We start from the raw sequence: 72,089 nt of genomic DNA, 5'->3' as shown, positions 1-72,089 counted from the left end.
CCTTACTATATATTTCACCCCATATATATATTAAGTTCGTAATACCAGAAATTTATAGGGATAAAAAAGCAGGAGTAGAATTTATTGTAATAGAAGAGAAAGCAGGAGTAGAATTTATTGTAATAGAAGAGAGATAATACGTAGGGAGAAGATCAATGCAGGAGTTCAAGATATGTAGAAGAGAAAGGGGAAAAAAAGCACTATAAATTTAGCCAGGAAAGAAAATTCAAATACTTATGATGGGTTTTTTTTTATGCCAAAAAGACGGGTTTTACAACTTAAAATACTGCTGATGGGTTTTGAGGGATTCAGTTGTGCGTTTACCAAAAAAAATATAATAAATCAATGAATTTTAAGCCAAAAACACGGGGATTACACAAAATGTCGAACTGAGAAACTCTTTCCCGAGGGGAAATTGTGTTTATGCCAAAAACACGGGTTTTACAACTTTTTTGAAATGAACTCCGGTCGAGCCATCGTCAGATGCATAGGTTCTTTCCTCTCCCCGCTGAACACTTGCATGAGTCCATGGGCGAAGGCTCAACTATCAAAGCGAAGATCTACCCTTTCAAGTAATGGTCTCTTTGAGCTATCTTGCGATACCAACTACTCTAATTTATATTAATTTCACGTAGCAAACAATTATATATTATATGAATTTCGTCCCAAGCAAATGTATTTCGTGAATGGAAAAGGCAAGAAAATTCTGCTGATGGGGCCCTGCCCGGTATTTCTGACTCCATGGAGAGTGGAACCTTGCTACTCCAAAGACGGACCTTATTAGGCGGTTCCGATTCCAGTTTTGGTTTGTATTCATGGTAAAGTTCTTTTTTTTTTCTTTTTTTGGTACGACCTTAATAACGAAAATAGGCGGGTCATCCTTATTATAGTGCTTACTCTTTACACTAAAGGGTTGCTTTTTCAAAGTGTGAAGCATTTTCTCCCCATCAGCAGTATTTTATGGCCCTAGCCATTCACGCAATTACTGTAATCTGCTGTATCGCCTAAAAATGACATCAATCATATAGAAGACCGATAGAAAGAGTCATTTTCGACTACTTCCCGCCTAAAAATCACATCATATACTGGAATCCTGCACTCTCTCTACCCAGCCCATCACCGAGCTACACAGGAACGCACAAGACAACACCGGACATAACTCCAACACAGACAGCCACGAGCTACAAGACACAAAAACAGACACAAGGTAGGTAGACAGACCTTCTTTATTGACTGACCGGATAGCTTTAAACGGGGCATTTGTCGAACCCGATTACAATTATTGATCAATGAGGACGCGCATCGTTCTCACTCCTACCTTCTCTTCTCTTCTTTTAGGTCTTCCCGCTGTCAGCTCCTTTCTGCTTCCCTTGCTTTGTTTGCTTTCGCTGTAGTCGTACCTTGCTAAAAAACAAGGGCCGACGGAAAGGAGGCAGCGCAATACCATCATTACTTTTGGTCGATTGTAGAGACAGATAGAGCTCGACTGCGTTGGTAAGAGTAAATGGCCTAAAGCCTACAAATACTTATGATGGGGGTTGGGTGTTGCTGTGGGTATCAAAGATAGGCTCGACCAACGGGGTAGATCTTTCGCCCGGAACCCATCAGCAGTATTTTGTTAGTCGTAAATAGCCCCGTAGATCAGTATACGTTTTGAATAGCCCCACCCTAAGTAATCTCGCTGTAAAATACCTGATGGGGCAATGACGACTCCAAATAAATGATGTTCAGGCACGCAATACTCTAATCTGGGGTAGTATTAGCTCTCGCTTGCGCCTCTGCTCTGCTATTCTTGCGCCTCTACTCCGCTATTCTTGGCAATCTTCGTCTCTGCGCAATCTTCTTGTTGGCAGGCTCCTCTCCCCTCGCCTCTAGGTTACTCTTCTCTCTTTCCCTCTTCTCTTGTGTAAGCAGTAAGCATTCGTCCTCATTCATCATGATCAGTCTTCATTCCTCTAGCCTTAGGGTAAGGAGCATGTCCCCCGCTCCCCGGTTCTTCTTCTGCCTAGGACCCATGAACAGGGAACTCTGGCTTTTCACCATTCAAAGCTATCTGGCTTGTGCTTTTTCCCCTGGACTAGGAATCATTCCTATGTCAGGGCTTTCCCTCGTAAGGAGTACTAGGAACCCCTCCCATTAAGGAGCACTTTTTCCCCGTCGGAGTAAGGCTAGGCGGGAGCACTCCTAAATGACTTCATGCCTGGGAGGTATGCCTGAGAAGATCCCCTCATGGCTAGGAGTAAGCATTCATAAGGAGGGTGCGACCGCTTTATTGGGGGCCGCGAAGCAGCGATGCGCTTTATTTAGGCCCGTGGAACGAAGCGCGGCAGAAGCGGCAGAGATCCTTAAGCGCAGGCAGAAGCTATAGAGCCTAGCTTATTGAATTCGTAATGGAATGACTTTCGAATTCAGTAGATGAGGGGAGATAAGGGAGCTCCTAATAACCAAGCTCCCTGTTCAGTACCATGGAACTCTTGACCTTCCCGCTCTTACTCCCTCCACTGAGGATCCACACTATTCCCCAGTCAGTTAAAGAGTGAGCTTTCACCCCTGCTACCCTTTCATAGTCACTTCTACATCTCGCTCCCGCTAAACATTGTTCTTTACGTAACTCTCGCTCGTCCCTTTTTCCTTTGTCGCACTTCTGGTGCCCTCGTTCCTTGATTGGGACCTTCTTCATCCATAGAGGTACGATATCGTACCTCTCTTCTTCTCGTTCTCGATCGGTAGTACTCTTCCCAAAGTCCCCCATCCAATCCTTAATTCTCGAAGTAGGAGAAAACCCTGGCTACGCCTCTTTGTCGTTCTCGACTTCGCTTCGCTCATCGTCTACTTCTAGCTCTGGCTCCATTGTAGGATTCAAAACTACTCAAGACCTTCCTCCTCGAGTTTCATTGCTTTAGCCCAGAGCTTCTTCTCCTCCGAACAGATTCAATTATCCCGTTCGCAAGCATTGCACTTTCTACTTATTGTTTGTGCTCCTCGCCGCTCCGCACCTCTGTTCAATCATGATCTTTGAACTCTTTTCTTCTGTTATCTCCTGTTCTAATGTCTCCTAAGTCGATTTTTTGAAGGTGCGAAGCGAGAAGTAAGAGCTAGTGCGGGAATGAATCGAGGCCCGCGCATGCTTCTTAGTTAACTAACTCAGCAGACCGTTTTTCAGAAGAACTGAAAAGTAGCGCTAGGCTACAAGCTCTCTTTCCGGACTCCACCCTTTAGTAGCCGGATATCCGAAGTATCCCCCATTCGGTGCCTCAGCCAGTCGGGACTGAATCTCACTTATGCCAGTTGGGCGGTAACACTCTTTCTCTGCTAAACGGGTCTTCGTTCTCTAATCGCTCCTTACCGCAGCAACAAGATCTTTCTACGTTTTGAATCACTATGTCTAGTCGTAAATGGCCCCAAAGGAACATTTATACGACTATATGCCATTCACGACTAGGCATCGCTTTACCGTAATTTAGGGCCGAGGAGCCTCGCTCTGTCTGCTCTATTCTCTCTCTGATGAGCCCGTCAACGTCGCTACCGCTCTCTGGGGTCTTCGGGTCTCGTAGTGCCTTCCTTTCGTCTAAGGCGATCGTCGATGCGCGACCTTCTGATCTTGCATTCGTTGGTGGCGATGTAGCCTCATTCTGTCTAAAGAGCATCTCTCTTCGAGTTGCTGTTGATCACCCATCGCATCTGGCTTGAATCGGGATTTGGCCCTAACTCATCGGCTGATTGGCAAGCGTGACGCAACCTGTTCGCGACATTCTTCTTATCAACAATGGAGATTCCAGCAAGCCTTTCACGATAGCAGAGGATTAAGGGGCGAAGAGCTGAACGAAGGGAAGGATTATCATATAACGTGAGACGATAGTCGACTGGCGAAGAGCTGAGCTTCATATCAAACTGAAGTTAGGAGCAAGAAAGACTACCCTTTTTTCTTTCATATGCGGCTACTGCTGGCAGAGGGGCCTAGTTCCAATCATTCCCCACGAGCGCCAAGGCCAACGGGAGCGTCCTCTCTCTCTGGTTCGCGCTCTCCATTTAGAAAGCTCATCCGCTGAAAGAGCAGAGGCAAGAGAGGGCCCTTGAACTGTCGAGTTCTGCGGATAGGCATACTACTCTCGAGCTGGGAAAGGAGCGCTATGAGTTTTGCTCATAGTCCGAGATTGAGCCGTCTACGTACTTTTTACCCGTCCACCTTCCATTTGAGAATGACCATATGAAGGAAGCATGAAACAGAGAAGATCAAGTACTCCGTGAGCCGTAAAGAGAGCGGGACTGTTTTCATACTTGCTAGAAGGGCTCCTGGTTATAGAAAGACCATGAAGAAAGTATCCGACGCTCGCTCTGAAGGATTGGATATGCTCGACTGAAAAAGAGGTTCTCGAAGCAGCTAGTCCACGGATGATGTGATCTACTGAACTAAGGATCTGCTAGAGGAAAGAATCAGTGCCTCTCAGCCCCACTACTCTTCCGCGCATAAAGAGATTCCGACGGTACGACTTTCTCATTCATAAAGGTGAAGCAGCCGACTGACTTTGTCCCTCCGGCTATCGCTTTCTAGTGGTCTCTTCAGAGGGAGGCGCTCCCTTCCGTGCCATCCGTCCGTGAACGCTACGCACCTACTTCTCTTGTAGCACCTCTGCTAATAAAGATCTTAGTAGTGCGTCACCCATGAAAAGAAGGCGTCACATCGTTCGCTCCTATCCTCTAAAATGAACTCAACTCACTCGGAAGTCCACTCCACTATCTGCACAGAGATCTTGGAAATAGAGTGCCGCCTCCTTCTTTAAGGGCTTGACAACAATTACCCGGTTCTAGAAGTAGAAGAGGAAGCGGGAAAGGAACGAATCAAGGATTTGATTGGAATTATTCAATAGTCAAGTAAGCGTGGGGAAGAAATAGAGAGTGAAAGTGAATTGTCGCTGAATTAGCTGATGCTGCCGCATAAGAAGTTGATGAATGGGAAGCAAAGTCAGCTATTCGTCTTTCCGTGACATGAAACATTGGCAAAGATGTTAGCGAAATGTCCCTCTTTTCTATTTATTAGAGATTAGTGGCCAGTGCCCCGTCTGATTGAAAAGTAGTCTTTCTTTCTTGTGATTGGACCGGTGGAGCAGGAGACCCATTGCTTGACCAGAGAAGTTCGCAGCCAGAGAGAAGAGTCAGCTTTCAACAAAGCGTATGTCCACTGGTCTTTCTTTCCTTCTGGAAGATCAGAACGTGAACCCACCGTAAGAATGGTCAAAGAAAACGCTTGACTTGACCTACTCTGGTTCTATTTGAATAAGCCCGGCTTGAATTAAAAAAACAAAAGTAGTAATCCGCGTCTTTTTTATTCAACTCTTGACACCCTCAATCCATTCTCTTCCTGGAATGAAAGAAAGAGTTAGAGCTTGACCCGTCCCTGCTCTACTCTATCTATAGGAAGAGGTTCAGAAGAGACTATAAGATCAGAGTCAGTGGCACTTTGATGGAATGACTTTCTATTTGAGGGCTGACCTTTCGCCAATCGACTATCGTCTCACCTATCCATATCCATATCCAGTGGGTACCCTCTCCTTATCAGTCGAGCTCGATCCTTACGTCTCCAATCCCCCTTCCCTGTCGTTTCTTCTCAGCTCTTCGCCCCTCTCCTTATCAGTCGAGCATATCTGTCTCCTACTATCGACCTATCGGTCGCTGGCTCAAATACTGCTATTCTTGTAGTCGCCCCTCTCGCATACGCTCGAGCTCTATCAGGGATACCCTCTCCCTTATGGTCGAGCATATCTAAGTCTACGATCTCCCAACTAAATGACGGTATGGCGCTGGCTCAACTACTCTTTTAGTCGCCCCTCTCCTTATCAGTCGAGCTCTATCTTAGGATACCCTTCCCTTCGTTCAGCTCTTCGCCCCTCGCCCTTCGGGCGAGCTCAATCGGTTGATTCCCTATCGGTCGCTGGCTCGTCTACACGTCGCCCCTTCCCTTCCCTTTCAAAAGCCCTACCTGCTACTCTTCCTCCAGGGATCTGACTGGGAGTACAGGCTCCAAGCTCTCTCAGAGCAGAGGCTTCGGAAGGCTAAATAAGTAGCCTCGAGTTCCGCTTTGGCTTATAACTATAGGATTCCTGAGAAGAAGAATCAGTAAAAGTGTCAGGCTCAGACGAAGCAAGCCAACTTAGATTAGAGTATCAAAATCTCACTGAATAGCTCAGAAGGTAAGAAAAGAAACTCAGAAAGAAGGGTATGATATCTGTACCCGGACCTGCACCCGATGCTCTTGCTCACAGATCGAGTGGCGAACTCAAAGAATCGCTATGCCCGACTGGTTAGTGGAGAGCCATTAGCAGCAGGAAGTCCCCCTACACATATTCTTGGACAGGGTCCGGGAAAGGGAAGTCAGGGAGCGGTTCACTAGGAAAAGGCAGGTGTGCTCACATCTAATTTAGGAGCGCTACCTACTACATATGGGGCGAGGGAGATTGATTCTTCCCACTCACAGCTGCCCGGGCTTCAGAGCTAGTTCACGACCGTAGAGAACTAGACAGGTAGAAGTTGAATCAAATCAGAGTCCCTACGGACTCTTTGCGGATCCCGAGCTAGGTGAGCCCTCCTCTCATTAAAACTGCAACTCACCATGCCCCAGGCAAGACATGAGAGTCTGCGCACTACATTCTCTCTCCACCGGTCATCGAAGCAGCGAGCTCACTCTCGGACTGCTACAGAAAGAAAAGAAAGTAGATCCAGGAGATCGAACCTACCCACGGAAGTGACTCAAGAGTGATTCTTGGACGCTTGCTCCATACTATATGTGGCAAGTGAACCCGACCTAAAGAAAGAGACTGGGCACGATTCAGACCTAAGAATCTCTGCCTAACTAACCAGATGCTTGAACCTCTGCCTAACCAGAGACACTTTCGGGATGCCTGCCCTGATTCCATTCCATTTGTTTGGATCGGAACTCCTTCTTCCCTTTCCGTAGAAAGAAGAGAGCCCCATGTCAAAAGTAGCGTACCAGTGGAGAAGCCCATTCAGAGCAAGAGAAAAGAATGTACTTAACTTAAATTAAAGAAATAAGAACTACTGGATTCCTGAATAAAAGAAAAGGACAGTCAGGTGAATCAAAGCATTATAATATATCTATATATATGACAAGAAGAATGTAGGAAGCATCAAATTGACCAATTGGACGAAGAGGATTCTTTCCCTTCTTTTAGTAAGGCGTCCCACTTGAAGTTGACCTTTTTTTTGGGGCAGTGCACACACAGAGGATCAGATTCTTGGCATTCGCTTGGGATTATCCGGGGCAGAGAGTCTTAATTACCTTTCATCAGCTGGGAGCAGGATTTAGTAGGTAGTTAGAGATTGATTATACTTTAGATGCAGCTTCTTCAACTCCGGGACCGAGGGCTTTTCTCGGGAGAGCGGGGATATTTGAATGAGGACAGGGGTCCCATCACTTGAAGCTTTAGGAAAGGATTTGGTAGAATCTTCGACTTCGCCTAAGCATTCGACATTCTATGTACTCACAACTTAGGAACGGGAGCCCACATCCCAGACTGAGGAACCGCTCGACTTCGCACGTGACGTAGAGACGATGCTTTCAAGTAGTCGTCTGCAGAAGCTGGTCACTGACACGACCAGATAAGAATGGGGGGTGCGTACGAATAGAAAGAGCTTTATCCCATCTTCTCTTCCGAGAGAGAAAGGGAAAGTTAAAGAATCATACCTACTCTTACTAGAAGCGTAACACATATCAAGTACCATTAAATGCCTGCGAACTATTGTGCTCAACTCATAACTGAACACACCAACCTGCGCCTCTGAGTGGAGTCCGTCTGCTATCTCTCACTCCACACCCTCTTTCTTGACCGAGCAGCATAGCATCTTGTCCAAGAAGTAGTCAGAGCTGCAAGAGCTACTCTCTGACATCCGATAGGCGCTATCCTACATCTGCAGCTCACTCTCACTATATCATATCAGTAGAGCAGCGTCTCGTCTGCTTTGCTTTTTCTTAAATTAACAACTAGGCAATAGGTCCGGGTCCACTGGCTCACTTTCCACTAGACTAGAATCCTGACCCGGGTTCTTCTTCCCACTTCTCGTTCGGGATAGCTATGCAGTAGGGTCCGGCCCTTTAACTTGAAATTGCCCTTTGCGTCACTCTCGTTCGCTCCTCACCTTCGGACTTGATCGCCTCACATGCTATCGGTCTGGTCTTCCACTCTACTTGACCATTTGGATCCAACAATCAAAAAAAAAGAAGAAGGCCGGGCGCAGAGCTATTTCTTGCCCTTATGGTCTGACTAGGGCAAAACTATGCAAGTAGAAGTCACCCCCTCACTCTACAGGGAAAAGGGGCACTCACCCACTAAGGATGAAGAACCAATAGAGCGAATGGTCTGCTCGAGGGATGCAGATCTAGAGTCCTCTGAGTCTCTTGGCACTGTTGGCAAAGACAAAGGAGTTGATTGATGCCGAATGTTGCGAACTAGCTGCTCTAGTCTATAAGAATGGTTTAGCGAGAATACAATAGGGAAGGACTACCGAAGTGGAAGTTCCGCTCATCAATCCAAGTATCCAAGCCCAAGCTTTCTATTCAAAGTCGGAGCTAAGTCATACTCTTTACAAGGCTCAGGTTCGTCCTTGACTTTATTTAGGTAATGGAGTCAGAATAAGACCAGGAAGGCTCAGTCCAAGAGGGGAGATGGGATAGCTAGTTCATGGAGTTCATGTGAGAGATTTGAATTCAGGGCGCATAGCTACTTTGATCCAGAATGAATGGGACAATCTACATTCAAAGTCTGGTGCTGCTCGGCGTCGTTAACTCGCTCCTTAGTCTGGACTCTTTTCCGGCCCTATATATTGTAGGAAACTCCGAATAGCATATCGCATTGAATTGCTTTTAGCGTCGCTCCTCCCTCCGACATGTCTTTCCCGAGGAGCTCTGCGGAACGGGTCTAAGTAAAGAACGAGTGATAACGACGCAGAGCCGAGAAATGAATGTTCTTTCTGGCATCTCGCTCCTGAATGTGATCCGAGAAGCGGAGCTGTTCTTTTGGATGCAATGAAAGGCTGCGACATCATCAACGATCTCTCTCGATGGAAATAATAAACATTGCCACTAATCAAAGTGGGCTTTTGAGCACTGCCACGAGCAAATGTAATGACGTATAATATGGGCTTCTTGTAATGATGCGCTCTACAGCACAAGATAAGAATCAGAGTTAGAACTAGAGTTCAAAAAAGAAGACCTAAGCCACCCCACCTACCGTGGATAGAGATTCTAGGTCCGGGAAGGATTTCGTAGAGCCGATAGACCATAGAGGACGTGTTCATACTTATGCGAAGTCGAGGAGCGAATGCAATGACGCGGAGCGGTCTGACGCGGCTTGCATGCACTCTTAAGAGCTAGCACGTAGCATAGTTAAAAGAATCAAAGATAGAATCAAAGATAGAACGAAGGAGTGGATTCAACAGAAAGAGGGAGCCTGCGACTCTCAGTCTTCTTGCCTTGGTGTAAGAGGATAGGCCTCACCTCTGAGGATTGGCTCTACAGTCAAGAAAGGAAAGTGTAGACTAGGATATCCACTACACTACAGACGGAAGGAGGGCTTCGAACTCAGCGTCAGGGGCTACTGGTCTTTTCCCCTATCCTTGATTGGACTGACCCCAAAACCTCTCATTGAATTACATCCAAGTAATACGATTGGAGCGGGACTCAACCAGGCAAAAAAAACTATTTAAGCAGCATAGGAGGGCGAAGGTGTGAAACGGGCTCTATTCAGACCGCAAGAGGCATGATTGAGGGGCCTCGCCTCACTTCTCACTGCTCCTACTTGAATGAATCTTTCCGTCCTTAGAGCCTTTCAATCGCGTATCTATTGTATTTCACCCCTTCTCTCGCCCACCCCTACTACTCTACTAGCGAATAACTCCGGAATCCTTTAAGTGAGTGTTCGTACGCCGACTATGAACTCTTTTGCTCGCCCACCCGACAACAATTGATTGTCAATTGATAAGAGATTGAAAACAAATTGATCGCTAGCCCTTACTCGGACACTTCTCCTTTCGCCAGGACTTCTCTACTCTTTGAAAGACTGATTCTCTCTACAACGGAAAAAAATGGAAAGACTCATTCCATTCCTGCTCTTCGAGCGGTCTATCCATACTATACTAAGCAAGCACTTATCCATACTAAGCAAGCACTTATGGAAGAAGGAAAGATAGGATGGCTCACCCGGCCTACGAATCTGTCTCATTTGATTTATATGTGTAGGGGATTCTTTATTCGAAAACGGATTCTTTCTTCGAGAACTATTCTATTGTACTGTCTTAGTGCCAGCTATTGAACTAGGGTCTCTACGTCGCTGTCGCTCGTTCCTCTATCTTAGAGGAGTTGTGGGGCTTCTATATTTCGTTGACCCATTTTCTTTGATAGGTGGTCTTTCTGATATTATATTGGATTGGTATGAATTGATGTGGCTCTTCCGGTTGTATGGCACTTGCTCTATGATTATTATTCAGTGATCTTACTCTATATGAGTAATGAGTACTCTGAATCTGTGATCTGACTTATGAAGCTCCGCGTCTCTACGGAACTGGAGCGAATGCGAAGAATTCTTTGAGGCCCGCGACGCGACAGCTTAGTAGAGTTTCCTCTATTCCGAGCTTGTGTGATCTTTGTCTTTTCGGTCTCACTTTGATTTGCTGCTTGGATGGGTCATAGTGACTGTCGTTCGCTCCTTGAACAATAGACCGTAGCCAGGCTTCACTGTCTAACGCTCCTTTTTTTGCTTAGTGAGCGCGAAGACTACTTTCATCTAAGCAGCATTCCTCTCCGTTACGTAACTCCTATCCGGATTGCTAATTCCTATTCTTTTCTTTGGTTACGATTGTCGGCGTGCCTATCTTTCTATATCTGCTTCGTAAGGCTTAGTTCAGTTCCGGCTTCTGGAGTCCTCATTGGTCAAGAGTCTAGGTTGTCCCCATGGCCTATCGAAGTTCTGTCAGGCGATCCCTTGCGAGATTGAATTAGCGAAGTCAGAGAAATCGACATTAGACCTTGATCCACATTCACTCGTTAGCTTCAGTCGACTACGCAACATTCACTCCGATACATGCCTAGGAAGCTATGCTGGATTGATGTAAGCAAGCGGGACAGTGGGGAAGGAGCGGGAAGAGGGTATCGAACTTCATTATAGTAGTTGAGGGCTCGACCAGAGGGTAGGGGCGAAGAGCTGAACGAAGGGAAGGGCCGACTAAAAGGAGGCAGCGACCGTAAGGGAATCAACCGATTGAGCTCGCCCGAAGGGCGAGGGGGATTGTAGACTTAGATATGCTCGACCATAAGGGTAAGAGTAAATGGCCTAAAGCCATTTACGACTGTTGCTTTGGGCGACTACAAGAGTATTTGAGCCAGCGACCGATAGGTCGATAGTAGGAGACAGATAGAGCTCGACTGATAAGGAGAGGGGCGACACAAGGGGAATAGAGGCAGCGACCGATAGGTCGATTGTAGAGACAGATAGAGCTCGACTGATAAGGAGAGGGTATCGACAGATAGAGCTCGACTGATAAGGAGAGGGTATCGACAGATAGAGCTCGAGCGAATATTATGCGAGAGGGTATCTTTAGATATGCTCGACTGATAAGGAGAGGGCCGACAAAAGGGGAATAGAGGCAGCGCAATACCATCATGACTTTTGGGAATCAACCGATTGAGCTCGCCCGAAGGGCGAGGGGCGAAGAGCTGAACGAAGGGAAGGGGGATTGTAGATTTAGATATGCTCGACTAATATTGTAAAGGAGAGGGCCGACTACAAGAGTAGGATAGCAGGGAATAGAGGCAGCGCAATACCATCATTACTTTTGGGAATCAACCGATTGAGCTCGCCCGAAGGGCGAGGGGGATTGTAGACCCGATAGAGCTCGACTGATAAGGTAAGAGTAAATGGCCTAAAGCCATTTACGACTGTTGCTGTGGGGCGAAGAGCTGAAAAGAAAGACGAAAGGGAAGGGTCAGATCAGTAGTAGTTTTGAATAGCCATGAACTATAAAAAGACTGCTGATGTCTTCTGCTGAGAGTAGTACACCATTGTAGACTACTATTAGAATTTTGCCAAGAATTTAGATATGAGACCTCTTGCTGCGGAAAGATGTAAGTTTAGATATGAGACCTGATTGACTCGACTCTAAGCAGATTACAGTAATTGCGCTCATGGTATTGAATTCAAAACGTATACTGATCTCATGACTCGACTTTTGAAAAGTTTCATATAATCATATAAGAGTCACAGCAGATTACAGTATTGCTAAAATGGCATTCAAAACGGAGAAAGATCTACCCAACATGACTCGACTTTTTGAAACAGCAGATTAGAGTAATATAGTGAATGGCATTCAAAACGTATACTGATCTCATGACTCGACTTTTTGAATCAAAATATAATCATATAAGAAAGTCAAAGAGTCAATGGTACACCATGTTAGACCTGTAAGATTGACTCGACTTTGAAAGAAAAATATGACGGTAAGACGATCTTTCTACGTTTTGAATTAGTTAAGCAAAGAGAAAGAAGGGTTCCATTTCACGAACCCATCAGCAGTATTTTAAAAACACGAGCATGAATTCGACATTTTTCTTGTTCAAAGCGCGGCTCGGGCAGGTCTAGCACTATGCATTTTAACCTATACTGCCCTGCACATAGGGTCCAGCTCCTACTAGATCAAGACTTTCATTAAATTCACGAACCACGGGAGGTTGATATATTCTGATACTCTTAATACAATTCAGATACATATTCTGATATTCACATGATATCTCTATTTACCACTTATTATTCAATTCAATTATTTACCAATACGAACTCACGAGCTACAAAACTAACTAAGACTCCTCGACCACTAAAATCAAATATAGAACGAGATCGAGAAAACGGACAACAACAAAGAAAAAAGAAGGAAAAATGAGGGGTAGGAGGCATACTCATTACAGATATTGAATCGTCGAAGCTTCGATTCCAACTAAAACAAACTATACAAATACAGAGATTCAGTATAGATTCTAGATATAGCTTTCATTTAATACAAAAATCAGATGGGAGAGATATTCAGAGAAATAAGGATTGAGACCATCTAGTACCTAAGGGAGAACAGATAGGGGATTACTACAAAATATGCATTGAAATTAAGAAACGAATTAGATCACTAACTAAGAAGTATATTCATGTAATCAAGAAAAAGAGAATGAAGTACCTGTGAAGAATTCAATCATTAAATCTAGTATACAAATATAGATCTTATCCATACGTTATGGCTCGTCTCACATCTTAAGCACCCTACGAGAGGATTTACCTAGCTCAGGAGTGCGTAGGGAAGGAAACACTAATACCGGACAAGACAGAATGCTTATACATGCAATATGGAATTCAATCTTAGCTGACATCTTGAGTGACTGATCTAACGGGTATCAAGTAAGGAAGGACATAACTAACAGAAATCAAAAAAGAGAAAAAAGAACAAAAAAAACTATGAAAGGAACATGAAAAGAAAGAAAACAAAGAAGAGATAAAAGAGGTCCTATTGATAAGAAAAAAAAGAGAGATACAATCATATAACTTAAACAAACAATAAGAGAGAAAATAGATAGAAATTAGATAGAATAAGATATATATTAATAATATACAAATAAGATAGATACAGATAGAAATTCAGAAGTTAGTGTAGTATTAGTACAATTAAGATTATCCAACTAATCAAGTAATACATGTATCTAACTACAAACAGGTAATAGAACCCCGGGGCCCCTATTGCCAAAGGAGGGTCGCTAGGGGTACCCGAAAGAAAGTCATGTAGGTATTGGAACCCCGGGCCCCCTATTGCCAAAGGAGGGTCGCTAGGCGGCTGGCACTCCTGTCGCATTCATTTTAGACAGAAAGAAGCTATTTGAATTGGAGGGAGAAATATGAGATCAAACTATATCATACGAGCGTAAGAAGCGCAAGAATGGGCTTTCTAACTGAGTGAGATTGTTTCAAATCCCCCTTGGGGTATTACACTCACCCCTCTGGTAGGGGGATAGATCATGGGTACAAACGGATAGCGAGAAAAGCGTCTTTTATAGACCTCTCGATATTCATAAGAAAAGAAAGAACTCGAAAATCAGGAAAAGATTATACCAGATTAACGCAAAAGCACCTATTTTCAGCCATCTCAGAAAACATCATTCCTAGATCGATCGAAAACAAGCCAAGGAGTCTTGACCCGGAACCTCAATCAAATTAAGAGCTTCAGACACGCAAATCACGAGCCTCAAAATATGCCGTCCACCCACGAACGGCTCTCTGTCCTCTTCCTTCGCACTTCACTAGCTCATCTGTCGCACTTGGTCGAACTTCTTGACTATAGGATCCCCAGGGAGGGCCCCAAAGCCAAAGGTGAGGGTCGCACTGGACCATAAAACCAGCTATCTATCCACTCGTTTAACTTGCTCTTAGCTCTGCATCTCTCTCACTCCCGGTAAAGCGATCCCTCGTTAGACTCCACCATAATAGTAGAGCCCTATAGGCTAAGGAATGATAGAAAGTCGTTTATTTCTAATAAGAATGCATTTAATAGTTGCTGGACGATATACCTTTGAAGGGTGTGTTATTAGTTTGGTAATGGCGAAAGCAATTATCCAACTCGTAAGGAAATCCGGTTTGCTTTTTACAGCTTTATATCTTAAACAGTGTAGTGCATATTTGTGTCGATTCTATGGAAAAGATACTAATATTACTATATCTGGTCCAAAGGTAAAGCTAAATAGAAAGGGATTACCTGTAATCATACCTTTTCATCACCGGCATATAATAATGTCGAGAAATGAAAGGGCGGATTATTTGGTTAAGTTATATCTTTCGTGGTTTTCCATTAATAGACTTGTGAAGTTATCTAAACCAGTTAATTCAAAAACTTTACAGTCTATTATGGATCCACCAAACAAAGGATATACCTAGAATCGATAGGGTCTTACATAGGTTTCAGTTCCTATTTCCGATCCTTTTTCGGTTGTATATCCCTGATCTATATTCCCGTTTTCTCAACTTTGGGATGACGTGGAAGCCAACTTGGAAATCTGTTCCTAATGATGATAAAGCACTATTATCTAAATTGGGAAAGAAGGGGAAAGACACTATATTTACTTCTCTAAAGTACGAAATAGCGTCCGTTGGGCGTGAAGTATCAAGAGAGGTAGATACTGGTGAAATTAAGCCAATTCATTATACTTCTATGTTCATTCCTCAAACATTAAAACCGTTTGAGCCAACGAACAATATGCAAGTATTAATGACAGGATGGAAGGCTATTCAAAATGATGCCTTTTGGGCACTAGACCCTTCTGTCGGCGATACTCTTCATTGTGCTCCAGGAAGGTTAGCAGCTGTATTATCTGGTGGAGGTAAACGACGTTTGTTTATTATTGGAAACTTTATTAAACAACGTATTTACCGTCCCATTCATGATTGGTCGATGGATATTCTAAGGTCTTTGCCTTGTGATGGTACATTCAATCAGTCAAAACCGATTGAACGCCTAGTAAGGAATAAGCCAAAAGAAGCTTATTCATTCGACTTAAGCAATGCGACGGATAGATATCCTATGAGGGCTTTGTTCTATTTGATCTGGTCAATCTTTGGAGCATTCCCTGCCGCAACAATCGTACGGTTCTTGGCCGGAGGCCCATTCTTAATTAAGCCTCCTTATTCTTGGCACAAGAAATACATTGTGTTTAGAACAGGTCAGCCGTTAGGTTATTACGGTTCTTGGTCATTGTTCAGCTTGTCCCACCATTGTATGGTGTGGATGGCTGCGGCCAATGTTGACGAAAAGTACAAATACCAACCTTTCACCGACTATGCGTTGTTAGGTGATGATATTGTCGTCACTAATCCGTTAGTTGCAAAGGAATACAAGCGCATTATGCTTAACTTGGGTCTTTCTATTTCAGAGGGTCAATCTTTATCCTCGAAAGATGGATCATTCGAGTTTGCGAAACAGTTCTGGGTGAAGAGGGGACAAATTAATTTATCCCCTCTTTCTGCTCCGGCTGTTTTATCAGCGAGATCATTTATAGGTTTGGTCCAATTAGGTTTGAAGTATAATGTTACTCAAAATGTTATACTAAGACTTAACCGGACTGGTTTCAAAGTGAGATCAAGATTAATGTCGTGTCGGTCGTTAAATAGAAAGACTAAACGACTGTTGACCATTGCGGACAGAGGTTTCAACTATAATCGGTTACCTTTACAATTTTGGTTTGGTAGGGGTAACCCTATTAACCCTTATTATAAAGGGATCATCGTTTTCGAAGCTTTAAAAAAGTCTAAATTTAAGGAACTAACTCTAGTTCCCGAAGAACTTTGGAAAGATGAAGAGAGGCAGTACGGTACCGTGGAATTCACGCTTTACCGTTCTTGGCTTGAAGAATGGATGGTGTGGGTTGATTGGTATTGTCAGGGTTTGTATTTGGATAAAGATGTGGATTATTATTTTGATCCTCCTCTTATCTCAACAACCTGGAAACGTACTTGTAAAGATTTGAATCTTATTAAGTATGGTTTCTTATGGGTTTGTTGGGATTTGGGGGATTCTTTCTATAGTAATCCATACCGTCCATACAATATCCTCGAATATAGACCGAGATCCAGGACTATTGCCCTGAGATGTACTGTCTATTGTGGGTGTAGAGTATGTTTATTGGTTGAACCTGTTATATACTTATAACATTTCATTCAAAGGTTGTGAAGGGTGTAAATCCTTCAATCGTCCTGCATAAGTAGTTAAGCCTATAGGCTAAGGAATGAAAATACTCTTGCAAGGGCTCGATCTAAAGCCAGATAGTCTCATAATATGTGCCAAGTTCTAACTAGGGACTCACCCCACGCCCCGTCACTCATGCAATCCATAGCTTACTCGCTATCTCTACTCTTCCACTAGGAGGACCTTCAATCCCTCGCCCCAGGCCCCTTCTTCACTCCCTTCTTGACTCCGGATCACTCTGTTCTAATACCAGTTCTCTTCTTGGCAGGCATGAAATTCTCTTTATACCTCCCTGCTCTCATATTCTGTGTCCAGCATTCCGCTTGCTCTACTTGTCTAGAGATGGGAAATATGGAGTTAATTGAATAATTGAGGGAAAGAGAGAGGTACAGAAACTTACAGAAATAGTAGAAGAATTGAGTAAGTCAATTAACAATACCGGCTGGCACTCCTGTAGGGAGAGGAACCCCATGACTGGGGCCTGAAACTCTCCTTAAATAGAGAGATGGGTTACGAGGGATGGTGAGATGGTAAAGGAGAGATATGGATAACCTCATATACTAATACTTGGTCTCTCCTGTAGGTAAACGGTACCCCTGAGGAGGTCCCCCTTAATACTAATAGAGGGTCGCTTGGGTTACCAATAGATGCTCTCCCTATCAGTTATAGCCCGGTCCACCCACGAGGGTCTCTCTGTCCTCTTCCTTCGCACTTCACTCGGTCTTCCCTCGTACTTATGGTCGAGCATATCCTTTCGTCTACAATCCCCCTTCCCTGTCGTTTCTTCTCAGCTCTTCGCCCCTCTCCTTATCAGTCGAGCATATCTGTCGATACCCTTCCCTTCGTTCAGCTCTTCGCCCCTCGCCCTTCGGGCGAGCTCAATCGGTTGATTCCCAAAAGTCATGATGGTATTGCGCTGCCTCCTTGTAGTCGGCCCTTGAACACGTCGCTGCCGCTCGAACGAACCATCGCACATAGCCCGTATCGGGCTCGAAAAGAGAGTTCACTCCACTTTCGATAACATGAAAAAGGGGATTCGCCGCGCTGGTCTTCACAAGTCCTTAGATTCAGAGAGATGGGATAATCGTAGGGGCAGAGGTCGAACTGGGCAAGATAGCAAACCGAATCTTTTCGATAAAAAAAGATAGGATTGCGCAATGCCAGGAATGAACCACTACATCTTCACCGAGCCCATGAGACCCCTGCTCCGCTTTCATGGGAAGATCCTGACTCAAGCTAGCTGCGGATAGCATGGATATGCAGGTAGACGTCTTCTTCGATTAGAGCTGGTGGTCAGTCATAGATTCTGTCCTATGCTTGGCCGGTGAAAAGTGTCTTCTTGACTGAGGGACTCCGCTTGATCGCAGTCTCTTAAGCATTTGGATCGTCAGACGGATGCGACTGAGCTCTTTTCACACTTTTCCAGGAAGAGAGCTCGACTATTCTTGTCAGAGATCATTTGGAAGATCCACGAAAGTATACCGGATCCGTGGACTAGCCGGCTAAGGAAGGTCAAGTCAAGGTACGCAACCAAAGTCGAATTGATTGACTAGTCAAGGGGCTTTCTAGTTCTCTTATCCGCCCACGCACGTTCCTTAAGGCGGGCTTTCCAAGTATCAATGGGAAGAGCCTTTTTAGGCAATAAAGACATGGGATCAATGTCAATTCTATCTGACACAGGTTATCTTCATTCTAGAATCAGTATCCAAGTTCGTCCAACCTTCATATAGATAGAGGCCCGCGCATATCAATCTCATATACAGAAGAAGACGATTGTATTTTATTGAGTCTCTCTCTTATACAGATAGAAGAGGTTTGAACGGACTTCAAACAACTATTAGATAGAATGAATCCTTCCTTGTTCACAGAAAGCGAAAACTATATCCATTCCATTCTGCTATAGAAATCCTGAGTTGAGGAGATATTCCTTCCTGAGAGCAGACAGACTCTAGACTCTACTCTTTCCCCATTCCCTAACAAGTGATTCTGGATCCTCCATCTTCTTCCGCCGCGTGAATGGTTAGAGTGAATGGCTTCAAAACGTATACTGATCTGCCCAACGCAGTCGAATATATGCCTATCTGTCTCGACAATCGTACTTAAGGTCGCTGGCTGCTGGCTCTGGTCGCCCCTCCTCTTCTTCTGGATTGCTAACGTGGTTCGATGACGCCTCATCCTCGATCCCCGGTGGGCAAGTGCGTAGGCTATCAAATCCATTTAGGAAAGCTATCGGACTGGTGCTTCTTACGTGCTGATAAGACGTTCAAGTGCTTATAAAGGGTCTGAGACTCTGAGAGAGGGGCGAAGAGCTGAAAAGAAAGACGTAAGGGAAGGATTATCATATAACGTGAGACGATAGTCGACTGGCGAAGCCAGACGGGAAAAGAAAGGCGGATAGGCTCGACCGGAACGATTATACTATAGAATCTTATCTTATACTATAGAGGAAAACGACGTCGAAGACCGCTATGCTATAGAGAATGAATAGGGCGGGCCGTCGAAGCGAAGACCGCTATAGAGAATGAATAGGGCTAGGGCTAGGGCTAGGGCTGCGAGGGAGCTAAGCTATTGTCGATCGTGCCTAGGGCAGCTAATCATTGTCGACCTGCCGTTCGGTAGAGTAGCTCTCACTTCCTATTCTTCTGCAAGCGAAGAGTCAATAAAAGGACTTGACTGGCCCTTTTCCAGTTGAGCCGGGCCCGGGATCCGCTTAAGACTCTGGAGCAAGGCCCACGGGATCCGCACTCTGGAGCAAGGCCTGGGATGAGCTACTGAACACTTTCCTCCTGAAATGAAAGGACAAGATACTGAAACTGCCCGGAGGAGGACCACTTTCGAGGGGTTTAGGCCCGCACTAACGAAAGAGGAAAAGGACCGAGGACAGAGTGTCTATCCGAACCGAACTCACGAATAGGAATCTCTTCTATCTTGCCCCGTACACTATCCGAACCGAACTACCGATAAACTATTCATCTTGCCCCGGACATGACATATATTCTACTATAGCCGGCTGAGGCTGAGACATTATCCGTACCCGGCTGAGTGAATCCCACTTCTCTGTCTTTGAAAACTACTCTACTCTGACTATTAGTAGTCTCGGAGACCTAGCCACCGGAGCGGGCAGCCTCAGCCCTATGCCTGCCGCTTTCCTAAGCACTTCGAGCCAGGATCGCGTTGCCCTTGTTCGTCTTATCTATAGTTCTATAGTTGCCCTTGTTCGTGTTCTCATAGTTATAGTTGCATGACTTCTTGCTTCTCTCCGACAAGATTCGGAATGGATTCTCCGACACTAGAAGCGGCTAGTACTACTGGGCTACCTCCCACGTCGCCGTCCTTAGTCGCTGCTGAGCCTTATACTCACTATCTTCTAGTTTGATCGCTTCTTTTGTTTAGAAAGAGGGCGAGTCGACGGACTACTTTACGAGACGAGAGTGCGATGTCTGGGTCGAACCACTTTCCTACCCTCCGGCCCTTACGAGTCCGAACTTCCTATAATATTCATATCCCCGGGTAAAGCGTCTTTAGTCGCTTCGTCTCTAGTTCCTCACCCCACTGTCTAGTTGAGCTCTTATACCCGGTCGGTAGAGCCCTTAGTCGCTTCGCTCACGTCGCATCCTCTTAGTCCTTTGTCACTACATTATGGTTCCTCTTTGGTCTCGTAGTCGTTCTTACTCTCCCGTATGGGTTTCGTATAGCACTTTCCCGTATGGTTTCGTGGTTCTTCCTCTCCCTTATTGTATTTTTTCTCCACGTCTACCCGTCGTGACCTCGGGCCTTCATTCAGATATTCCACTTCGCGTATTCTTGTCTATCTTTGTTACCATGAGAAGGAGAGCCAGATGATAGAGCCTTAGAAGACATGTTGCGTAGTCAACTTCAGATGCAGAAGCAGTGGGCAAGATCTGTCCTCTCCCATCCATTCCAGCCCAGCCTAGGATAACTATCACACGCTCTGCTCACACTCAAAGTGTATTCTCAAAAACACTATATTGAAGAAGTGAGAACAATAGAGCAAGAGTCTGAGGGAGATAAGATAAGATAATACATACCCATTCCATACAGTCAATAGCAGCACTTCCTAACATCTTTCGACGATTCAGAGTAACGAATCCGAGTTTGCTCTTCACTTCTCTCCAGTCCATCCCCTTCCAACCCTTTTGGATAACACTATAAAATAGTAAGGAAAGACAAAGAACCCCCGAGACTCGCGCTGCAGTCGTGAAAAGATTTAAGAAGGCATATCTCCCAGTCCAATCTAGCATAACATAGGACTCCAGTAATGAAATATAATCCACATCCTAAAGATTCTTTATCAATGCCCCCTAAAGAAAGATTACTTATAATTTAGCGTAAGCGCATCCTATGTATTCTTTCTCTTGCATGCCTTAGGGAAGGTCAATATATAATTAGACAGATGCCCTTTCTTTCCCTGGAGCCATGGTCTGGAAATGAGTTAACTCGCCCAGCATACTGGTTACTGACTGACCCCAGGTAGTTTCCGAAGCTCAAAACCAACAGCTAGAATTGGACAGGCATCAACTTGACCAACTTCAGATAGAGACAATGCATAAAGACTACACAAGTCACGTGCCAAAGAAGCTGGAGTGCGGCCAACTGTATCCTCTATTAAGTAGCATCTTTATAGTACTTGAGGGATAGTCAGCCCTCTTTCGCGGGTCACTCCTTAGATCAATTGTAGGTGCCATGGGTTGAGTTCCCTTTGATCCGTCAGGGCATCCAACTCAATAGTCATTCCTGTCAAGAGTTCTGCGTCTGGTCATGACCCACGGTACAGACTTTGAGGATCTACTTTTTTTTCAGGGATAGATTCTGAGTTTTTAGTAGGGTCGCACGGGCCCCAATACCAGCTATCTCACCTCTCGTATCACAATGATATAACAGTAAGGGCATACAAGGAAAGATTTCTTGTTCTTTCCCTCGCTCAGCTCTCACTCTAAATTCAAAGTATATTGAAGAAGTGAGAACCATTCCCTCACATAAATTGAATGCACGGTCTCTCAAGACTATCTTCCTTCGTATTTGCAAAAGAAATGAAGGTCGGTCCCTTTTATCTTTCGTCTTTTGATCTTCTTTGACTTGAGAAGTATATCGATCCCTTTCTTTTCTTAATCTTATCTCTTTCTTTTGAGTTCGGGATAGCTCTTAGTAGAGATTGTGAAGTGCTGTCTTCTACTTCAACTAGTCTCTCTTGGGGAAGATACTACATAAGACGCAGAATGAATAAAGCCTGACAATGGTAGTCTCGTCCGGGCAAGACTTTCAATTCAGTCTTTTTCTTTGTTTTTCTTCCCTATACCATATTTCTCTCCTCTCGTTTCACATGAAATTCAATGTTAGGTCATCCTAGTATAGGTAGAGCTCATTATAATACTGTAGCTATCTCTCCTCTCGAATCAATTGCACTCACCATTGGTCGTCAGATTCACTCACTCATGAAAGTCAGGGCAGACTAGGAAGGGCAAGGTCCTTATACTTCCACAAGCCAGGCAGCCCCAAGCACAAGAAAGAGAGCAGCCCCATCGCCTGGGTAAGCAGAGAGGAAGGAAGCTACGATAGATATCATACATCCCCTTACAGGCCAAGGTAGGGAAGGCAGCCCCATAGCCCTCACAGTTTGATATTAGTGTGATCATTTCGTCGATAAATGGACTCCATAAAGGATCTCATTTATAACTCTAAGCAGTATTTTCTCCTTTTCCCGGAAGAGATGTTGAACAGTTGCTAAATTGATGCCTTGAGTTATTGAATATAGGAGCCATTGACACTGCCATTGAGTAACTGATCCCCTCTGTATAGAGCTCTCTCCGTTCGTATGTAGGTATAGGAAGGCACGAGCGGGGGAGAAGAAAGAAAAAATCTCTCCTCTCGTTTCCCTTTGTTTAGTTGTTTGTTTTGGTCTCCTCTCTCATCCCTTGGAGTCAGTCCTTTGGTCTTTGTCGCACGGGACCAAATACCAGCAATCACACCTATCATTTCAGTAAGTCAGGGCATCCAACCTAATCCTATAGTTATGACCCTCATAACAGAGTATTGGGCTCGACCGTCTGGGAGAGAAACTGAGTTTCTTGTAGGGTCGCACGGGTAAATATACATTCTATTTCTCTCCTCTCGTTTCACATGAAATTCAATGTTAGGTCATCCTAGTATAGGTAGAGCTCATTATAATACTGTAGCTATCTCTCCTCTCGAATCAATTGCACTCACCATTGGTCGTATGAATCCCTCGCTCACTCACTCGCTCAGACCTTTGGTCGTATGAATACCTAAGACGATAGAGTTAGGAGATCCTACTAGAATTTCTTGTTCTTTCCCTCGCACAGCTCTCTCTCCTAGATTTAGTATAGGAAGGCCTGAGCAGAGAGAGATAGATTGAGGCCCCCTTATTGAAAGGGAGGGAGGCCACGGGGTACCAAAACATGCTCTCTCTCCTCTCGTTTGCCTTTGTCTCTCCTATGGTGTAATGAATCCCTAGCTCATTAAAGTAAGGGCATCCAACTGAATCTTATAGTTCTTACCCTCTGAATCACAGTTGGTCCTTTCCCATGCTCTATCATGTAAGGAGATCCCAGTATGGTTAGATCATATTACAAAAACTTTCGTATTCGTAGTTCTTAATCACTATAGCTATTAACGACAAGTTACTGAGAGAGAGATATATATTTTATGGGGAGAGTACTAGGTAAGGATTGGGTCGACCGTCTGGGATAGGTTAAAAGTAGTACATATATTAAGGTATTAGTATTAGCACTTTCCTTAGTCACTCATATACTCCTCTTCTTTAAGAAATCCAGTTCCAGCATCAACTAATTGTAGGTATAGGAAGCCCTTTAGTGGGGGCCCCTATTGCCCTAAGGAGGGTCGGTTGGGGTACCAATACCAGCTCTCCCTATCTGAGATGGAAACATATTTCGTTTTTGTTGGGATGCTCGGGTCAACCCCCGAACGGGACTCTTTCCTCTTCCTTCAGTGTTCTGTCGCTCTTCCCATTCTCCAATATCTCCAACATCTCCGCACCTGGTCAGCTCTCCCTAAACATCAACTCACTAGTATTACGTATTCCCGATCTCACAAAATAACATAAGATCTATATTCCCGATCTCCCTCACAATCTCCCTCTCGGTCGATCCCTGTCGTTAATTCTCTTTCAAGTTCTTTATACAGTCATCCTTATGATATACAAGAAACCAAAACTATATATGCCCTGAACGGCTCTCAGTCCTCTTCCATCGCTCTTGCCGTCGCTCTTCCCTTTCTCCTACATCTCCTAGTTCTCCGCACCTGGTCTGCAAAGTCACTAAGCTAGTTCTGTTCTATTAATAAGCCGACCACGGCAGTTCTCTTCCAGTTATATTGAATTCCTTAAACTCTAGTTAGAAATCCTTACTTAATAGGCTCATAGGGTAATAAGTCACATATAAAGCAATAGGGTATGGTAGGAAGCAATAGGCTTTCGTATATGAGAAGTATAATTATAAAGAGTTCTCAAATCACTCACCTTTATTTATATCGCAGTCTCGTAACTCATCCTTCTTTGTTGCTATAATGAAAGTCAATCTATAAGGTACCGCCCCTTTGAGCTTAGCTATGAGAGGTCCTGAATGGGCCCTCTAATCTATATTAAGGTTACATCTTACATTCCAAAAGTATGTTCCGCCTCTATAATCTTCTCTCATATCCATCTTTCTGTAATAAAGAAAGATTCTGTACGAGTCGCATGTGTAACTATATAAATATAGAAGTTCAGTATCCATCGTTCACGTGCCGCACAGCCAGGTAAATACTAAATCCTAAACCCCTCGAAGTCGCCCACTCGATCGATCACAGTCATTTGCTATTAATCGCATCTTATTATATCCCCTCATAATGATTCTCTCGTTCGCTCTTGTTGATCAATGTTACAGGATAATTGTATCCGCTTCAATAATAACAATCAATTTATGACATCTAGAATAGTACACAAAACCATTCGATCATTCAAGAAATTAATCTTGGGCAGCAGTTGAGAGGCTAGGCGGTACCTTGGTCCACTAGCTCGTATAAGTTCATTATAAAGAGAAGATCAAATAGGGGTGTACTGTTAAGGGAGAGGTAGTCTTAAGAAAAAGCGCACAGCATACAATCCTAAGGTTGATACCATCATTATGAGACTCTCGAATCTCACGTTCTGGGATCTCTATTGTTCTGGATTCCCCTTCCTTCTTTCTTTATGGTTACCCTCTCTAAGTTCGAGGTTCTAGTCGCATTTGTAATAAATATAGCCAGTGCAACTAAAATGAGTGTACTTTCGTGCATTAATTCCAGATCAGAGGCCCCTGAGACCGGCTAGGGTGGGACAGCAGAGCAGATCAAAGCAGTATTGGACAGTCTCGATTAAGTATAATTCGCTCAAATAGCGATTTCCTAAGATGCCTTATATATATTCTCATCTTCACATGCTCTCTCAGTATACCAGTCATCAATTCCATTCTATTATATAGGATATAAAACAAATACAAAAGAAGAGGTCTATATATAAGATCAATATGAGCACTGGCTAAAAAGAACACTACATCTGCACTTCCTGAGAGTCATTCAAGTACGAAACATGGGTTTCCATCTCTGGAGTCTGTTTTCCCTCTATTATTAATAGTCAAGTTGGAAAGAAAGTAGGAAACCCCGTATTTTTTCACTCCATATACTCTCCCCTATCAAAATGGACTCCAAGTAAGAAAGACAGTTAGAAACCCATGTTTTTCGCCTGAAGTCTCTTTCCCCTAGTAACTTTGTGATGAAGTTCTCAAATTAGTAAGAAACCCCGTATTTTGAGCCTCAACTCAGTTTCCCCTATGGTCCAGAAGTTGGACATCAAGTCAGAAACCCCGTATTTTGAGCATCAAGTCTCTTTCCCCTAGGTAAATGGTCCAGAAGTTGGACATCAAGTCAGAAACCCCGTATTTTGAGCCTCAACTTTGTTTCGCCTAGTAAAATAGGATCGAGGTCTTGTCTAAAGTCAAAGTACGAAACCCGTGTTTTTTCCCCAGCACCAGGAGTGAAAAAAAAACACAAACAACTGAAACCACTTCTTCACGTCTCTGCCGCTCGTCCGAAAATACTACTGATGGGTTTTTAGGCGTCACACGTCGCTTTAAGCTTTGCTCGTCCCACAGCAACCTCTCTACCCCATCAGAAGTCTTTTATGGCTCAACGGCCATTTACTCTTACCCTCAACGGTCGAGCCAACAAATACTGCTGATGGGGATTGGTCGTCTACCCAAAATACTACTGATGGGTTTTTAGGTAGTCACACGTCGCTTCGCTCGTCCCTTCTCTTTCTTTACCCTAACTTTGATTCAAACACAATTAATGTTATCTGCCCGTCTCGAGTGAAATGAAAAAGCACCTCTTGAAATTGAAATTCAATTATTTGAAAATCCAGATTAAATCACAAACCAATCTTAGCTTGCAATCGCTTTTAGCTACGAAAGATCTGCCCGTGGGCAACTTGCTTCGGCTGCTTCCATTGATGGAGGCCTGGCCTTATGATAGGATAAATGGCAAGCGAATACGAATCCCCTCTAGGGCAGGGCTGCCCCCTGTCTGACCTCCTCACACCACACTCTTCTCGATCCGGCCGACAGATGCCTGTTCCGCTAAATCAGCCTACTTTTATAACTCGTCGTCTTAATAACTCCGCCTTTTCCGTGGGCATTTGTACACCAGTGCAGTGGTTTAGTCTCCAAATGCCTTTCTTTCTCGGTCTCCGCTCCTTTTGGCAAGATGTCAAATTGCGGAAAGATGCCCGATTGCGATACACAATACAAGTCATTAGCGATAGTCGACTACGTAGGCGGAGGGGAAGAGGTCCCAGAATCTGAGGTAGTAGCAGCAGCAGTCACACTGTACATCAACAGGTTCTATCCCGATCTGCTTTCGGTTAAGTAATCTTTCACTATTCATTATCTTTCGTTTGTCAACCGCTCATGCTTTGTAGCTTTGTATCGGAACTCCGAATTGGATTTCTTTCTACTTTGTTCTCTGTTCGTGTCGGGTACTCGCTCTGCTAATATGTATGATAACCAGTAAAGGAAGGGAACATCACCCTAAACCGTAACAGCAATACCAACGGATATGACCAAAAAGGCCTTGTCACCACGTCGCTATCGCGGATTATGGGAGTCAGACGTCCCTCTCTCCCTTACTATATAAGCGAGCCTATCCTTACTTATTATAGTCTGCCCTAACTTTATTTCGAGCCAAGCAACTTATAGGGGTAGTAGATCTTTCGTAGTTTCGTAAGTTATTCAAAACGTAGAAAGAAAAGGCTAAAAAATTCTGCTGATGGGGCCCTGCAGCAAGAGGTCTCATATCTAAATGGTGTACGGAGAAGATCTTTTCTAAGCAGAAGACATCAGCAGTCTTTTTATAGTGAATGGCTATGAAAAACCCAAAACAAACATCATCTTTATTAGGGATTAGGGAAAAGACTACTTTTTTTATCGCCCCTTCCCTTCGTCTTTTTTCAGCTCTTCGCCCCACAGCAACAGTCGTAAATGGCTTTAGGCCATTTACTCTTACCTTTACAGTCGAGCATATCCGGGTCTACAATCGACCTTACGGTCGCTGGCTATATTCTCCTTTTGTCGCCCCTCTCCTTATCAGTCGAGTTCTATCCTTACGTCTACAATCGACCTATCGGTCGCTGGCTCAACTACTCTTTTAGTCGCCCCTCTCCTTTCAGTCGAGCTCTATCTGTCGATACCCTCTCGCATAATATTCGCTCGAGCTCTATCAGGGTCTACAATCGACCTTACGGTCGCTGGCTATATTCTCCTTTTGTCGCCCCTCTCCTTTACAGTCGAGTTCTATCCTTTCGTCTACAATCGACCTATCGGTCGCTGGCTATATTCCCCTTTTGTCGCCCCTTCCCTTCGTCTTTTTTCAGCTCTTCGCCCCTCTCGCATACGCTCGAGCTCTATCAGGGTCTACAATCGACCTTACGGTCGCTGGCTATATTCTCCTTTTGTCGCCCCTCTCCTTATCAGTCGAGTTCTATCCTTTCGGATACCCTGCCCTGACTTGAACTTTAAAACCGAGCCATCGTCAGATGCCCTTCCCAACTTAAAAGTTCAAAGGATTAAACTTTTGTTCAGCTCTTCGCCAATCGACTATCGTCTCACCTATCCTGTGGGTACCCTCTCCTTATCAGTCGAGCTCGATCCTTACGTCTCCAATCCCCCTCGCCCTTCGGGCGAGCTCAATCGGTTGATTCCCTATCGGTCGCTGGCTCAACTACTCTTTCCGTCGCCCCTCTCCTTATCAGTCGAGTTCTATCCTTACGGATACCCTTCCCTTCGTTCAGCTCTTCGCCAATCGACTATCGTCTCACCTATCCAGTGGGTACCCTATCGGTCGAGCCATCTAAAGATGCCCTTACGGATGCCGTGGGATTTTCTCAGTCGTCACACTAACGTACTACTCTATCTATGAATGAGGCCAACGAGAGCAGCCCGCCACTGACTCTAACGGCTGAAATCTCTATTTCTACGCAATTCATGGTGAACTTAGACGAGGCGATCAAAGAGTTCCACCGGGACCGCTGGTGCTATGCCCTTTCTTTATGCTTGTTAGAAAGTAGACCCCCTTAGTAGACCAGACCGTCTGTCCTACTAATTAGTCTCTCTGTCTATGCTTTATGGTTCTTAGTTCAAGTAGGACAGAAGTCAGTCCGGTCAATCAAGCATTCCAGCGAGCCTCTGCCCTTTAGAAGGCTATTCTGTCTCGAATCGTTGGGGAGGAGCAAGACGAGTTCATTCAGGTACCTAACTAAGCGCATCTCTCAAGCAAGGACTGGTTCGAATGCGAAGGAGCCGGTTACTTAGAGTAATCAAGCTGGCGGGACTACTTGACTTGAATAGGAAATCGGACTTCTAAGCTGATAGTTGGCTTCGCTAATTAGTAGGAATATTGAATTCGAATACTTGTTTTGTTGTATGGCCATTATACAACACTATAATAGCATATAGGGAAGGGGGAGGGTCTTATTAATACCTATACTCCCCCACAAGCTAAGCAAGAGCTCATAGGAAAGGTTCGCAAGACACTTGTGATTCTGTAAGAGTGGGGATTCACCCTCGTAATGCCTCCAACTAGTTCAGTATCCGTCCTAACGTCAGGAATAGAGTAAAGGGACGGCCTTTTATCTCCGCTATTCTTCGCATCTCGAAAGAGAAAGAAAATGTCTACGTCGCTGCCGCTCGTTCCTCTTCACCCTTCACTATTTCTATTCTCCCATCGGGGACTATTAGAAGCATCCAAAGCAAGCCAATTATATCCTAAGTCCTTTGCTGCAAAAGCATAAGTCTTGCGCTCTGTCTCTTGCAGCGAGACCATATAGATAGGTGGGAGAAAACACTCTCTTTCCTAAGTCATGGCTAGGAATACTAAGCATCAGATATCCCAAATATCTTTCAATTCTTTTTATATCGGTCCACCCTTTTTTTCCCCGGCACACTCACTATATTAGGTGGATCCCCAGTTAGACATAACGCAAGTCAAACTTGCAGCCTGGCGTCCTTCCATGGATTGATCGTTGAGGTAAAGGTTGACACAAAAAGAAGTGCGTCTCGTCCCTCTTTGTCTTTGTTTTCATCCTATCCTCTCTCTCTTTATACCACAAATGGGACGCTATGAGCTAGCTACTCGACATCGAGTGCTATTGGCTAGAAATCCGAAAGAACCTATTCTTTCACAACTCCTTCGTCGCTAACTAGAGTGCCAAAACAAAGCTCAGGCAATTAAGCCAATGTATAATATTCTGGGGGAACCCAGAAATGGAAGCAAAAGAAGAGAAATGAGATCTGTTGGTTCAGGATAAACTGAATCCGTTGGCTAGGAGGGATAAACCAGAGCCGTTGTTTCGTCGGCTGATGCTGCGGAGCTTTACTCGGCTTTTGAGTAAAACCACTTCTTTGGCTGAAATAAAGAATGTTTCACAGAAGGAAGGGGGTGTTGACCTATTCGACTTCGTTTCATCGGTTGATACTTATGAGATGGTTAGGCTTCCGCGCGCCTGGCCTACTGCCTGTGAAATGAATGAATTGCTTTTCCCTCAAAAAAAAATGAACAAGAGTTTACAGCTGACCCAGAGCTAGCCACACCTCCGAAAGACTCCATCACTTGACACTTTCTTATTCACACCGAAGAGCTAGTGCGCAACTAGTGCCCAATGAAGACCCAAGCAATGCATCGAGAAGGCGAAAGAGAGAAGCCACGTCGCTGTCGCTCGTACCCAATAATTACCAGTATAGTTGCGTGAATGGCAATTCAAAACTACGATATGATTTCTGCCCGTGGGCCTTTTGTTCGCTATAGGGACTATGAAAGATTCCCGTATGATAAAGATATTTGCTATCTTTCCTTCCTTGGTCTTGCTTCTGAAGTTCTTTATCCGGTGAAAAAGGTAGGGAAAGAATTCATTACAAGAGAAAGACTGACAGGAGATGAAGAACCGGACAAAACAATTAACATATATAGTAGCAGCAGCCCAGTAGAGTTCTGGTGGAGCTGTATCCGCAGCCTAATGAGTCTCCAGAGCTTGTTTTGTGGTCAGGTACCCAAAGAGTGAATGGCCCACGACTACGGTATTATAGTCCATTCAGATATTCGACTGTTGCGGTCGGGCCGAAATTGTGAGAACGACGGGGAGCAGCAAAAGAACTTCTTGAAAGGAAAGCACAGCAAAGGACAATCTCAAAAGGAGAAGGTTTTCTCTTAATCACTCGTGTAGGGCAAAAGCTTTCACTCTCGAGATTCCGTAACAGCTCTCTCTGCCCTATTTTCTGTGAAGGTGCGTGTGGAATTAGATTATGAATTTGCTGGATTTGTTTACGAATTCATCCATCGATCAGATCGGGATAATCAGATATCAGATAGGGGGACTAGTAAGGATGAGCTCATGTTTTTCTGAAATGGGAGAGAGATAGGATAGGGTAAGGCCTTACCGAGTCACTAGCAGGCCGAGTAGAGTACTCCTTATTGTTTTGAGTGCTTCTTGGTCGAGAACCAGTCAAGAAAAGAACATGATCTTGAAACCCGCATGAATGAAAGAACTAGTCTCTTCGTCCACCCGGTTTGCCTCCGCCTTCGTTAGCGATTCCAACGCATCACTTAGTGCGTGCTATGGCATGTTCGGGGCTGAGCAGGTCCTTCTCTGATCTTTGTTTTCTTTATCCTTATGCCATATCAGTTCTAGTGGTATAGTGATTCTTCCCCTATTGGTGTGCACTTATCCATCGTTTGCTCTTGTTCACATCTACTCGTTGTGTGACCAGAATATGTACCCCTTCCCAACTTAAAAGTTCAGCTCTTCGCCAATCGACTATCGTCTCACCTATCCATATCCAGTGGGTACCCTCTCCTTATCAGTCGAGCTCGATCCTTACGTCTCCAATCCCCCTTCCCTTCGTTTCTTCTCAGCTCTTCGCCCCACAGCAACAGTCGTAAATGGCTCAACGGCCATTTACTCTTACCTTATCAATATTAGTCGAGCATATCTAAATCTACAATCGACCTATCGGTCGCTGCCTCCTTTTGTCGGCCCTTCCCTTCGTCTTTTTTCAGCTCTTCGCCCCTCTCCTTTACAGTCGAGCATATCAGGGGATACCCTCTCGCATACGCTCGAGCCCTATCCTTTCGGATATCCTTCCCTTCGTTCAGCTCTTCGCCCCTCGCCCTTCGGGCGAGCTCAATCGGTTGATTCCCAAAAGTCATGATGGTATTGCGCTGCCTCTATTCCCCTTGTGTCGGCCCACAGCAACAGTCGTAAATGGCTTTAGGCCATTTACTCTTACCTTATCAGTCGAGCATATCTGTCGATACCCTTCCCTTCGTTCAGCTCTTTCGCCCCTGAGCTTCATTAGCTTCTTTCTTCATTGTCTTCTTATGTTAGCAGGATCTGAATTTAGTTGACTTCGTTCCCGGGAATTGAGTTCCTTGTCATCTCATAGGATGGGACCGGGGTCTGATATGGAGAGGACCTCCTTTCGCCCATGGTCGCTTTAAGTACTTGCACCGTGGGAGCCCTCCTGAATCTCTGCCCTGGATGAGGTATGCCTCTGCCAAGGACTCAGCGTGGCCTAGCATAGCTAGGGATTAATAGCTCTGACGTCTAGTTGAATCCCACAGTCGGTTCCCTACTGGTCCTCTTTTTTCAGTCCAGGTTTGCTAGTACGTTCAACTCTTCTTCTCGCCTATGATAGTTCTTCTCGTCTCATTCCCTTCTCTATCATATATCGTCTTCTCTTTCTTGACTCTCCCCCCCGAAGCTCTAGTTCTTTAGCTGCATTCCCGCTCGCGGAATTGTTGCTTTCTTTGGTCCACACTTTGCTTAGACAGCAGCATAGATCGTAGCTCCAGCTGGGAGCTCCCACGAAGCTTTGCCCTTCGTAGCTTTCTTTCCTGACATTCTTTATATAGCTTTTCTTTCCGCTTGCCTTTTCATTCTCCTTCTTCTAGGCCAGGTTTTGAATCTCCAGATGCCGAGCCCTTATCAACTTATTGAGCCATGATCTCCTTGCTTTTTTTCGTGGTTTTCTTCTCCCTGATAGGGTGCGCTTCTTCTCGAAGATCTCTCCGCCAGCAATAATAAGAAAGGCTCAGCTAGTTTCACTTCGTATATGTTTGACTAGCTGCCCATCTTGGCCCTTTCTCGAGTCGAGTCAATCTCTTGAAGGAAGGTCTTTCTCGTCTATTGAACTCTTGCTTTATCTCTCATTCTTCCATCTTAGTCACCTGCAGCTCGTGCTTGGCTTGTCCAACTTGAACGATGATTTGATCTCAAATATCTCTTTTACAAGAAATGCTTATATATAAGTGGTCATTGGTCAAAGTAGCTATAACTACAGGCGTCAGTGCTTCTTCCCCCCTAGTAGTTATAGCTTCCCTGCTTCTGCCCTTAATTAACCAATCAACTGATGAAAGGGATCTCGCTTGAAACCGTAGACTTCGTGCCTCTGACTTCTCGCCTCTGACTTCGCGCTTGAAACCGTAGACTTCGTGCCTCTGACTTCTCGCCTCTGACTTCGCGCTTGAAACCGTAGACAGGTGACGACTACTAAGTAATCGACCAGACCATAGTCCGCATCACTCGCACCTCACCTCACATTCTATCCTCTGATTGAAGGGCAGGGACAGGCTGAACGTGTCAAGCAATGGTACTAGGCCTTGACTTTCTGAGATTGATGATTCAACTGAAGCTATCCTCTATTTCTGATATACCCACTCCCTACAATAGCTTTCCTCACTTCTAAGGTCGGATCTTCTGCTCTGGTCGGATCGCTTCCTCTGTCGCCACTTTGCACTCGAGCTTGATCTATGAGGAGGCAGCAATAGTCGCTCGTCCCACTGGGCTCTCGTATGAATCGGTTTCTTAATGGTATCTTTCTCTCATTTGAACTCCGCCTACCCTGTCGTAGATCATACTTGTCTGCCCCAATGCCCCTCTGAGCCATTAAGCGCTTGTGATCTTCACTCCCCTGATGCAACTTCTAATCTTCTGTATCGTCTGCACTGGTTTGTACACGAATATTTCCGGTAGATCATATATTTCCATCAGCCGGCCGGTGGGAGCGAGAAGTTTGGGATATGTTTGGTCTTTCTTCCATCAAGAATCCGGATCTACGCCGTATATCAACAGATTCTGGTTTCGAGGGTCATCCATTACGAAAAGACCTTCCTCTGAGTGGATATGTGGAAGTACGCTATTCTGATCCAGAGAAACGTGTGGTTTCTGAACCCATTGAGATGACCCAAGAATTTAGCTATTTCGATTTTCCCAGTCCTTGGGAACAGCGTAGCGACGGATAATTAAAAAGAAGAATAGATCCAGTCCAGGGGACAAAGAAATAGGAAATGCTATTTGCTTTGTAAGAATCAGAATGAACTTCTATGAAATGAAAAAGTTTCACGGGAATTGTCTTGATCGTCGGATATCATTGAGAAATAGGAAGAATGGAACGATTTCCTGCAATTCTTCCCAGTATGGAATGACTAAAGAATCAAGCTACAAGTCTCGATCTATACAAAACGCACTGGATTTTTGCCTTTCTTTCGGTTTCATTGATAGCAGGCAGAAGACCCTTACTCTATAGGGGCGCTAGCGCTTTACTAATAGAATAGAAAGTCAAGGTTCTGAAAGAAAAACGTAATAGGCTGCTACTCTAGGCTCGCTTCGCTTCTTCAAGCTCCGCCTCTTATTTCAAACTAAAGCGCTAACGCCCCTTATATTATTTAGTAAAGCAACCTTTCGCGCTAGGCGCTCATCCTTTTTGTCTGGGTGGAAGCTGGCGGCAGGGCTTGCTTACACGGAATTGGGATTCGCATGCAACTATTTCTATCGGGGCTTATTCAAAGGGCTGATTTTTTGAACCTCGCTCATAAGTAAGTAAGCGTTGGTAGGAGCGGCGGGATGATATTGAGTATATAAAGAAATCAAAACCAAAAAAAAAGAAGAAATGGCAAGAGAAATTGGATATCGATGGAGGAAATAACGATGTGGAAAAGAGGGCAGAGATTCTCTACAATGACACCGTAGTGTAGACCAATTGAAAGGGATGTGGCCCAGCTTGGTAGCTTGTTTTGGATACAAAATGTCACGGGTTCCAATGAAGTCATCCTTACCTTCTCCTCTGGGCAGTAACGAAGGTGAAGATCGATTCAAATTTGACATTCAAAATTATGAATTGTTTGATACTAGATGCATGCAAGATGTAGTGAAGGTACAAAAATCATTTTTCTTTACAATCGTATCTACTCTGATAAGAAAGCGCTCTTAGTTCAGTTCGGTAGAACGTGGGTCTCCAAAACCCTCTGTCGTAGGTTCAAATCCTACAGAGCGTGATTCCGAATCAACAGACCAAAAATCTTTTCTTTCAGAACCTCTGTGAACATAGGAATTGGATGGATGACTCACTCTATCTTGAATGAGATGTTAAACTGGTCCTCTTCGCCAATCGACTATCGTCTCACCTATCCATATCCATATCCATATCCAGTGGGTACACTTCCCTTCGTTCAGCTCTTCGCCCCACAGCAACAGTCGTAAATGGCTCAACGGCCATTTAGATTAATACTGATGTGTATTCTTTGGCCTTATCAGTCGAGCTCGATCCTTACGTCTCCAATCGACCTATCGGTCGCTGGCTCAACTACTCTTTCCGTCGCCAATCGACTATCGTCTCACCTTATATGATAATCCTTCGCCTACCGGCTCAGCTCTTCGCCCCAAAAGTTCAAAGAATGAAACTTTTGTTCAGCTCTTCAAATACTGCTGATGGTTTTTTAGGCGACTATCGTCTCACCTTATCCACGATAATCCTTCAAATTCAACTAGTTGTACTCGTGATTGAATGTCTTTTATTGAGGGCAGGGAGAGAGAAGACCCAGTACTCTCTGGTTCGTCAGTCTCCCGAATTGAAAAGATGAAATTGAGATAGAAGCGTTCCGGCTTAAACCTTCTTGACGGAAAGGAAAGGGTTCCTGCTTAAACCTTCTGACGGAATTTCATAGCTAGGAATGGAATAGCGAGGAATGGAATAGCGAGGACAGAAATAGCCCAGCCACTCGGTGATGGGCTGGGCGGGGGTCCCTAACCCAGATAATACCCATCACCGAGCTACAAACGAAAAGAGCTACACAAAGAAAAGACAAAGAAGACTTCTTATACTTATAATATCCGTAAGTATCCGTAGCTCGACTTCACACTTTGCCAACGGGAGCTCCACAAAGAAGACTCATTTCTTATATAACATATAATTCATATTCAACTATTTCGGTTACGTTATATATAAATACGAATGGTATATGACGAAGAGAGAATTCCTAGTAATGGTTGATAGTGAACCAAGAAATATCTTTCAACGAGAAAGCTCTACCCAGTAGCGCTTCCCTTATATATAACTTTGTGGGATTTGAGTTAGTAATTTCCCGTGAAGCCGGTTATAGGAGCCTAAGATCTTTCATTCAAGCTCTAAAGTTAAAAAAACTCTTCCGGGAGGACAAACTATATTTTATTTTAGTAAGGGAGGAATAATAAAGACTCTCATTGATGAAACTCTTTTCTTTTGAATTTTGTATTGACTACGAAAGATCGTATTACTTTCTTATATGATTATATGATTATGTTCAACTTCCACAAAAACCCATCAGCAGTAATAAAGGTCGAGGAGTCCTTCTGGATGTCAATTCATTCTTTTCAGGAGCTGCTTTAGTGAATTCGATACAGGGCACAGAGGATCCCATGAACCCGGGTCGGCTCTTGTCTTCATTTATAGTTCCGAATAGCTAGTGTGAGTTGCACGGGCGTTCCACTCGTTCTAGCCAGTCGCGTCAGTTTCGGCGTCGGGTGGGCAAAAAGAATATACGGGACTCGGGACCTAAGAGTCTAATTCTATCTGCCCAAGGTAAATCCGAGCTCAAGGGAAGAGACCCACCCCTTTTTCATCAAGCCTCATCAACATCAGCAGTCTTTTGAATTCAAACAGTATTTTCTTAAAAGCCCAAAACTTATATTCTTTTTTTTGGCGGTCTCAGTCCAGTCTCGGTTCAATCAGTGCGCTATCAGTCCAGTACCATTAGCTCTCCAAGGGTAGAAATCCATTCTTTCCGGGGAAGAACTGGCTTGGCACACTGTGAAGGATCTTCTTGAAAAGCATACTACGGCTTAGCACGCTAGGAGTGGGAGTCAAATCATTCCTTCTTCACTCTCTCTAGGGTCTTAGAAGACCGATACCTAGAATATCTAGTGTAGTCAGGCTCTTCATGTAGCGCTGCTCTTTCCAAGAATCTTTTTAGGATCTAGTAGTCTTCCCCCTTCCGTAGTCGCTAATGGCATAAGTGCTGTCCGATACGTTTTTTCATGCGCACAAGAGCTAAGCTAAGACCGAATTCAATAGCATAGGATAAGAGTCAGAGTCAGACCGGATGTGCACCATGCTTTACACATAGAATTCGACTAAACGAAGGAAACTGGCTTGCTTGATTCGAGTGCTAGCTGTCTTCTGCGGTTATAGAATTTTGAAATATCTTCTCTTCTCGCTCCTTCTCGCTTACCTTATTACTATTATTAAAAAGGGACACTTACTGGTTCAACATTAGAGCCAGGGACAGATGGTACAGTACTTGATACTGCCTCTTCCTTCAAAATCTAAGGTATTCGACAAACCCAAGAAATTGGGGAACTGGTTTTCGCACTGGATAGATTGCCTCAGCACTCCTACCGGATGGAAAGGTATTGATACAAGCGGATTGATTGCCCCACGGGGCGGTAATAAACCATATGGATTGAAGGCGGAAAGGAAAGTGAGATCTCTTGAAAGGATATCCCAACCGACCCCCATTAGACTGACCTGGAACTGGAGGAACAGTAGCAAGAGAAGCGAAGCAGCTATCCCCTCTCTCAATTGAAATACTTCCTCCTCTCTCTTTCTTCTTTATCTTTAGTGAGTTAACCATTATGCAAGAAATTTTTTTGAAACTGACATCAGGCTTTCCGGGCATATGCGTGGTAAAAGCAAGGACAGAAAGAAATGCCAGGAAATCGAGTACGGAAAGAAACCCAACAAAGACAGCGAAATGCCAGGAAATCGAGTCCTGAAAGACAGATTCAACTGCATAAGAGTCAATGGAAGAAAGGCTATTACTATAGGTGAGCCGATAGGCGATTGGAAGCAGAGTCCTGAAAGACAGATTCAACTGCGGATTCTAAAGAAGAGTCACTGGAAGAATCAGGGGTCGAGTTCAACTGAAGAAAAGAAGAGTCATCGGTATCGAATTGAATGGCAGAGGAGTCAACTGCTACATAAAGAAAGGAGTCAACTTCGGAGGAAAGAAAGGAGTCAACTGCTACATAAAGAAAGGAGTCAACTTCGGAGGAAGGAAAGGATCTTTCGTAGTTTTGAATTTGGTGGGGATGTGGGGTAGAGTCCTGAAAGACCGATTCAACTGCATACCCCTAGGAGTGGGCTCCGGTATCGATCTCAAACAACCGGAATTCGCGGGTCGAGAAATCGAGAGAGTAGTAGCGAGAGAGTAGTAGTAGTAATAGTAATATCAAGCTGATTGCTTCAAATCAGAGACACAACCCTAAAGGACATATCTAAACCCAAGGAAAGAAGGGTAAACCCCTCCTCGAAAGGCCTTCAATGGCCTCCCTCCTCGAATCGAACTATCAATCTTTGCTATCCCTCCTTTCATCCTCAACTCCCCCTTCCGGGTATACCTAATGCCGGAATCGTATACCTAATCTTTTAATCCTCAATCTAGGAATCTCAAATACTTGAATCTCAATTGAAAACCTATCCTGCTGGTCATGCTAAAACAGAAAGTACAGACCCAAACCCAATCGGGGGGTACCAACCAAAGGAAAAACCCCAACCCAAGGCTAACCCCATGATGCCATCAATCCTTTCATCCTCAACTCCCCCTTCCGGGTATACCTAATGCCGGAATCGTAAATAGAGGAATCCTCAATACTTGAATCTCAATTTCACCCATCCAGCAGCTGGTCATGCTAAACCTGAAAGTCCATCTAAAACAGAAAGTCCATACCCGTAAGTGAATGGCCATCAAAGCAGCAGGTCGTAAATGGTGTGTACACCATTGACTTTTTCCATTCACGCGTTATCGTCGAATACCCAATCCGATCCCTCCTTTCATCCAACTATGAATCAATCTATGAATCAATTCCATCCCTCCTTGAATCCATCAATGCTATCAATTCCATCTCTCTCTTTCTATACGCAATTGAATCATACAACAAAAGGGTCCCCAACCTAAACTCGAAAACCTAAACTCTTAATGCCAAGCTTAACTTCACTAACTCTTAATGCCAAGCTTAACTTCACTTCATGAACTCGAAATGCCATCATCCTGCTGAATCTATCTTTCTCCGACCTCCCTTCTTCTTCGATGGACTCCTCTTTTCTGTAGTTGAATCTTTCTTTGCGGTACCCAGTTTAACTAACCCGTCCTGAACGTTCCTTACCCGTCCTGAACGTTCCTTACTTGATGAACTCTCCTCAAGTGAGGTGTACCTAGTTTAAATGCAAGTCAGGTGTGGGTGCTGAAGCGTCCTTACTTTTTGCCCTATGCCTAAGTCAGGTGTACCTAGTTTAACTAACCGAAGTAAGGTATACCTAGTTTAAATGGTGTACCTAGTTTGGGTCCTGCCCCGTCCTCACTTGATCACCTATGCCGAACATCCCTCCCTGAAACTCACTCCCCTAACTCAAACCCTTAAGAGCGGTACTCTTAAATAGTTTGTTTAGCTGCTGTTGCAGTTGTAGATGGTTTGTTTTGTGCACTACTCTTTCTGATCAATCCTCAGCTGAAACCCTTTAAGTGGTAGGTCTATATTCCTAATAATAAGTGGTAGGTCTATTCCTCGACTGAAACCCTTTAAGTGTGAGGTCTGTCTCTTCCTGAACTGGAACCCCGTGAAGTGGCTGTTAGGTCTCTTCCTCAACTGAAAACCCCTAACTGAAACTCGAAAGCCAGTTTTTTCTTTACTTATTTTCTTACAAAATACTGCTGATGTTTGTTCAAAATATCTTTCTTTATAAAAGTCGAGTCAAAAATTCTTCTGTCGAGTCATGAGATCAGCATTTGACTCGACTTTCCTAAAGTTGAATATAAGTAATTTTGAATGCCATTCACGACCTCTTGCTGTGAGGTATGGCTGAGTGGCTTAAGGCATTGGTTTGCTGGTTGATACTATATTTCTCTTTATTCTTTCTCTATCCTTCTTTGTCTGCTTCCTCTCCCGCTCCTGCTGGTCGAGTACTTCCCACGGCCTAAAAAACCCATCAGCAGTATTTTGTTGAGTCGTTTTTAATCTTAATATAATATAGAATGATTTGAATCTTTCCCCAAAGCTAAATCTTCCCCCATCTTGAGTATTTGAAGTTGTAAAACCCGTGTTTTTGGCATAATTCTGATTTTCGCCCCAAAAAAAACATCAGCAGAATCTTATGGACAACTGAATTTCTCAAAAGTTGTAAAACCCGTGTTTTTGGCCTAATTCTAATTTTCGCAGGGAAATCAAGAACTGAATTTCTCAAAAGTTGTAAAACCCGTGTTTTTGGCATAAAGTTCAAAAGATACGCCAAAAAAAAACATCAGCAGAATTTTGAAATCTCACTTTTCTATTTTAATACTTGTCATTTCTTTATCCGAACGCTCAAGCTCGTTATTATATTCCGCTATTTAGAACTGTTCTAGAAGAGACTTTACAGGAAAGAGCACTTTTGTATGAAATGACTTTCTATTTCCAAACGCTCCAGCTCGGCTCGGCCCAGAAGCAGTATTTTAATATTGAATTTTTGTTTTCATTTAAAATACTGCTGATGGGTTCGGGGGCTATTAAATGAAGCACCAGGTCGAATATCTAAATGGCACGCATACCTACGTCTACAATGGTGTACCATTGACTCTTTCCATTGACTCTTTCCTTTGGTCGGCTTAAAACCTAACTATAAAACGATCCCTCGTTATCACTCGTCCCTTGAATTCCTACCTTGAGCGTTAGGAAATTACAAGTTCAAGTTCAAGTCTTAAAAGTATGATCTCGAAGTTCAAGTTGTGAAGTATTAACCGGGTAGCGGGTAGCTTTCATTCAAGTAAGGGGCGGAGAGCTGAACGAAGGGAAGGGGAAAGGGGCGAAGAGCTGAACAAAAGTTGAATCCTTTGAACTTTTAAGTTGGGAAGGGGCCTCTCTATTATACAAATACAATGGAGTAAGACAGAATTTGCTTTTCCCCATCAGCAGTATTTTGTCGAGTAGTTTTGAATAGCCATTCACGCAACTATACTGGTAATTATCCGCTGAGGGTAGAGCCGATATGCTCGACTAATATTGACTAAGGGTAGATCTTTCGTAGTTTTGAATCTTATTGCCACAAACTTACTTACTAAATGCTAGCACCAAGTCGTTCTACAAAACTACGAAAGATCTTTCCTTACTATAATGGCTATTCAAAACGTATACTGATCTTCTTGCTTGGGCCGAGTGATTATGATAACGACGGGGTGAAATCGAGATTGGGTGGGAGTCTACCGCAAATGAAATTGCTATCGAAAATCATGCATTGGATGGATGCCCGGGCATTGAGAAGGAAGGACGCGTCGAAGAGGCGAAAGGCCAGCAGCCAAGAATTGAATGATGGGGCTTGGGTATCGAATTGAATGGCGGAGGAGTCAACTGCGGATTGAATGGCAGAGGAGTCAACTGCATACCAGAGGATCTTTCGTAGTTTTGAATCCGGGGTCGAGTACCGAAAGACAGCCAAATGACAGCAGCAAAGAGAGCGAAATTCAAGGAATACAGAAAGAGAGAAAGGAGTAGGAGTCAGAATAGTAATAGGAAAATGTCTGACTTCCAATTTGCCTTTCAATTTGTGATTGAATTATTTAGCAATAACTGGTATTTATCTTCCATTCCAGGACGTGTCCAGTTTTCTCAATTCCTTAATTGAATTATTTGGGAACTCCTGTCAATGGCATAGCCGGACGTGTTCAGTTAGAATTCGAGGCCCCTAAATAAAAGTCAGTTTGGTTGGGGTTGGGGACCCTAACGCGTGAATGGTCAAAGTCAATGGCTGAGCTAGCGAATTACTGGTATTACGAACTTAATATATAGTGGGGTGAAATATATATACAGGTGACATAATTACTTACTAGAAAGGGAAGCTACACCAAAGCAAAGGACATAATAATAAAAACAATTACAAGCACTATGGCTGGACAGAAAACCCACTACAGAGGAGCTAGTACCGGTAGACCCAAACAAAGTAGAGACCAAACACCACTTCAGGCACTTATATTACTTATGGCTTTTGAAGCTAATGCGGCGGCTGATGCAGTTACGGGGGCATGGGAGGCTAGGGCGGCGAGGGAAGTTGATAATAGAAGGGTTTTCATTTGACTAAGCAACAGGGACACAAGCAAGGGACGAAGGCGAAAACACCGTATTTGGAGCCTAAACTCTCTTTTACATGGGTACAGAAGTTCAACAAAAGTTGATCTAAATTTTCTTTGATAAAAGCAAGGAGAAATTTTCTTTGGATTTGCGACAAAATATTCAAAATTGGATTTGCCCTAAGCAACGGGGCCAAAAGTTGATCTAAATTTTCTTTGATAAAAGAGAATTTTCAAGATATCGAGAAACCATTAAAATTGGCCCGGAGCCAAGATAAGACTACTCAGCCACATAGATAATACTAGTCAGCCACATGGATAAGACTATTCAGCCACATACATAATACTAGTCAGCCACGCACATAAGACTACTCATATGGGGTTCGAGTTGAAGAAATTCAAAACAGCGAATCGAGATATTTCTATACTTCGCATTTGCGACACTTTTTCATGTTGAAAAAGGGGCAAAAGTAGAAGAATCCGTTAATGCAAAAGTACCCAAATTTGGTGCTTGAAAAGCTAAATTTGGTGCTTGAAAAGTAGCTCAATTTCCTACTGCAAAAGTAGAGCAAATTTGCCGCTGAAAAAAAAGTAGCAAAAGTCGCTAAATCCGTTACTGCAAAAGTAGATCAATTAGCTACTGCAAAAGTAGAGCAATTCGGGGCTTGAAAAGGTGGGGCTAAAGGAGTTCCCTTCGGTACTGAAAAAGTAGTTCCTGTTCCTAAAGTAGAAGACTCCGCTACTGCCCCAGTCGGGGCTGCTGCAAAAGGAGATAAAGGAGAAGAATCGGGGGCTTCAGAAGTAGACTCAGGTGGGGCTTCAGAAAGGAGACTCACTTGGGGCTGCAAAAGTTCACTCCTGCTCTTGAAAGTGACTGGTGCTAGGGCGGCTACTGCTGTTGGGGCGGCTGTTGCTAGGGCTGGTGCCTTTGGGGCTGCTGTTGGAGTCGTTCCTAAAGAAAGTAGTTCCTTCAGTTGGTGCACCCTCAGTTGGTGCAAAAAGAGTTCCTACTGTAGAATCCTCTGGGGCTGTAGAATCTTCCGGGGCTGAAAAAGTCTCTCAATTCGGGGCTTGAAAAGTAGTTCCTTTCGGTACTGCAAAAGGAGATAAAGGAGACTCAGGTGTCGCTATTGCAGTTACTAGGGTTGCTGGGTCCTCGGCTATTGAAGTGACTGGTACTAGGGCTGTTGCAGTTCCTGTTGCTACTGCCTTTGAAGTTGACACAGTTGCTACTGTTACTGATGTTACAGGTCCTTTAGATAGGGCTGACGCGGCCTAAAAAAAGAAATGTAAACGTTACTGTTCCTACTGTTGCTACTAGAGTAGCTAGGGCTGCTGCTCTTGCAGTTCCTTTAGCTTGCAGTTCCTTTAGATAGGGCTGACCCCGACGGAGTTCCTGGTGCGTAATACTATAATTTGCTGGGGCAGTTGTTCCTAGAGAATCCTCTGTTGAGGCAAAAGTCGTTCCTAAACTAGAATCCTCTGGGGCTGTAGCTAAAGTATAATCCTTTGGTTCTTGACTTGAAAAGTAGTTCCTAATGAACACTAGAATAATCAGGTAGGGCAGTTGTTCCTAAAGTATAATACTCTGTTGGGGATGGGGAAGTTGGTACTACTGTAGAAGAATCTGTTGAGGCTTCAACAGTAGCAAAAGTCAAATCCCCTGGGGCTGGTAAACTTCTTCCTCAAGTAGTATCATCTTCTGTTGATGCAAAAGTTGGTCCTAAAGTCTCAGCCTCTGTTGAGGCTTCAACAGTAGCAAAAGGAGAATAATCCCTTACTGCAAAAGGAGAGAAATTCGGTACGGCACAAAGTAGAGAAAGTAGGGGCTCCTAAAAAAGTAGAATCCTTTGGGGCTTCAAAAGTTGGGGCTAAAGTAGACTCAGTTGGTAGGGCTGCTAAAGTAGAGGAAAGTAGGGGCTTCCTAAGTTGGGGCTAAAGTAGACTCAGTAGGGGATTCAAAAGTCGCTAAAGAGGCAGCTACTGGTACTGCAAAAGTCTAAAGTAGAGAGAAATCCGTTCCTACAAAAGTAGAGAAATCAGGAGCTAAAAAAGTAGAGAAATTAGGTACTCCAAAAGTAGATCAAGTAGGGGATGCAGTCGCTAAAGTAGAATCATCAGCTGCTGCTTTCTAGGAGCTACAAAAGTAGATCAATTCGGGGCTTCAAAAGTCGCAAAAGTAGAATCAGCTGCTGCTGCCAAAGTCTCTCAATTCGAGGCTGAAAAAGTCTCTCAAGTAGGGGTTACCAACGAGGAAACCCCATCGTTCCTTAAAATAGATCTTTCTTTCCGGGCATATGCGCGGTAAAAGAAAGTACTGAAACAGAAAGGTCTCGATCGGCACCTGAGGAGTCAATCAAAGAAAGGGCACCAGAGCTTGGGTATGGGAAGCAGGAGCTTCCACTGAGACTGCAGTTGGAGAGAGCTCAATTGAGTACGCAGATTTAGAGGACCTCGAAAGAAAGAGGGCAGAATAGAGACTTTAGGTACTGAAAAAAGTAGACAAAAGTAGCATCATTAGGTGCTTCAAAAGTAGATCAATTAGGGACTACGAACATGATAGCCACCCAAGGAGGGAGAAATGCCCAACTGCCTCTCCTGTAACTCAAAACCCTTAACTCTAAAGTCAATGTAACTCCCCTCAACCCTAAACTATAGGAACTCAACTGAGCTATCGTACCTACAGAACTCAAAACCCTAAACTCTATCTGTCTTAGGTATATTCAAAACTACGAAAGACCATCTACTAAACTCCTACCCCTCTACAGGAAACCCTTCCCCAATCCATACTTATCTACTCCCCTCAGCTGTCCTTTCCTTTCGATCTCTACCTTTGGTATCTCCAACTTCCAATTGGAGTAGTTGCATATTTGTATTTATATAAGGTCTTTTTATGAATGCAATAAAACTCCAAGAACTCCAACTTCAGGTGGAACTACGCCTTCTTCAGGTTCAGGTTAAACCCATCACTCTAAATCGACATCCCTCTCCTTTGAAATCGTTCTCTTCCTTTCCCTTCCGGTTCTCTTTCTCTCGCTACCTTCTTCATTCCTCCCCTTATCAGGTGTTCGCGTATTCATTCCTCGCCCTTACGGGCGAGCTATTTTCATTCCTTTCCTTCCTATCTCGATTTCATTAGTTCCTTTCGGTTCGGTTCCCTTTCCTTTCTTTGGTTGCATCTGTTGTTGGTTTTCTAGTCATTTCTTTGACCAGTGAATATGTGCGGAATTAGAATACATATATGAAGGAGGGGTGGCCGGGAGGTTACCCCGATTGAAGTCCTAGAGATCAAGGACGGTCTAATATGGAACACCTATACTTCAATAGAAGTGAAAGGAAACTTCAACCTATTCACAATCGACTGAACTCAACCCCAGATCAAAGAAATTCTTTGAACTCCTACCCTTTTCTTTGAAGTTGAATTCATCTACCTCTCTCAAACGGAGCAGGAACTTCTCTTTCTTCGATTCTTTCCTTGGTCTACTCTAGTCAAACCCAATCGACTGACCTCAAGTACAGTTCAAATGGCTACCTTATCTACTGACCTCTAGGAATCTGAATTCAGCTCTCTGCACCTAGGATAGCTGCATCTGTCTATTTATATATTATATTTATTGAAATTAAAATTTCACTCTAACTCCAAAAGTAGAAGCTCCAACTTACCCTTCCCTTTCGTTCAGCTCTTCGCCAATTCGACTATCGTCTCACCTATCTATATCCATATCCATATCCAGTGGGTACACTTCCCTTCGTTCAGCTCTTCGCCCCACAGCAACAGTCGTAAATGGCTTTAGGCCATTTACTCTTACCTTATCAGTCGAGCTCGATCCTTACGTCTCCAATCCCCCTTCCCTGTCGTTTCTTCTCAGCTCTTCGCCCCTCTCCTTATCAGTCGAGCATATCTGTCTCCTACTATCGACCTATCGGTCGCTGGCTCAAATACTGCTATTCTTGTAGTCGCCCCTCTCGCATACGCTCGAGCTCTATCAGGGATACCCTCTCCCTTATGGTCGAGCATATCTAAGTCTACGATCTCCCAACTAAATGACGGTATGGCGCTGGCTCAACTACTCTTTTAGTCGCCCCTCTCCTTATCAGTCGAGCTCTATCTTAGGATACCCTTCCCTTCGTTCAGCTCTTCGCCCCTCGCCCTTCGGGCGAGCTCAATCGGTTGATTCCCAAAAGTAATGATGGTATTGCGCTGGCTCAACTACTGCTATTCTTTCCGTCGCCCCTCTCCTTATCAGTCGAGCTCTATCTTAGTCTACAATCCCCCTCGCCCTTCGGGCGAGCTCAATCGGTTGATTCCCAAAAGTAATGATGGTATTGCGCTGCCTCAATACTCTTGTAGTCGGCCCTCTCCTTATCAGTCGAGCATATCCGGGTCTACAATCGACCTTACGGTCGCTGGCTCCTTTTGTCGCCCCTCTCGCATACGCTCGAGCTCTATCAGGGGATACCCTTCGCCTAACGGCTCAGCTCTTCGCCAATTCGACTATCGTCTCACCTATCTATATCCATCTCCAGTGGGTACCCTCTCCTTATCAGTCGAGCTCGATCCTTACGTCTCCAATCGACCTATCGGTCGCTGGCTCGTCTACACGTCGCCCCTTCGCCTAACGGCTCAGCTCTTCGCCCCTTCTGCTGAAGCCCTAGCTCCTTCTGTGGAATCCCCTTTCCCTTCCCTTTGTTGCATTCCATCATTCCATTCCTTACTATCTTTCCTGTCGTTCTGTTCCTCAGGTCTGAAGTTGCTTGCTGTCGTTCCTGTTGTTCAGTCTTCGCTGTTTCAGTCATTTCTTTGACCAGGGCATAGGTCGGAATTAGACCTATTTGAGGAACAAGGGGCTGCCAGGTGGAATGAATACGCTCCCCTGATAAGGGGAGGGTGAACCGAAGTTCATACGTAAGCTCAAGGACTCTCTTTCCTTACTCTCTTTCTTGTCGTTCGCTTCGCTCTCTTTCGATTGCATCCCTTTCTTTTTCCCTTCCTCAGGTCTGAGCTGTCCTGTTGTTTCTAGTCATTTCTTTGACCAGGGCATAGGTCCGGAAAAGAAAGACATATAGATGAAGGAGGGGCGAAAGAGCTGAGCCGACAGGCGAAGAGGTTGCCTAGTGGGAGTTGGTAACCCCGATTGAAGTCCTAGATCTCCTTGAAGGTCTAGGTACTGAAAGCACCTTAAATCTATAGAAGTGAAAGGAAATTGAAATTGATATCTCCACTTTTATGCCCCTCTCTACCTTCATATCGTAGATAGTTAAACTATTCTACTATCCTTAGGAAATTGAAATCCATACTTCTCTATCTCTATCTTCACCTCTTCGAGGTCAGGAAGGCACTTCGAATCCAATCCTAAAGGCTATTGAAATACCTCTCTCCTAGGAGCAGTAACTTCCCTTTCGTTCTCTTCGTTCTCTCGATACGTTGGATCTTTCAGTACTTTCTTTTACTATGGGTATATGCCCGGAAGGATTGAAATCTATCGATAAAGAAGATAGTTAAATCAAATCAATACAATCGCCCTAAAAGCAAATACCACCATATCGTAGATAGTCATCCCTCTCTATACTCTTTCTTTTCAACCCCCCTTCGAAGTCTGAAAGCATCTGTCTACTATATTCAATACCCTCTCCTTATCAGCTGTCCTCTCCTTTGTTCGATTCCCATTCCATTCCTTTCTATTCTATTGAATTCTTTCTTCCCCTCTTCGAAGTCTTCAAGCACCCTAATCTCTTGAAGTCAATGAAAAGGTCTCTACTCTATGAAGTTCTTTATACTAATTTCAATTCCCCTAAGCGAAGTCTTCAAGGCTCTTTCAATGCCTAAGAGAAAGTCAAGTTCCTATCCTTATCTCAATTGACCAGTTCCTCTCCTTAAATTATTACCAGTATAATTGCTTCGCTATTTCATTCCACAGCAGATTATTACCAGTATAGTTGCGTAAATGGCTTTAGGCCATTTAGAGACCACTGACTTTCTTTGGCCTTAAATTATTACCAGTATAATTGCTTCGCTATTTCAAATCAATCGATCGAAAGGACAGGTTCTGAAACGCTATAAGTAATTTAGGTGATCTCGATACGAAAAAAGGATCGATAGCTCAGTGAATTGGATTCCTTTAGAATTGGTATTAGACTCCTAGGGTTGAGGTTTCGCCTTGGGCTTCTCCGGCAGGGGGTGTCTGGGGTCGGAAATTACGAATTAGTTTCTTATTCAAGGATTGATGGAGTTGGGAACTACTGTAAATGGTATGCTCTGAGGTGTGAAGTAATCGGTCGGTGGCCGGTTGCGCCTGGGGCTGTTGGACGGGTTGCACCTGGGGCTTCGACTGGGGTTGAGGTTAGGAAGGGTCCTAGGAGGTATGCTTTTTTGAGGGCCTATAAACTAAATATAAGTTCGTTGCACCTTCCGCTGGGGCTTCTACTGAGTTTGGAGTTGGAGTAGAATTGAATTTCATTGAAAGAAATAGCTTATATAAATATAGTATTAGAAGTTCCTTTCCCTCGCTTCGGGGCCACCGACTGGAACTTCTTTATATGAATTTTAGGGAACTTATATTATATACAGGGCGAACTTATATTTAGTTTATAGGCAATCGGATAGAAAGAAATACAGATGCCACCAACCCTTACTATAATTTCCAAATGCAAGGTATCCAAACCCAACAACAGATGCCTCGTATCGATCAAACAAAAGGAATGACAGCAACTGCAGAACAGAAGAGCGAATAGGGCTCAGGTATCGATAGAAATGGCTGCTGAGGAGTCAATCGAAGAAGTAGGTTGCACCTGGAGCTGGGGCTTAGCCTTTTGATGAGTTTGGAGTTGAAGTTGGGATTAGGGATTATGGTATTTCGAACTGTCGTTGGCATACCCAGAGGGGTTCGTGATTCCTGGATTGGAAGTTGTAGATTTAGAGATTGGGTTGCGTTTTCGTTTCTCTTCTCTTGCAGATTGATCCTTCAGGCTTCGACCTTCCCTCACCTAGAGGATGAACTTAGGGGTAACCTCCCGGCCACCCCTACTTCATCTATATCTTTCCTTCAGGAACAACATATGCATGGTCAAAGAAAAGCTAGAAACAGAATGCCTCGTATCGATCCAAATGCCAGCTGCAAACAACAGGTGCAGGAGTGAATTGAATGATGGCAGGTATCCAGCGCAATCCAAGGTATCGATCGAAAACCAACAACAGGAAAGACGACAGGAGTGAATGGAAGGGAAAGAGCTGTTTGAGCTGAACGTAAAGGGAAGGGCCGACAAAAGGAGGCAGCGCAATACCATCATGACTTTTGGGAATCAACCGATTGAGCTCGCCCGAAGGGCGAGGGGCGAAGAGCTGAACGAAGGGAAGGGGGATTGTAGAGACAGATATGCTCGACTAATATTGATAAGGTAAGAGTAAATGGCCGTTGAGCCATTTACGACTGTTGCTGTGGGGCGAAGAGCTGAGAAGAAACGAAGGGAAGGATTATCATATAACGTGAGACGATAGTCGACTGGCGAAGAGCTGAACGAAGGGAAGGGGCGAAGGTATCGACAGATCCAACGTATCGATCGAAAAGGACAGAAATACGATATAAAAGAAAGGGAACCACAGGAATGCAACAAAGGGTTGGGAACTAATTCAAAGGAAAGGAATAAGGGAACCGAAGGGGGAGTCCTCGATTGCATTATTTGGTTACAACTGTAAATGGCATACCCGGAGGGGTTCGTTTTCATTCAGTATAGAGGAACACTCAAACAATTGAGCTCTCGAATGCCCAACCATTGTAGAGTCCTGTACAGGGGATTTTCTTCAGATGACTTTAGAGATAGGGTCTTAGGCGAGTATAGAGAAAGGGTGTTAGGCATTAAGCCCTCCGAGGGGGGCGTAGAAGATAGAGATAGAAGTTGACCATAGGGTAGTGAATTGAGAATTTCTTATAGTATGATGGAGAGACACCATAGGGTAGTGAATTCAGTGCAGAATAGAAGATAGGGTTTGAGAGCTGAATAGAGATTCAAAGAGGGGAGTAGAGTTGAGTTAAGTCCTATAGAGTATGGGTTTGTGTTTCCTTACTCAAAGACAGGTAGAGGGTTTCCTGTAGAGGGGAATTCAGTTACGAAGAGTAGTTTATTCTTTCAATTTCCTATAGAAGAGTATAGGTATTTCAATTTCCTTTCGGATTGGATTCAAAGGGTTGAGAGGAGAGGCACCCTTTACTTGAGGGGAGAATAGTCTTTCCTTTGATCTGGGGATGTAGATTTAGATTGTTAGGTAGATAAGTATGGATTTCAATTTCCTTACTCAAAGACAGGTAGAGACCAAAGACAGGTAAGAGGGGAAGGGGAGTTTAGAGAGCTGAATTGAGATTCAAAGACAGGCATTTGAGTTCAACTCTACACTTCGCGGTTGTCGACTAGGATTTCTTTATATGAATTTTAGGCACTCGAACAACTATTTAGTAGGCATATGTAAAATCACCCTCAACTCCAGACCACAGGAAACAACAGATGCCACCAACCCTTACTATAATTTCCAAATGCAACGTCAAAATACGATATTAAAATCAAAGAAAGGGCACCTGAGGAGTCAATCGAAGAAGAAGGGAGTTGGAGTTATTGCACCTCTTGTTCCACCTCTTGGAGTAGAATTATAAGAAATACCTTCTAGAAATACACATCTACTCCAATTGGAAGTTCAGTCGATTGGGAGTCCTGGATTGGAGGAATTGAGTTACCAGAGCAGAAAGAATTCCCCAGGTACTTCTATTTTTGGCGGGTTTGACTTCAGTAGATAAGGTATACCAAAGACAGGTAGAGAGAAAACAACAGGAATGACAGGTAGAGAGAGCGAACAGGAATAGAGAAATCGCCCCTAATATAGTCAAGTAAATTCGCCTTACAACTTAATTCATCGAAGAAAGGGAATTTTGAGTTCCACCTGCACCTGGAGCTGGGGCTTCTCCGGCAGGGTCCGCTTCTTTTGGATCAGTTGATTCAGGTAATTCAAGTGATTCAGTTGATTCAGGTGATTCTAAAAAGAAAGGTGATTCAGTTTCGTTTGGAATTGAAAGGAATGGAAATGCAAATTCAAATGCAAAGGCAAAAGAGTTAGAGATGCGATTTGAAAAGAGTTGTTATAGTCAATCTAAAACCTTAGGAATTTAATGTTATGCCCTAAAGAAAGATAAATTCTATAATAAATTCCCACGATTCAAAAGACTTCAGTTCAGGGATTGAAGTTCGAGATACGAAAAGGGGTCTTATAGTCAATCTAAAACCTTAGGCCCCAGTATATAAGAAATTCCCACGTCTTGAAAAGAGTTAGAAATGCCATTTCGAGTTCAGAACAGAGCTTGAAGGGAGTTATAGAACTTCTTATATACGAGTAGACTATCCTATTAAAGTCAGTTCCTTTCAGACTTCGAAGAGGGGAGGAGAGAAAGTAGGCAACTGGGGTTGAGAATAGAGGGCAGTCACTTAGAGCGGAATTACGATTCGTAGAGTCACCTTCGGGGAGTAGAAGCCCTAATATAATAATAAGTCGATTAGGTTGAAGTTTCCTTTCTATTCTATTTCAGTAGAGTATGTTCCATCTTAGCCCTTCCTTGAGCTAGAAGACTCACGTCGGGCGCGCGGCCACCCCTTCGAACTTATATTTAGTATAGGCGGCTCAGCTCTTCGATTTTATATTTAAGGTAGGCACTCGTAAAATAGATCTTTTCCGAGCATATGCCAGGTAAAAGAAAAGCAAGAAACAAAAGTTGACTTCCGCGCTTATATTTAGTTTATAGGGGGTAAAAAAACCAAACAAAAGCGAGATGCCACCAAAGCCAAACTCGTAAGGTATTTCTGACTTCGAAAGGAAAGACAGAACGACATCAGACCACAGGAGTCAACGGAAGACCACAGCAGTCAATGCAAAGGAAAGCAGTAAGGGATAGGAACTAATGAATGCAAAGGAAAGGTGCAGCACGGGTGCGGAAAGAAAGACAGACAGAGAAGTTTGGAGCGCAAAGCCAAAGGCAAAGGATAAGGCTAAGGAAAATGCAAAGGATAAAGCTAAAGCAAAGGCAAAGCCAAAGCCAAGGGCAGATGAGTCTGGGGCTTAGCCTTTTGATGAGTTTGGAGTTGGGGCAGATGCATCAGTTGATTCAGTTTCTTCTTAAAAGAAAGTAGATTCAGTTGATTCATCATAAATTGCTTCTGAAAAGAAGGCATCAGAAATTGCTTCAGAAAGTGCATCAGAAATTGCTTATGCAAAGAAGGAATCCGAAAAGTTCGGCCTAATATAAAGTCAAATTGAAGTCGCATCCGCCTATATAAAGTCAAATTAAGGTCGCTTCTAGCCGTTAAAAAGTCATCCGCCTATATAAAGTCAAATTAAGGTCGCATCCGAAATTGCTTAAGAAATGGCTTCCGAAAGGGCTTCCGATTTGGCCTCCTGCTGAGTTTGGGTTTTCGGCTTCTGCTTCTCCAGCTGAGTTTGGGTCTAATTCTTTTGCTTCATTTGAATGAGTTTCTTCTTAAAAGAAAACACAGGTAATTCTGTTTCTTCTTAAAAGAAAAATAGAGTTTCTTCTGACTTATAGAGTAGAAAACAGGTAATATCATCTGCTTCAAATTCCCTACTATTCTGTGCCTTCTGCCAATCCTTACTCCTCACGACGTAGGTATGCAATGCCATTAAAATATTCGCCCTACTATAATCCGCTTAGGTTCCGAGAGGGGCTACTACAAGGGTCTCGTTCTAAGACTGACTCTGTATGTTGATTTGCGGGACCTCTGTGTGGGTCTTTTGACTCTGTTCCAAGAGCCTATCTGAGATTCCTGTTTTCCTTGGCTTGCCTAAGCTTTAATATAAGAGTAGTGTCTTTAATATAATAGTAGTGAATGGCATATGATAATTGGAATTACCAGCAGCAGTTCATTAGTTTCACGACGTTGGAAAATATGCTATAACTGGTGCACGGGGTTCCGGATAGGGACCTCAACTCTTAGCTTCGAGCGGGTAAGATCTTTCTTTCAAGTAAACTGGTGCACGGGGTTCCGGATAGGGACCTCAACTCTTAGCTTCGAGCGGGTAAGATCTTTCTTTCAAGGTAAGACCAACCAACTCAAGGGAACATTCCTAAGGTCTGTCTGGTCTCTCTTATGAAGTGGAGGAGTCACTCTTTTGACTCTCTGAATACAAGTGCCCTTTCTTTCACTATCCAAGAAACCTTGACTCTAAAGATCCAATAAACCTTGACTCTAAAGTGGAAGCACTCCTGGTCTATCTACTCTTGGATAAAGTGGAAGCACTCCTGGTCTATCTACTCTTGGAAAAGAATATGGTACTACCGGACATGCGGTTGAGCTACCCTAGCCTTGAGCAGTTGAGCAGTTTTCATACCCTTGCACTTGATCTCGCAGGTAGGCATTTCCTTAACTTAATATTCTCACTCTTCTGAAAACAATTACATATAAAGATTAAGGTCAGGCAACCTGTCTTATTTGTATTCCCTAAGCGTTCAGTGCCAGTCAGCAATTCAAGTTCAAGTGGGTGCGCTCCCTATCCCTAACTAAGGTTCTTTTTCTTTATCCTTGACTTATCCCTAACTAAGGTTCTCTTTCTTTACCCTTGACTTACTTAAGAAGATTACTTGGATGGACCTACCCTAATACCTGAGAAAAGCTCAATCAAGCACAAGAACAACTGATTCAACTCGTGACGCAACGGGTCCCTTAAGCTCCGTAACAACTCCTTAAGCTCCGTAACAACTCCTTAAGGTTGATGGTTAGCTCCCGGACTCTCTTTTTTTGCCTTCGTCAAGGTTTCTTGGCTTGACTTTGACACTTATATTCAAAGCCGACTACGCGTTGCCTTTCCAGTTTGTCGAATCTCCGACTACGCGTTGCCTTTCCAGTTTGTCGAATCTCCGACTACGGGGTGCCTTTCCAGTTTGTCGAATCTCCGACTACCAAATTAAACGCCTGCCTTTCCAGTTTGTCGAACCCCCTACTACTATTATAGTTAAGTTAAAGCCAAGCAAGCCTCTCATCAGCTCGACCGGAAGGTGTAGGGAGGGATACCCTTTCAAAGAGGGAGGTATTTCATATGATGCGTATAGTTTTGTCCGTTGAGCGTTTAGTGTCGGGCTTAATTCTACCCTATTTTATCTTAATTCTACCCTATTTTATTGTATTGTGCCTTTTGACTTCCTTCCCTTGAGGAGATCACATTCAATTAACTGAACCCGTACAATGCAGCTTTAGGTGCCTTCTACATGTCTTGGTGCCTTTCTTTGTCCATAGTCTGTTGTTTGTGCTCTGTACTCTTAGATTATATGTTGTTTGTGCTCTGTACTCTTAGATTATATATAATATATGCACTATTCTGGTATAGTCTGAATAGATTGAATGATGGTAGTGAACGAGAGGACGGATATACACTATATGGATGACGTGTTCAACTCTTGTTATAGTAAGTGCGGCAGTATCTGACGTGTTCAATCTAAATGAACCGTAAGGGCCGACCCAGTGCGGTTGTCTTCCCTATCGATAGTTTTTCTCCTTGCATTAGGTTGTTTCTAAGGAAGAAACCCTCTGCTAATACAAATTATAGTAAGTGGGCGCATTGGCTCTTTCTTTTCTATTTCCCTTCGGTTGCGATTGTCTTACCTTAGGACCCTTAACCCTTTAGTTCAGTCCTTCCATTCACGTACACCTAAACCGAAAAAGTGTGCACCCTGGGCATTAGTAAAGTCTGTTCGGGTCTAAGCCACAACTACTTATTGGATTGCTTTCCTTGCGCTCCACGAGTTCTGTTTCTGGTCTAGCAACTCTGACTTATGATATTCTTTCGGATATAGAGAAATTAGGAAAGGCACGTTCACGATAGGCAAGATATATACTCCGTTCACGATAGGCAAGATATATACTCAAAGTACTCCCGACCATGCAAGGGTATAAAAGATACTTATTGCGTGGTCTAGCCCTAAACTACTCTTATCTTACTCTTATGGAAGCAAACAGATAATTCAATGCAAGGGAAGGCTTATTAGTTATACGAGTCGACGGGGATAAAAGATACTTATTGCGTGGTCTACCCTAAACAACTCTGGTCCGGACATATGCATATGATCTTAACGGTCAAGAATCAATCCTACCATACCTACCTCGGATGACTGCTCCTTAAGCCCTCTTCTGATGCTTTTTCTGATGCTCCTTTTCTGATTGGTAGAGATAGATTGGTCGAGGAGAGAGGCCCTGTATATATATTTGGCGACGTGAACTCTTTTTTACGGATTTAAATAGATTCTTTGATGGGCCGGGCAAGGGCTTTCTGTCTTTCCGGTTGCCTATAAACTAAATATAAGTTCGCGCCTACCTTAAATATAAAACCTAAAATTCATATAAAGAAATCCTAGTCGACAGCCACGAAGCGAGGTCCGATCTCTAAGAAAGAGAAGAGAAGGGAAAATCAAAACATACTTACATCGACTGATAGTTACATCCCCAGATCAATATAAATACAATACTCAACTCAAACCCAGTGATCTAACCAAGAGACTACTTCTATCTAAATAGATCCTCATTGTCATCAAAAGCCAGTTCAAGCTCTCTTCTAGCAATAGCAGCTGGATTCCATTGCGACAAGAGCGTATTCTTCCTTTTATCATTCACGTGCAACAGGGACACAACCTAGCATTTTCTCGAAAAGGAAAAGAGAGTGCGAAATTGACTTGATTTTAGGGCCCTAATAAAGTTAAATTGCGGATCATTGCGAATGAGCTTTTGCAGAGAGTTGAGACTTGACTTGCCAATATATATACAGGGCCCTAATATAGCCGTCACCTGTAGTGGAGAGAGCCCTATCTACCATGCACCGAAGCTATATTCGAGAAGAGAAGACCCTATTATGGCGAGAAGGGTATTCCAGTATTTGGGATTGCTCGTTGAGTAGAGAGAGCGGAATTAAGTCGTAGAGAGAGCTGAATGATCGTTGAGTAGAGAGAGCGGAATTAAGTCGTAGAGAGAGCTGAATGAACCTTCAATCCAGTAAACGAAGCCCAATCTCAATTGACACTCGAAGCCCACTCACGAGGTTACTCAAGGAAATTCAATCTAACATCGACAACCAGCTATCCCCAATAAGACACCAATCGCCTTCTGGAAGCACACGAAAACATCGACATAAATCTAATCTCTTCAAGGGTGAATACCTATACTCAACTGAAGGGTCACCCCTAGTTCTAAGCCAATCTTTTAATATCATCCTCACTCAACTGAAGGGTCACCCCTAGTTGTAAGCCAATCAAATAATATCATCTGCATACCATAGAGGTTACTGAACTCATGGAAAGCTAACGAGGGCTTTCCTTCAACTGAACTCATATAAAGCTAAATAGGGTATTCAACTCAACCATCAATCCCCAATCCTTGAATCGAGTAATCCCCCACCTGCAAGGCCCCCGATGCCATCATTCAACTCTTGATCCAATGATTGCCCTAATGTTATTATACAACCTATGATTGTAGCTGATACCGTTTTCTATATACGATTTGTTCTGTAGGCTTACTCCTCAAAAGGTGCCCCAACCCCAACTCGAAATGCCATCATTCAATTCAATTCAATTCTCTACCTTGCATCTTTCTTTGTTGGGTTTCTGTACAATTCATTTTGCTGTCTTTCTGTCCTTTCTGTACCCGCGCAAGGGCTTTCTCTATTCTCCGGGCACTCGCACTCCGGTTACTTATATTACTGCAGTTGTTTCTTTCCGGGTGGCATCTGTGTTTGTTTCCGTCCTTTCTTTTACCACGCATATGTGTTCTCCGGATTATAAGATATAGATGAAGGAGGGGTTGCCTAGTCGCCCGAAATCCTCTAGGTGAAGGAAATTATTAAGTGGGCCTATAAACTAAATAGAAGTTCGCGCCTACCTTAAATATAAAACCTAAAATTCATATAAAGAAATCCTAGTCGGTGACCCCGAAGCGAGGTCAGGAAAGTCAAATCTTCAATAGAAGAGAAACGAAACTTCAACCCATTAACACATCGACAACCCATAAACCCTAAACTCAAACCCTTTTCAGCTTCATTCCGCTATCTATACTCATAACGATTCCGCTATCTATACTCATAACGATTCCGCTATCTATACTCATAACTCAAATCATAGAAAGCTAAAGAGGGTAGGGTACTCAATTCAATCGACAAACAGCAATCCTGCACATGAATCTCGAAATCTACAAACAGCAATCCTGCAATGGCCTATATATGTTGCGCACTCAACTCCAAATCAATGGAATCTCTAGCGCACTCAACTCCAAATCAATGGAATCTCTATACTCAATTCAAGGGTCAAGCACTCAAATCGACACTAAGGAAGCGCACTCACTGAAATGTAAAGCTCTGTAATTCAGTCTTTCTAGGAATTCTTTCTTTCTATACTCAATTCAAGCAATAGAACTACTGCATTCAAGGGTCAAGCACTCAAATAGAAATACAATTGAACTACTGCATTCAATCTATCAATCGACGCCCCTTAAGTAATTTCTCCGCGCACTAAGGAAAGCACCCTAATATGAATACTGCATTCAATCTATCAATCGATAAACACTGATCAAAGGTCATAAACCCCAGATCAAATCAATACAATCACTATACTCAATGAAAGGGTAACCATACAATGTAGGTTATTCAAGTCAACTATACTCAATGAAAGGGTAACCATACAATGTAGGTTATTCAAGTCAACTATATTCAAGCACATCGACTACTGACAATGTAGGTTATTCAACAATACAATACCTCTACTCATATAAAGGGTGCCCCCTGGTAAATCCAATACAGCCATTACTCGCCTCATTGCAGGTGGTTCTATAAACCCGAAACTTAAATCTATCAATCCAAATGCGCACCCCTCAGGGGATACCACGGACACCCAAGGCTCAACCCCAACTCGAAAGGCCGAACCATCAATCTTGGCTATCAATCCTTTCATCCAAATGCGAACCCCTCTGGGGATACTACTTACAGGATGTAATCTACAAATCAAGGAATACCCTATCCTTTCATCATAAACTCACCCTTGATGGTATACCTAATCCCGGAATCCTAAATACGAAATACTAAATACTGGAATACTAATTTAACCCATCCAGTCCTGCAGGTCATGCTAAACCTGAAAGGCCATACCCAAGGATAAAAGGTGCGACAACCCGAACTATCCCTCCTTTCATCATAAACTAACCTATCCGGTCGTTCATGCACAACCCGAAGGGCCATACGCAACCCCAAGGCTGCTAAGGTGCCCCAACCCAACTCTAAATGCCAAGCTAGAGTAGAGAGATAGAGATTGGGTGACCCTTGAATTGAGTTGAGTAACCTCTTGTGCTTTCGTACCTTGAGACACCTCTTTAGCTTGAATTTTCTATAGAAAGATCTGCCCTTATATATAGTAGAACTGGGGTTGAGTACCCTATATTCTAAGGAGACGCAAGGCACCCTATCCGCCTCCGCCAACGAGGGGTGACCCTTGAGTTGAGTACCCTTGAATTGAATATGTCTATTGTATTTCGGTATTCCTTCCTGTATTTGATATACCCGAACGTGTCCAGTTCATTGAAGTACCCTCTTTTGCTTTCATATTGAGTTGAGAGGGGTGACCCTTGAGTTTGAGTTTTGCTTTCATATTGAGTTGACTTCAAGAAGGATCAACGGATCTGGGAAGTGATTGGCACTGTCTATGGCATAGCCGGAGGGGTTCGCTTTTAGTATTACGGGATTGGGGATAGCTGTATTGCAGGATTCCTAGTTGAGTATAGAGATTCGATTGTAACCCTTTCGTTTGAGTAGCCCTAATATAGTCAATTGCAGAATTCAGCTTCATTGAGTTGAGTAACACCTCTTGAGCTTTCCATGAGTACCCCCTATTGTATGGTTACCATTGAATTGAAGTACCCTATATTGTATCGTCACCCTTGAATTGAGTTGAGTATTCTATTTGCCATGTGTCGATTGCCAGACGTGTTCCATTTCTTATTCCAGGATTGCGAGTATTTATCTTTTGAGTTGATGGTATTCAAGGATTCAAGGATTGATGGTTGTCGATTGCAGGATTGCTGGTTGTAGATTGTTAATGTTTTGCGTTTCCTTTGAGTTGATGGTATTCCCTTATTTTTGATTTATGTATTTGAGTTGAGTATTGGTGGGTATTCCTGTATTGGTGTGTATTCCTGTATTGGTGGGTATTCCTGTATTTTGTGTATTCCTGTATTGGTGGGTATCGTTTGTCGATTGTTAATGGGCTTCGTTTCCTTACCTTCTCTTTAAGTAGGGGGTGTTCCATCCTCGCATCGTGGCTTAGCCAAGTTTTATATTTAAGGTAGGCGCGAACTTATATTTAGTTTATAGGCCCACTTAAGAATTTGCCTTTATCTCGAGGACTCTCACTTCGGGCGACTAGGCAACCAATCGACTATCGTCTCACCTTATACTTATCCACGATAATACTTCCCTTCGTTCAGCTCTTCAAATACTGCTGATGGTTTTTTAGGCGACTATCGTCTCACGTTATATTCTAATACTTCCCTTCGTTCAGCTCTTCGCCAATCGACTATCGTCTCACGTTATATTCTAATACTTCCCTTCGTTCAGCTCTTCGCCAATCGACTATCGTCTCACCTTATACTTATCCACGATAATACTTCCCTTCGTTCAGCTCTTCAAATACTGCTGATGGTTTTTTAGGCGACTATCGTCTCACGTTATATTCTAATACTTCCCTTCGTTCAGCTCTTCGCCCCTCGTTCAAATAGATATCTTTCTTTCCGGACATATGCGCTGGTAAAAGAAAGGACGGAAACTAAGACATACGCCAGGTACAGAAACCCAACAAATGACAGGTACAGAAACCAAACAAAGACAGATGACAGCAAATAGAGTAAGGAGAATCAAGCAAAATGACAGCAGAAAGACAGATGACAGGGTACTGAAAGAGAGCCAAATGACAGCTGGAAAGAAAGACAGCTAAATAAATGCAAGGAATAGATAAAGAGAGAGAGGAGGAGCAACGCCAAAGGCGGAGGACAGGAAGGGGGAGGATAGATGCAGATTTCTTTATTACAGTCTCTTTTATTACTGGCTATGAAAAACGTAATCCTCGGGAGTTCCAAACCCTTGACGCCGATGTCTTCATCTAACTCAATTTTCCCCGTTGCTTGACGTTATTATCAGTCTATATGGTCTCTTTCAAATTCGAGTGGTATGTAAGAAGAGAAGAAATTCTCTCCGGGATACGTTCATTTCATTCGACGTATGGATATAGTAAAGGCGGGACCCCATGTGCTTGTAGCAACATAGGTACTTCATCGTGCAAGACCTGCTCGGCCGGCAATCCAAGCCTTGAAGAATCCGTTATCGAATGAATGCGTAGAAGGACAAGAATCATGAGCTAGCGCAATGCTTAACACATGCAAAAGCGATTTTCAAATCGTTCAAAACGCATTCGCTCTTTTCTTTGGCGCAAGCGCATTCGCTCTTTTCTGAAGATACGCAAGCCCAAAAAGCTCTTTTCTTTTCAAGCCTTTTCTTTTCGAGTTGAGAAGATCGCAAAAGAACTTCTGAAGTTCGGGCGCTCATAAGATCCTTCGTAGTGTTCTTTATATGCTAGCACCAGGTCGTCAATTATTGGCGCCATTGACTTTGACCATCTTTTTCACGCGTTAGCCCTTGACCCAAACTCATACGCCACCCAAGGAAGAAAAGCCTTAGCCTCAAACTCATAAGCCCTAGTCCTTCCTGCATTTAAAGTTGACTTGGCATCTCCCTACTCCAGAAGCCGGAGACCCTTACCACGCATACCTGTCTTTGGATAGTTCAAGACTTTTTTCTGTTCCAGTTGGAAAACGCCACAACCATAAAGTCAACGACGCCCCATCTCTTCAAGCACCTCGACGCCATATCTCTTCAAGCACCTCTCAAAGTCAAATCTAGCAATCCCCGAAGTAGGGTTAACCTTCAACTGGAGCATCCACTTCAACTCCTGTATCCTATCCCTCGGACTCCTTGGAATGAACTACTTTCCTTGTTATGCAGCCCCAACTATAATAAATTCCCCATACCTAGCTACTTTGCATTCCCTATCCGTCCTTGCATGTCTACCTTTCGCTTTGGATCGAGACCTTCCAGCTGTTGTCCTTTCCCTACTCCTTGCATTTGGTATACCTTTCCCTTTCGATCAAGACAAGACCTCCCTTACTCCTTTGCATTCCTTACTCCTTTACAGGAGTTCCTAAATCTAAAGAGTGATGCAGGAGTTCCTAAAGTAGAAGCCTCCGTTGAGGCCCTGAGGCAAATCCTGAGGCAAAAGTGGCTCCTAAAGTAGACCACTCAGTAGGGGCTTCCTAAGTAGTTCCCAAAGGAGATCCATTAGCTACGGCTAAAGAAGTTGCTAGTCCTGCTAGAGCTGCTTTAGCAGATTACACAGGAGAGAGAGATTACCCAGGAGAAGGAGAAGCTCCCTTGGAGGATTACACAGGAGCAGTAGAAGTAGAGCTCCCTTTGACACTTCCAGAAGGAGAAGCTGACAGTAGGGATCACACAGGAGAAGTAGTAGAAGCCCCCTTGGCGGATTACCCGTACTCCGACTTTGGGGCCGTACTAAAGAGAGAAACTTTGCCAAAGGCAAGGGTTGGCCTTGTCGTTGTCCTTGTACTTGTAGTTCCCAGCTAGAAAACTCAGCAAAAGCAGAAGCAGAAGCTACAGGTGCAGTCTCAACTTCGAACTCAGGAGAAGCCAAAGCTACAAACTCCTAAAAAGTTGACCATTCTCAACCCGTACAACTACAAATCGTAGGCCCTCCTTCCTTTTTCGGATGACCTGGCTGAAAAAGCATTTGATTAAGCTCAAGCGCATGACTTTGAAGAAGATATTTCAGATGCCACAGCGGATTACTTGTAAGAAGCTATTTCAGTATAAGCTATATCAGATGCGACCTCAATTTCACTTTATATTAGGCCGAACTTTGAGGATTCAGAAGCACTTGAAGAAGCTATTTCAGATTCATCAACTCAAACAACTGATACAACTTTTGCATACGCCCGAGACCTAAACTCATCGACCAGAGACCGAAACTTATCTGACCTTGCCTTTGCCTTGGCAGACGGAGGCGCAACCTCAACTTAAAACCCCTTGGAAGCTACAGGTGCAACTACTCGACTTTCCTTCGTATGCTGCCATTGAACCTACAGCTCAAACCCAAACCCCATACGTGCCCTTCGGGTTACTCCTGACTTTACATCCCAGACGTTCCCATCGGGTTACTCCATACCTTCCGATCCCTTCGGTTCACTCTATACCTTAGACCACTACTGGCGTTCCCGTCCCGTCCTGTACCTGAGCCCAATGCTGATACTATAGATCTTTAGACCCACCCAAACTCATCAAAAGGAGAAGCCACTGACCCAGCTACAACTGAAAACTAAGGAGAAGCCGCAACTGCAACCACAACTCAAAACTCATCAAAAGGAGAAGCTACAGTAGAGAAAGACGCTACGGCAGAAGAAGCTGCCACAGTAGAGAAAGACGCTACGGCAGAAGAATCCGATGCTGCTAAAGGAGAGAAATTACCGGCTGCTAAAGGCGCTAAAGTAGAAGAGGCTGATACTGATACTGCTGCTGATACTGATACTGCTAAAAAAGTCTCTCAATCCTCTGGTACTGCTAAAGTAGAGAAAGTGGGGGCTTCCAAAGTAGATCAAGTAGAAGAAGCCCATGGGGCTGGAGTAGAATCTTCTGCTGCTACAAAACTAAATTCGCTACTGAAAAAGTAGACGTCTTATAATATATACGTTGGGGATTCCTAAGTTGGGGGAGAGAAAGACGCTACGGCTAAAGGCGCAAAAGAGAAATCCATAGGGGCTGTAGAATCCTCTGCTGCTACAAAAGTATACCAATTCGCAGCTCCTAAAGTAGATCCATTAGCTACGGCAAAAGTAGCAAAAGTAGAATCCCTTGGGTTTGGCAGGGCTGCTAAAGTTCCTAGGGCTGCTAAAGTTCCTAAAGGATAATCCTTTGTTCCTAGGGCTGCTAAAGTTCCTAAAGGATAATCCCTTGGTAGGGCAGAGAAAGTCGATAAAGAGAAATCAGCTGCTGCTTCAAAAATAGCTCAATCCGGGGCTTGAAAAGTAGAGGAAAGTAGGGGATCCTTCGTAGTTTAGTTTTGAAGAAGGGGATCCTTCGTAGTCGTAGTTTTGAGCAAAGCCAAGGGATTCCGAGGCAGGGTCAGTAGGAGCTTGGGCTTCCGGGGCAGGGTAAGTTGCAGCTTGGGCTTCTGGGGCAGGGTCTAGAGATTCTGCAGCTGGGGCTAGAGCTTCTGGGGCAGGGTAAGGGTATGCTTCCTCTAATGCAACTGCTACTTGAAATGCAGGAAAGAATAGGGCTTCAGCAGCTGGGGCTAGGGATTCAGCAGCTGGGGCTAGGGATTCCGAGGCAGGGTATAGGGCTTACGCAGCTGGGGCTAGGTCTCCTGCTTCAGGGTCTGGGTCTGCGGCTTTCGGTACCCATATACTTGAACTAGAGAAAAGTAGCTGCTTCAGTAGAATCTCCTCTGGTGCTAAAGGAGAATCCTTTGGAAAAGGGGCAAGCTGCTTGAGTAGAATCCTCTGGTGATGCAAAAGTAGATAAAGGAGACTCCTTTGGTGGGGATACATTTGGTGGGGCCACAAAAGGAGTTCCCAAAGTAGACTACGTTGGCGCTGGGGCAGTTGTGTTGGTACTAAAGTAGAATCCTATGCTGCTGCTAAAGTAGTTCCTACTGTTGTAGAAGACTCTGTTGGGGCTGGAATTTATAAGTCGTTCCTAAAGAGAAATCAGTTCCTACAGCTCAATTAGGAGCTACAAAAGTAAAGTAGAGAAATCCTCTAGGGAAGCTACTGCTACGGCTAAAGTAGATAAATACCATGGGGCAGCTAAAGTAGCTAAAGTATAAGATTCCGTAGGGGCAGATAAAGTAGATCAAGTAGAAGAGAATCCGGTAGGGGCTGCTAAAGAAGTTGCTAAAGAGAAAGATTCTGCTGCTTGAAAAGTAGCTGCTCAATTAGCGGCTGCTAAAGTAGCTAAAGAGAAATCCTCTGGGGCTTCAAAAGTGGAGAATGCAGATGCCGGCTCCTTTGATGCTTTTGCTTCTGTTGAACCTCTAACTTCAGAATCCGTTGGGGCTGTTCCTGGTGTTCCTAAAGTAGAAGACTCTGGTGATGCTTCAGTAGAAGACTCTGGTGATGCTTCAAAAGGAGCTCAATTCGGGGCTTCAAAAGTAGATCAATTCGCTACGGCAAAAGTCGCTAAAGTAGAAGAATCCTTCGTTGGTAGGGCTGCTAAAGTAGATAAAGGAGACTCATCAGGGGCTTCAAAAGTCGCTAAAGAGGAGGCTGCTACTGCTACAGCTAAAGTATAAGAATCCGCTAGGGCTAGGGACTTAAACGACCCTATTTCTACCTATACCCACTAGGGACCCTATTTCTACCTATTTCTACCCACTACACTAGGGACTTCAACCTATTTCTACCTATTTCTACCCACTACACTAGGGACTTAAACGACCCTATTTCTACCCACTAGGGACCCTCTTTCTACCCACTACGACCCTCTTTCTACCTATACCTACTAGGGACTATACCCACTAGGGACTATACCCACTAGGGCTAGGGTATGAGAAGTAAGGTGTCAGGGACTACAGTAGCTACGGACTCGGATAGGACTGAATGAAAGCAAACATATGCCGGCTCAGTTGAGAGTGAATTGCCTACCCTGTCTGAGTACGGTTCGGAGAGTATGGTTCGGAGAGTACGGTTCGGAGAGTATGGTTCGGAGAGTACGGTTCGGACTCGTACGTAATTAATTTAGTATATGGTGCTGGGTGGGACTGACTCCTCATATTAGTATATGGTGCTGGGTGGGACTGACTCCTCATAGAGGGATAGATCTATGGTCAAAGGGATAGATCTATGGTAAAGTAGATAAGGTACCCTTTAACCTGTTCTGGTTCCGCTGGTGACCTAACCGCCTATAATGTAAGTTCCCCTGAGTTGAAGCTTTGGAAATATATATACAGGGGCCTGTCCTCCTCGTTGGGGACCTAACCGCCTATAATGTAAGTTCCCCTGAGCGGAAGCTTTGGAAATATATATACAGGGGCCTGTCCTCCTCGTTGGGGACTATTGAAGATCTTGAAAGAGCAGCTGTAAAGACGGGACAAGAACTAGCGACTGAACGAATGAGTGAAACGGAGTTCACAACGAAAAGAGTATGGTACGAGCGTTAGCGACGTTACGACGGGGCGGATACGCGAGAAGAGGGGCAGATCTTTCGTAACTGAACCATGGGGCCTAAATTGTGAGAAAATATTCTACGTCAGAGAATGCAAGAGAAAACCTGACAGCGAAAGCAAGAGGAAAGTAGGTGGGATTCGGCTTGGCTGGCTTGGGTCATCCCTGATAAGGGAATGATAGAGATCACTTATTACGTATGCGACAGATATGCGACAGAGGATCCGAAAGGGATCCTAACTGGAATGACTCCCGAAAGGGATACTAACTGGAATGACTCCCGAAAGGGATACTAACTGGAATGACTAGAGCTGGCTAACTAGAATGAGACTACCGAAAGGGATCCTAACTGGAATGACTAGAGCTGGCGAAGAATCTTGTATCGAAGGAGTTCACTCAGTGACACTTCAGCGCTCGAAACCCAATTTGACGGATTGTACCACTAGGGCCTCACATTTCTTCTTCTCTTTGCTATGTCCTCACATTTCTTCTTCTCTTCTCTTTGCTATGTTGTCCTCTTCTTCTCTTTGCTATGTCCTGGTATCCGTTCCTTTATTGCTATGTCCTGGTATCCGTTTCATTATCTGGATCCAGGAGAACAGGAACGTGAATAGGCGAGATAGGGGATCGAACCATTTCTTTCGAGTCCAGCACTGCCTTTCCACTTCGAGGACCCTTCTCCGCTTCCGGAAGAGCAGTTGGAGAGGGCTTTGCTTTCCTTGGTTCTTTCTTACTACAAAATTCTGCTGATGTTTTTTTTTAGGGGGTAAGTAGGTGACCCATACTTGGAAACTTTTAAGTGACCTCAGAAGAAGTGACCTCAGAAGAAGAAAATGGACGTAAGGGATCGTAGGGTACCATAGTAGACCCTGATAGGACTCGACCTGCGGGTACCATAGTAGACCCTGATAGGACTCGACCTGCGGGTACCATAGTAGACCCTGATAGGACTCGACCTGCGGGTACCATAGGGTAAGATAGTCAGATCTTTCGAATAGCCATACATATTCTATGTAGACTTAAGAACCTCTTGCGAATAGCCATACATATTCTATGTAGACTTAAGAACCTCTTGCCTAGTTAATTGCGGTTGATAGAGGGTATTACCTAGCTCCCTTCAAATTAGGGGCAGATCATTAGTAGTTAGCTAAGGGCAGATCATTAGTAGTGTTCTTTATATGGCCCCGTAAGTTCATGGCTGAGCGTACAAAATTCTGCTGATGTTTTTTTTTAGGGTCCGGGCACGCGTTATATCTGGCAGTCCACTCCTTCATGAAGGACTAGGGATCGAGTAGCTAGGCAGGCTGCGGCTACTGAAGCTGCTACTGATCTTACTGATGCTATCTATATAGGCAAATGTAGCTATTGCTCCATAGTACTAGTACACAGGTGCTGCTCCCGAGTAGACTGGGGCTGAGGCTAGAGAGGACACACTGTAGCTACTGATACATAGGACACTGTTGCTGAGGCCAGTGGGGCTACTCTTGAGGCTTTTCGAGTCCACGTATTCCTAACGTAAGAGTAAACAACTGCTCGGCCGCGAAAAGAACTTAGCATACGCACGAGACAAATTAGGGTATAGCTTGTGAGCAACTCTTAAGCGAACAATAAATACAGAGGAATACAGAACAAGCAATACAGGAGCATACTTCCCAGAATCTGAATCTGAATATGAATCATACCTCTCAAAAGAAACACTTTTAGTAGCTCAATTTGTTCCTAAAGTAAATGCTTCAAAAAAAGGTACTAAACTAAAGGAAATACTACCACAGGGGCTACTCTTGCTACTGCTACGGCTACTGAAGCTAGTCAGGCGTATATAAGAAGTTTCCTGCCTTTGTTGCAGTTACTGCTACTACCCTTGGGACTCCTTTAGTCGCTAGTGTGAGGCTACTACTCTTGTTGCTGATCTTGCTACTTGTAGGGCTACTATGAGAGGGAAGGGAATAGTCTTAGGGTCTCCAAGGGGCGGAGAGCTGAACGTAAGGGAAGGGGCTTCGACTCGAGAGTTCATCCGGGGCTTAGGCTTCTGAGCCATACTATAATAATTTTCTTCCACTTTTGAGTTTGACTAAAGGTAATCCAGTACACAACCGCTCGACCGACAAGGATAGTACAAAGCATACGCGCGAGACAAAATTCTGCTGATGTTAGGGGTAGGGGAGAGCTCTAGAGCAACAAATTATACTAGGCGAGCAATATCTCAATAACTAATAAATTTTGGAATAGAGGACATATACTTAACTTACTTTTATATTAGGGGCATCAGAATCATACCTATCACTTAAAGCTATTTTAGTAGCTCAACTTGTTCACTTAAAAGCTACTAAAGGAAATCCAGCTCTTCTATTATACACTACTACACTGGTGCTGAGACAAAGGAGAGAATAAGACTACTCCTCCCACTACTCCTACTGAGGCTACTGAGTAGACTACTGCTGCTGCTTACTAGTACACTGGGGCTGCTAGGGCTACTGGGGATACTACTGTTGCTGAGGCAAGGGGGGATACTCTTGACCCTTTACAGGACAATGCTACCACTATGAGAGGGACTAGTCTTACGCTTAGAGGGGATGCGACTCTTGAGTTCATCCAGGGCTGCGGCTTCTCAGTAGGGAACAACTAGGGCTTCCACTTTTGAGTTTAGGCGTCCTCCGCTTAGGAGTTCTGACTCAGTATATTACATACTTATAAGATGTACATCACTTAACAGATAGAGGAGTGCTACTGTTGTAAGGGCTCTTTCCCCTCCTTGTGCTTCAACCGTCCTTGTGTTTCAACTAGAGGAACGAAACTCACGAGTAAGGAAACTAAGTTAAGTCAGGCATATAATAAGTTTGCTTTGTAGGCCGAAACGCAAGGACAGAATTGTACAAAGTCCAAATTAAGGGAACTTCTAATTTCCGAACTCAAAAACCAACGCAGAGGCCCCATACTTATAAGTTCGCGCGCTACAACGCAGTTTGCCCCTTCCCTTCGTTCAGCTCTTCGCCCCTATAGGAGATCAACTTGAGTCGAACTTTTGGTCCAAGTCATTAGGGGTAGGGAAAATGAACTTTATGCGGTTTTTCAACTTTTTTTAAATTGATAAAATTCTGCTGATGTTTTTTTTGGGGCGAAAAGCCCGTTTATGCCAAAAAGACGGGTTTTTCAACTTGAGACCTCATTCTTGATATACTTTAGTCATTCCAGTTCTTTTCTTCCCCCTAAGGATGGTACTTGTGTTGTGGAAGGAAGACTCTGTCTAAGGCATTGTAGTGACCCTCAAGATGGCAGTTGTTGGTGAGGGGGACTACCCTCAAGATGGCAGTTGTTGGTGAGGGGTATTTGATTGAGTTTCGCTTGTATACCCCTACAGATGGGCTGTGTTGGGTATGGCATTTGATTGAGTTTCGCTTGTATACCCCTCAAGATGGGCTATAAGTGCCCTTTTCTTGGATGGTTTCAATAGTATATTGGTGGGTCAATCTAACTGAGTGTGCATTTCTCGCCTGGTGGCTCCTATCTTATCCAGAACTAGGAAGGGGCTCGTTTCTTTGACCCGGGTTGGTGGATGGCATTTTGATTCTTTATATACTTTCTATTTTATAAAGAAGGGCGGTGGGAAGCCTTTTTTATAAAAGTTTTATGGTTTCATTCATCCTTTCGCAAGCTCATCAAGTGGGCTTGGAAGCCTCAGTTGGTACTGTCGATTGATGTACTCCGACCGCTATCTATCTGAATAATTGACTGTAAGAGGTCTTCTTCCCCGCTACGCTTGTTCGTTCTCTCCCCCCCCTCGCTTCAGTACTCGCTTTGCGACCGTGAGTATATAAGGGGCTCTAGCCTAGAATAGAATAAAGTCCCAGTGCAGAAGTAGAGAATGAAAGTGACTAAGCACAGGCTCAAACTAGATCGTCAAGTACTTCCCGATCAGTCTCACTAGCGCAGCGGATTGCTCTTTCTTTAGTTAGGACCGCCATTGAAGATGGGCCAAGCCTAATGGTCGAACATTCAACGGTCAAAACTAATGCTAGGAGCTCCTTTTTTTAGATAATAAGTGAGACAGCGCCCAGCAGGAGCAAGAAATTCAATCCTATGCTTATGCGGATCTTACTCGGATTATGCAAAACCCGTTACTTACGTTTAGCCCCAGTCTCATACTTCAGATTTAGAAACCCATTCCCGAGACTGACGATGATGAAAAAAATGCACTAGCATATATTGTCACTCTTTAGAGGAAAACAAATAAATACACATTTGCTTAACACTAAATGCCCTATACAATAGTACTCAAATGCACTAACAAGTGCTTTGCTTTTTTGACCCTTGCATAGAGGAAAAGAATCCGTCCTGAAAGTATATAATATAATACCAGTGATGACCAGCTATATGGTAGAGCTAGCCCGTCCTTTCGTTCTCTTCGCCATGTCATCCCGGCATAGTCACGAGTGCCATCCCGATACCGGAATGCCCATCGGTCGGTGTGAGACCATGCAGTCAACAAAATGCACCCCCAAGTGCAGACACTCTGCAGAGGAAAGTCAACCGGTATGAAAGTATATAATATAATTAATTCCATACATGCAAAATGCATCTCCCAGTGCTGACCCCCGAGAGAGGACATAGAAGTCCAGACCATCCATAATGAAAGTATATAAAGAATTCCATACATTAAAACTAAATGGCCCTACAAGTCCTGACCCTCCAATAGGAAGAAATAGGAATGTATATAAATCCATCTCAACAGTCAAAACTACGAGTCAAAATGCATCTCCCAGTGCTGACCCCCTTTCGAGGACTGAACTCGGACTAGTACTGAAGTATATAATCCAATGCACCGATGTGGAAAACCGGTGCTCTGGCTAAAGGCCCCACCACTGAAAGGAATGGTCAAGACCTCTTATGCCGAAAAGATCTGGAAATGCAAGAGAACGAGCTATACAGTACCACCGAAATGCACCCGCACATACAGGCACTCTTTAGAGGAAACACGTGTTATGCCATATACTACGAATTAGCTTAACATGCCATACATACTGGCTAGAGGAACATGCCATACAGTCAAACTACATGCTAAATGCACTAGCTAAATTCCACATACGGGCAATCAGTAGAGGAGCATGTTATGCCATACAAAACCCGCACATAGAGGAACAGTAATCAGGTATGCACATACATGTGATGCCATACAGTCAAACTACATGCTAAATTCACCCGAAGATCATGAGGATCAAGCCATACGCACAAGAGGCCATACTGACATGTGATGCCATTCATCTCTATCTGCAGCCCTAACTGATTAGGCACCAACCGGGAGTACTGACACTCGAGGCGGAAATGCCCTATACACCACATAAAGTAAGCAACCAGCAGGCCCTACAAATGGTAGGGATAGCAAGTGGAAATGCCCCCGCACTCTTTAGAGGAAAACATTCTGTATACACGCAAGACCACAGAAAGCAACCAGCAGGCCCTACAACATGTGAGGGCAGACCTGGGATAGAAGGAAATGCCCTATAGAGTCACTCGTTAGAGCTAAAGGAATGGCTAAATGCACATACTGTCAACCTTTAGAGGAAAACTAATGCCATATAAAAGAAATGCCCTAGACAGCCCAATACAGGAATTAACACTAAATGCAACACCACATAGAGTCACTCGTTAGAGCTAAAGAAAGGAATGCACCCTCTTCTCTGCTCTAGGGTGGTCCTTTTCCCAATCTCTCTCTGTCAACGCACCTATCTATCTGATAGTATATCAAGTTCATTCCACTCGCGTTGGTCTCCCTTCGTGAACTACGAGTCATCTTCTCTGATTCTCTTCCGGTCCTCCGAATCAGTCGGGTAGCAAGCCTCCGATCATGCGGAGTCAAAATTGGCATATTGGCACTCTAACGAGGAAAACTCAAGTCAGTAAGCAACCAAAAGCAAAATGCACTTGACATCATTGGCACCCTTTAGAGGAAAACTAATTAGAAATACAATTCTCAATAGAGCGGACTCAAATCAAATAGAGAAGAGAAGGAAATGCATATACATAAACTCGGGTTGATCCAACGGACCTTGACGGACAACCGAACCGGAAGATTAGAGAACGAGTCCGAACCCAAACCATTACGACGCCGGAAGGGAACCCCAAGCCGGACCAGACCTTAGGGAAGAATCTCTATAGTTTTCTTTTTCCCTTGACCCGGATATGAACTCATGCGCTCCTCGGTTCACTTGAATTAAGGATGAAGCATTCTCTTAAACCTAACCCAAGGGAAGCGGACGAAATACCATACATGTGATGCCATAGAGTCAAACTACCAGCAGGACCAGTAATCAGGTATGAAACCAGCAGATTCAGCCATACAGGCACTCTAACGAGGAAAACTCAAGTCAGTAAGCAACCAAAAGGAATGGTCAATAGCCAAGACCTCTTATGCCGAAAAGATCTGTAAATGCAAGAGCTCTCCAGTACCACCGAAATGGACCCGCACTCTAACGAGGAAATCCCTACTTATATAATATAAATTAATTCCAGACCTTCCATAATTTATGGTATATAAAGAATTCCCATACCAAATGAAGAAAGCGCTTATCTTATCACGCCAACTGGCACTGGTCCTATAGAGAGAGAAATTCCTGGACAAACTGGCGGAAGAGGTGAGACCCTCGGATAGTATATAATACAAGTGCTGCCTATTATAATATCTTCTATTTGAAATGAAAAAGGAAGAGCTCCAACCGGAGCGCCTAGCCGCAACCTAAGTGCAAGTTCTATCCCGGCCAGTGGTCAGAGGGAGAAATGCACATACTGTCAACCTTTAGAGGAAAAGAGCCCTATACAGGAATGTGCTTAACACAAAACCGCAGAGAAAGTCCATTTTTAGAGCAAAAAGGAGAGAGGTAAGCAAGAGAGAGAGAAAAGTCAGTAAGCAACCAGAAGAGAGAGTACATACAACATGGGAGGGATAGCAAGAAAACAGCAAAAGAAATGGACCCGCACGCACTCTTTAGAGGAAAACATACAAATAAAGAATTCAAGAAAGAGTGTTAAGCAAATCATTCCGACTACAGACATGC

General features: G+C 44.0%; 1 long non-coding RNA gene and 1 other non-coding gene across 2 annotated transcripts; one reads left to right on the top strand and one right to left on the bottom strand.

The window, feature by feature from the left end:
* Positions 1–34,559: 34,559 nt before the first annotated feature.
* LOC122037608 lies at positions 34,560–45,921 on the bottom strand. Its single transcript, XR_006127681.1, has 2 exons — positions 45,552–45,921; positions 34,560–34,919 (listed from the first exon to the last, which is right to left on the bottom strand). It is a non-coding gene; the product is annotated as an uncharacterized LOC122037608 (long non-coding RNA).
* Positions 34,595–34,668, top strand: TRNAW-CCA. Its single transcript has one exon. It is a non-coding gene; the product is annotated as a tRNA-Trp (tRNA).
* Positions 45,922–72,089: the final 26,168 nt, after the last annotated feature.

The sequence above is a fragment of the Zingiber officinale genome, unplaced genomic scaffold (genome assembly GCF_018446385.1).
Source record: "Zingiber officinale cultivar Zhangliang unplaced genomic scaffold, Zo_v1.1 ctg68, whole genome shotgun sequence".
Classification (NCBI taxonomy): domain Eukaryota; kingdom Viridiplantae; phylum Streptophyta; class Magnoliopsida; order Zingiberales; family Zingiberaceae; genus Zingiber; species Zingiber officinale.
This window is presented reverse-complemented; position numbering and strand designations above follow the sequence as displayed.